Here is a 72,089-nt window from a genome sequence, read left to right on the forward strand (position 1 = left end):
TAGTGAGACCGGTAAGTTGTATACATCTGTTTCCATTCTATCAAATGTTTTTACTAGAAATATTTTGTTTTTCTTTGCACAGAGTATTTGGATCAGAATTTTCTATGACGCAGTTAAAATTAAATACAAATATTCTTTATTTTAATTTTTAATCAATTACATTATATAAATCTTAGAACTAAGCATTATTACACTGTTAACAGTATCTATACAATATTTTAGTTGCTTATTTGAGAATATATAAGTTATTTTAATACAATAAAAACCAAGTACACATTAATTATGGCTCGTCATTTTTTTTCTTTGAAACACAATAATTTGATACAAGTTTAATTTCAACAGACATACCTATTACATTAAATATTAAAGTACTGTTGCGTATAATTAAAATGACTTTCAGCCTTCAGGGTTTTGGTTTAATTAAAATTAAATATAATTCTTATTCGTAGATGTAAAATAAAGATACAACATTTAAATTAAATTAAATAATTAGCACTTGATTCTGGTATTTTAATCATTCATAAGTAACTTTGAACTATTAAATATACAAGTATTGGTATATAGATATTGAATTATATAATTCTAAGGATAAAATTTGATATTTAAATAGATATATATATATCATGTATAATTTATACGGTAATTTTCTATTTCTCAGAAATAATTAATAGTATTTATGCATATTTATATATAACTTATAAGAATTTTAACTTAAATAAACAGTTAACTGAGTACCTAATCGAATTATTTTAATGATTATTATTAATTTTAGTATCAATTTGATTTTAAAAGTTATCATGTATATTTTAGTCTGTGTGTAAACTGCGGCAAAAAAAAATTAAGATTATACAATCTGCGACAAAACTGATTAGATACATTATACAAATTGCGGCAATTTATTTTACATATTTTCTATATGAGTTACTATATTCATATACGTATTGTCACGATAATCTATATACGCTTTTATCGTTTAATTAGGTATAATATACGTGTTATGACATATATTAGTGTAGAGGCTCTTAGAGTATTAGGCGTAAAAATAAAGAAAAAACAATTTTTAAAATTGAAAAATATATTATTATCAAAAATTATTTTAAGCAATCGTAGAATCAAAAAAAAAATTTAATTAAAAAAATTAAATAATAATACAATAGCTACCTAATTAGCATTTTGTCATTTATTCTTAAAACATACTTTTTTCAAAAATGCATTTCTTCAAATTTGTCCATCTTATTTTATTCGTCGCTGTATATTAATAAATTGGTATTTTTGCGTAGTCGATTTCTTTCTTTCTTGTATTACCCCTTCTTCTACACTTCTAATTTTTATATATGTGTCAACTATCCTGTAGAGCATCTATAAATTTATATAATGATGGATGATGATGGTAAAAATACGCGTTAAATTTTGAATGGAAAGATTCACATACATTATTTGTTTTAACTTCTGGTTTTGATGCCCAAAAAGAAGGAGGAATATGCCTTGCATATAATTTTCTGTTAAGTAATCGCAAAATTGTACTATTTGATTATTAGATATTTAGATGACATATTTACAATTAAATCAAAAACTAATAAATCTTCGACGTCATCAGGCTCAAGTAACGGAAGATCAAAAATATAATTAAAAAATTTTCCATCATCTGTGTCTCTTTCAATATAAACTTTAGATAGACTCAAATTTTGTAATTTTCTAAACCACTCTTGGCCAAGATGAAAATTATAACTTCAAGTAATACTGGTCGGCCATATACTACGAACCACTTCGTGTATTCCAATTTCGAAATCAATTACGAACATAGTTGGGTTAAGTACAAATCCTTCGGTCAAACACGCATCACGTAACTTTTTAAATAAATGTTTATAAGTCGATGTACGTTTATTAGGAAGCAATGCATATACCAGGTTAGAGGTTTACGTTAGGAAGTTCGTTAAAATGACTTTTGTCGTGTATAATATAGGTACCTACATATAGTTATGTTTAACGAATTTCACAATAATACATTTGATGTAAACTGTAACTTGTGACTTGTGCATGACAAAATATGTAGGTACATGTCAGCAGAAATTCAGTTTTCATCAGGCTAGTGCATCCCCATTCCCCAGTCCCTACTACTTTTAGTATGGGAAACTTTAGTTGCTTTTAGTTGTTCATGGATAACTACAGTTGAAAGAAAATACGATGCTTTGCATATTACGAAGTTTCTGAGTTTCTGACATATCTATCGGTTTTGTCATGCTGAAGTAATTTTAGATGGAAGGACGGTGGCTCTTGACTAATAGGACATCCTAATTCCTAGGTATAGTGTAGATCTTAAAATAATATGCTCTAATTCACTTTATAACAGAATATGTGAGGAAAAGTTCAACACTATTATCGATAACTATACGTAACAGTAACCCTGTTAATCAAGTGTTGATTTTAATAGTTATACGATGTAACTATAGTATTTTAAAACAAATTACATTGTTTTATGATTACCTACATTATACAAGTGTTAAATGATTAATCGTTCGATGTACATTTGGTTGTTAAATAGATCATTAAGAAAAATACGTGAAACTCGATTTATAATAAGGAGGTTGTAATTTGTTAATACTAAATCAAGCGCTAAAAACGAAAGCTTATACATACTATCTAGTTGCAGTAGCAATATTTATTATTTATTTATATATTAAATAATTTACTTATAAGGAGGGTGAAGAGTATAATAGTTAGATGTAATATAAAACATGAAAAATACCTACGCATAATATGTATGTATATAATGAAAAAAAGCACAAGACAAATTAATTAATTAAGACTATAAACTATATTTAAGGGGAATGTTTTAAATTAGATTTATTATTTATGAAAAAATCAAATTTTTTTAAACCGTTACAGGAACTTCAGATCCGATGTATAGATTAATAATTCATAAATCTACCTATCTAAAACAATTTTTTTTTTTATTTGGGGTTTGGTATAAAAATATCGACTTGTGTTACATTTGGACTGTAGACGTAACTATAGGTAAGGTATACAAAAGTTTATACACAAAACCTATAACTAATAATTATAATCATTGAGTAGGTATAGTTCTATAGACAGCTTAGACTTCAAATATTATCTAAAAATATTGTTTAAATAGTAAAAGAGATAATTTTTTTTATTGGACTATACAGCACTGCACCCAAATAGAAAATGTATGCACGCTAGTAACCGCCCCTCTAGCTTTACAGTAGTTTTCATGATGTGTATCTCGTCATCAAGTAGGTCACTGCAGTAATAGATGTGTAAATATATGAATTTAAATTCAATGATAAATCATTGCATACAAAAAACAATACTGAGCCAAGACAATCTGTCATTTCATACTAGTAACTACTAACTACCAAGTAAACTATAATATTATTATTTTTCTCTATATATAAAACAACTAATCCTGACTGACTAATTGACTGATTCATCATCGCTTAGCCGGAACCGCTAAAGTTATGGAATGAAATTTAATCAGTCGTTTTGTTTTATGATTTAGTGATTAACTAAAAAATCATTTTCCAAAATGCATCCTCTAAAAAGTGTAAAAAAGGATAAAAATCTAAAATTGATTTCTTGGTCGGTTTTTTTTTTTTTTTGAACAACAGATAGGTACATATATATTAACATATTATAATTGTACATAATTTTAGACGTGCATTTTATGTTTGATTTGGTCAAACCCAGAACTCAAATAACTGTTAAAAATATGTTTATTTTTTATTAAACGGAACTTAATATGAGCTTAATTTATTTTGTCACAGGCTACACCGTGTGTAACTAGCTATAGACACCTAGTATTAGTGCATAAAGTAACTTATTTTACTATTAGTGATAGGTTGGTTGAATTAATTTTTTCAAGAACAGCGCATTTATTATTTTATTAATTATTATAAATTATAATAGTATATATATTATTGTTATTAAGTTTCGACTCTTTATCCAGAGTCCAGATGGTATGAATGGGTTGATAATTTAAATAGGCAATAGCTTAATTAATCTAATTATTATTTTGAAAATTGTATTGTTTATATTAAAATATAATAATCAGGGTGGAGAAAACAGTTTTTTTGAAAAAAAATACAAAATAAACGATTATTTGTTTAAAACATATTTTAAATGTTTTTTTTTTTTTTTTGTAATGCTTTAAACAATACAATTTTTTAATTTAGAAAATACGAGTACTTTGTTTCAAATGTATTATAAAGGTAGATTGTACATTATAAAGTAACGTCATTCTTAAAAGTTATAATATTATCTATTCCATAGTTGTGTAGGTATACTGTGGTCTGTGGTTTACTAACAAAACGTATTCCATAGAAAAAATTACGATAGACGATAGTACAATTTTATGTTTTTTTTTTCTTTTAAATCATATATAGTGTGTCATGCATAGAAAATACGAATATCGAAATTTGATGAACATTTCATCATGTACCCACCAGCTATGATACCGGATATGGCGTAAAAACTTGCGGGTGTGATGCATATAATATACTATCTATAATCTATGTATATATATGTATATTATACCTAATATTTATATGTACCTACGCTATAAATCTGCAATCTTTGTATAGGTACCTAATGTCGTTTTTATGAACACCGGGAAAACAACACGCGTCAATAATAATAACATAAAAACGGTTTTTATTATATTATTTTTTTTTCGTCGTTTAAAAAAAAAAAAAAAAAATTTAAAAAAAACAGCAGCAGCAGCAGCAATGTAATCGTTTAGTTTCGCGCGAGTATAACCTTGTGGTGTTTGCACAGCGTGTGACGCGTGTGTGTTTGTATGTGCGTGTAATATTTATTATTGTTATTACGTATACCGTACACACACACACACACACACACACACACACACACGATATACAAACGCACGCTCGCGAATTCCGATCACGGTCGCGCCGGCGGAGGCCGTTTGGTCCGGCCCGTCCGTACAGGTAGGTATAGGTATTTCGCGGATAGTATATAATAATATTATTGCGCTGTGCCGATGATGAATCGATGATAATATTATAATGATAATATTATATTGTACTATTATTATGTCGTTTTATATATTTTATATTGTCATCGCCGCCGCGTGTCATCATCGCGACGAGCGATTGCCGTCGCCCGAGGGGCTGCGCGCGGTAGCCCATCGTATTATTATTATTATTATTGTTATTATGTACTTACAATAATATGTACGCGATCGCCGACGACGGTTTGCAATCAAAAGCGATACTACTGTATATAATGTATGTGTATGATGTGCGTTTGTGTGCCGGCGTATTATAATACGCGTTATTAAATATTTTTATGTAATACGCGATTCCAAATCGCGCTTGTGTGCAGCGCGTGTGGAGGACGACTGCGATTTTATTTTAGATACACCTATATACGTAATACTGGGAATAATATCATCGTGTGTACATCGAGACAGAATTTGCGATGACATTGACGGTGTGTATGTGTGTGAGTGTGTTTTTGGATAACGCGTTTATTTAAAAAAAAAAAAAATAATAATAGTATTTTATGAATATGATATTTGTGGTGTTTCGAGGATAGGAAAATGTGGCCGTGTAGGTCGTACGAGTAGTAGTAATAGCTATACAGTTAAATACTATACACCGCACCACTGTAATAATACACGCGGTAGATAACCGTGATGCATACCTATACGGCCGTACTTACTGTATTTGGATTTTTGGAATGCTCACAATAACAAACTACGCGGTGTTCGAGAAAATAGTTAAAACCGTGTGCCTATATTATTAATTATTACGACTACACTTTCTACAAGAACTCGAGAAAATATTGTGCGATAATTTATTCATTTATAGATTTCGGAAAATCCTTATTGTCGAAAAATTACGTGAAACCTTTTTGATATATTATGTAGGTGTTTAAAAGTTAACATACCTAATATCAAATATATTTTAATTAATATAGCTGCAGATGTATTACGCTGATTTTTTTTTTATCTGATTAGGATTTCAAATTTGAGATTTCAGTGTCTGCTAAACTCCATTTGTTTGTATATTTTAACAATTAACATGCATTGGTTGTTATTTTTGTCAGTACATATTATATTGTACGATGTTCATGTTTTGTGTATTTGTGTACCCAATATGGACACATCTAGTTGTTAGGTTAAAATTATGTTCTTTAAAGACCTTAAGATATTCCCTGTATTTACTATTTACGTATACAACTTAACATAATATTATAAATTATTTACGAAATTAAACGAAATTTTGATTAAAAAAAAAAAAGGAGTACAATATTCTTTGATTTAACTTTGTTAGGGCAATTTGACATACTTTTAAAAAGAAATACTGTCACTAAAAACAGACTGTGTACTGCAGTGTGTACCATTCTTTATTTTTTAGATACAATATAACTGCATCAATTATTTTTTTGCAATAGGTTAAACTAATGAATATTTTCTGAAAAGATTTTCCAAGAATTTTTAAAACTCTCAATTTGTGTATTATACCAACTTGTAGGTATATTATGTGCTGAGGTTGAATTACTGTGAAATTTATTCATTTCACGCTTATTACATTTTTAGATATGTTCTGATAAACATAACAGTTTTAGGTATTAAACTATTAAATACTAATATGTTAATACACAAGGTCACCCATGCGCCGCATTATATTCGATAAATGTCAAAAGTCTTTACACACAATTATTTTTATGAGCATTCAAAATTATAAATACCTACGATATTAAATAGTAAATGAAATTCAATATCACATAGATAAAAGGTAATAAACCGGCAGCTTTGCAAAGAATTGTTTACGAATACATATTGTGCATTGATTTATCAGTAATGATTCGTCATGACTTATTTACTGGGGCCACATTTGTGCATGACCATACAGTATACACTATAAACGAGTATAGTCGTATCTATTGGTTACTACCTTTAATTAGCTATATACCCACAAACAATCAACGCATAACAGTGTTCAGTTTCTTTCAAGTGGTAACAATTAATTTGTCATCTATTTTACGTAGTATATTATATTATTATAATAAACAATCGATTGTGCATAATATTTAAAGCAACATCTCAAAACTTTGACGTCAATTTACTGAACGTAATTATTATGTATTATTATAATAAAAATTAAAATCAAGGAGACCATAAAAAAATATTTCTCATATTATTTTATCTGATGTATAATTTTCAGTTCGATTGATTTTTTTTTTTGTTATATATATATAATATACCTATCACGGATTTAATAATTAATAGTTCATTTTAACATCGAAAAATATTTTTTTGCAAATTTGTTGAAATCAAGAAAATTCACATATTATTTTGAAGTTAAAAATGTATTTAAAAATATATTTAACATATTATAAATGTTTATAATGCTAAAACTACGTAGATACCATGCTAATTGAAGAAACTTTGTATACTATTACACAATGATTAGGTACCTACTTTTAAAATATTAATTAAACTTATTTTTTTTTTTTTTAACTGTTTAGGCATTTGAAATGATTATTATTTTTAGATTCTGAACGAAGTTGAATGTCTTTTAAATTTTAAAAGACATTTTAATTTAACATTTAAAATGACGTATGTGTGTTTTTTTTTTGTGTTTGTGTACAGCATAACTAGTCGAAATAATGCTTCATTTTCAAAGTTTGGGGGTAGTTTCGGATTGCAAAGTGAATATCCTTGGTGCATTATACAGGTCAAAAGTAAACATTTTCCAACAGTTTTTAAAAAAAATTAAAAAAAAACAAAAAAAAAGTGACGGAAAAACGAGAATTTTTACGCAAAAACAGTTTCGACCAAATTGATTTTTTTTTATATGATTGTAAATCAAAAAGTAATCACTGTAAATACTTAAAATTTTCATAAAATGTTTATATTAGTGTTATCTATATACAGTTAAATTTTCAAAATATTTTGGCTTTTTTTGAGTGATTTATAGACAACTGAAATTATCGATTTTTCTGAGAATTATTTTTGAAGTGTCGATAAAAAAATGTTGGATGACCAAAAAAACTTGAAAACTTAATGCAAGGTTCATTATGAGTTTTTCTTATTGTAGTTAAAAAAAATAAAAGTCGTTAGTTACAATTTTTTTTTAAAAGCGTTTATAGTTCAAATTTTTACAAAATATGTCAAAATCTCGAAAATTTGCAAGTAATTTTGTAGTTGAATCATTGGTATTATTAGATTGACTTTCACATAAACTTTGTATTAGATTCTTTACTTCGTTATTTAAATCGTTAAAAATAGTTTTCCCCAAGTGATTAGTAGAAATTTTAGAACTAGTTTAAAAAGTATATGCTGGTTTAATATATTTCCCTTTTCTTCTGTCCATTATTATTTCTGTAGCATTGTGTATATTATGGTTCTGTATGGATTTAACTAAAATTTGCCTAATATATCAACAGTATGGTTGAATAATTCTCAAATAATTTTTAATGGCAGGAAATATGCTACTTTTACAATCATTTTTTTGTGAAGTATACCTACAATGTATTGATATCTGTTCTGTTGGTTGACATTTTATGCCATATGATAGAATCGAATTACATAGTGCCATGTAAATTTGTCTTATAATTGATTTATCAAGGAATCAAATTTTGTAAAATAATACAGTTAAGTTCCTTATTTTATTTTTGATATTATGTATCTGTTCTGACCATTTTAGGTTAAAACCCATTGTCACTCCTAAATATTTGAACGATAATACCATTTTAATTGGTTTGCAACTACAATTTGTCATAGCAGTTCGACATTTGTGTATTTAAAATTTATACCCAACGAATGATGAGAACGTATAGTGACTATTGGCATGCAAACCGATTTGTTTATGTTAAGCGATAATAGATTTTTTCCATCCAGTCATAGATATGCCATAAATCGATTTTGACAGTATATTTCAATTTTTCACAATTATCTTCAAAATTAACTAATGCTGTGTCATCCGCAAAAATGAATAATTTACCTTTTTAATAAAGATGCAGGTATAGAGTTAATATATAATAAAAACAGTATAGGGCCTAATGATGTACCTTGAGTTGAGTTACTCCATAATCTTTAACATAACAATGATTATTGTAATGAGGTCCAATAGTGGTTAGTTGTTGTCTGTTACTCAGATAACTGGTAAACCATTTTAATGCGCTTTGTCATCAAAGCCTAATTTTTTTTAACTTGTTTAGTAGTAATTGTCCACTGATTGAGTCAAATGTTTTTCCAAGTCCAAGAATGAAATTAAAATTTTTTTTTAGTATCTCTTTTGTTATGTAAATAGTTATTAATGTTGATTAAAGCGTCTTCTGTTCATAATTTTTTTCTAAATCCGTATTGTCCAGTAAATTTTATTTTATCTCTCTCCAAGTATTCTAATAGGTATAGTTGATTTTTAATTATTTTTTCAAGGATTTTAGCTAAAATTTCTACTATTGAGATTGGTCTATAATAAAATTAATGAAATCTGTTTTATCTCATTTTTTATGAATCGGTACGATTCTAGTTACTTAAAAGTTAAGTTTTTAATTTTTTTTAAGTTTTTTTTTTAAGTTCATCAGGTACAGTACCAATTGTTATACTACATTACTACATGTGTACAATTATAGGTATGTAATAACGCAAAAATAAAATAAATAAGATTATAAATATTAAGAATAGTGAATATAGGTAGTTATGATATTATGTGATGGTTATACTTAAATAAATGCTAGGCAAACACAAGGAACACAAGCCTTGAATGATTGCCGTATTTATTATAAGTTATTTTAAATTAGCGTAATAATCTTCCTCCTGATCGTCGGAGGGCCTCGAGGTCGTAATTCGAGAATGACCAAGTACACCGTTAGTAAAATATAAATTTAATAAATAAAATGTAATATATAAAATTATATAGCTGTATAATTAATATAGATGCGCACGCACCTTACCTTATTTGCAGCTGTCTGAATACGCAGTAGACGTAATAAGAATGCAGATAAAGGTATTTTAGACACTCAGATTTAAATAAAGTATTAAGTAACACTGTTTAATTTCGATTTAAAAAAAAAAGGAAATGATCCAGTTGTCACTGGTATCTAACTGGTGTTGTGGTATCTTAGGTGGTTTTAGGTGCTCTTGCACTTGTTCATTTTGATGGTGCTCGTGCACTTATTGCTTTGAAGGGTGCTCATGAACTGATGAGAGGAGATGTTTGTTATAATAATTTATACATATATTTATACATGTTTTTAAACAATTAAAATATATCAAGTTAATAATAGTGAACTAGATAAAAACGTCTTTTATTTTAAAATAAAAATTGGTCTCCTCGTCCTCTACTTATAGTACGAGTAATTCAGACGTCAACTACAATTTTAACAGGGAAGTCGCTGCGGGGATTGGAGAGGTAATGATATCTACTAATTTATAATATAATTGAGTAATTGATTTAGAGACATAATATAACCGTCAATCTTTACAGTTATGTTAATCTTAATCAGATGCAGCATAATAGGTAGGATTTGATAACATTATATTTCATTTATTTTATTGTGTATAAAAGGAAAAAAGCAATATAAATTATACAAAATTAATTTATGTATAATATAATATTGTTGTGTTTTATTTAATCGATAAGCTTAAAGCTTTGTTTCTGAAAAGATTCCTAGTAGTAAAGGAGCTACAGCATATGTATATGGTCTTTCTAGTCTTATCTCGGCATTAGCTATTATTTGTGTTAGGTACACGTGTCCTATTCTAAAGTGGTAAATGGTACCTAATGTTACGTGTGTGTTATGGACTTATGGTAGCTCGAAATTATTAATAATTATAGTTTGATTTATAATGACCAAATATTTTTTTAAATTTCTCATGAAATATACACATATTTAATATTTATTTTACAGTGTAAGTAGGTATCATCTTCGAATAGACCTGCAGGTTGTCAATTCCGCTCTAATGAACGTCAAAACTCAAAAGTGACGCTACGGTAGTTCGCCAGCCGCCAGGGCGACTATCGGACTACGAGCGTGGAATTTACTTACACTCGCCGTGTGTTTGTATTCAGATTTCAGGCACATGGTTTATATACAGTTTAAATGATATTATTTTATTTGATAATAACACACTGAATATAATATTTTGTCCTGTGGGGCTACTTTTTTTTATAAGTGTTTATAAACATAAACTAGATAAATAATTTTGAAAAATTAATATAAGGTTCTTCACAAATTATTTGTACAGTAATTTTAAAATATAAAAAATACTTATCTAAAAACAATTTTTAATACGGTTTAAATTCTGATTTTAAATGATTAAACATCAAATAAAGTCATTTAAATATAATTGAAATTAAATAATATTCTTCAAAAGAAAATGATTTCTTAACTATAGTTACTAATATTTGACGTAGACAAAGAAAATATTTTAAAATATTGAAATTAATTATTAAACTATTACAGTTTATGTGTTATACCTCAAGCTATTCACAACTTATTATTACAGTATGTCTGTAATATTAACTTTATAAATTAATACCAACTATTAATTTTATACAAAATAATATTATAAAAATGTATTACATAATACGATCATACATGTGATTGTTTTGAACATTTATGCTAAAAATATACACTAAATCCGAACGTTGGTTCGTCAATCATCATTAAAGACTATTATTTTAATATAACTATTTTAATTTTTTCGAAACAATTAATGAAAATCTAATATGATTATCTTTTTAACTAGAATATTGTGCAATAAAACATTTTAATCATTTTGGACATTCAATGTTATATGTTATAAATTGCATGCTTAATTGTTTTGTCGTCGCTGTTATGTTGTTTGCTATTTTGATTTCGTGATTATTATGGTGACTCAAATTAAAAATATTCATTTATTATATGGTCATCCTTTATTTATACACTATAAATTTAGAATTCTTAAAATATTATTTTGAAAATAAAAATATTGTTGTTTATTGAAATTATAGAAGTATCATTCATGTAGGTACGAACTGTGAATCAATAAATGGGACAGTTATTATCACTTAACTCACGTGTCAAGGGTACTTATTACTATGATAGAGATAATGTTTTTTTAATAGTTAGCTACTTATAATTTTATATCATTATCATCATGGATAGTTTTGTACTCGTTCTATATTAGAGCTGTATAATAGGTATAGTATATACATTATACACATATACTGTTATTATTTAAACATTGTATAAGATATGGTAATTGCTATAGTAATTCTTAGTCAGGTATTTACAGGTACCAGTTTTATATTAATAATTTTAACAAGCGATAGATAGATTGATTTGTGTATCATGTGCCATGTGGTAATAGTTGTGTAACTTGATTTAATTTTAACGCGTCAAAAAAATACGTGATCAATTTATACAAAATTGATATAATTAGAAATGAAAACAATAAATAAACATTACATTGAATATTTTTTGTTTTCGGTTTCTGTGTCTTTTAAAAAAATATAATAGGTAATAAATAGTAAATCATAAAACAAGATAGTAAATTGATTAATATTTGGTATATTAATACATTTTTGTTACCTTCAAAATAATTTCAGTTTATAATTTAGAAGTAGAATAATAATATGCTTTTTATGGTACGACGCGCGGTAATTGAGATTCCATCTCAATGAGATCTCATTTCTCAATAATCAATTTTACTGTGAACTGTAAATGTCTGTAGCAATTTTACATTAAATATCAATATTGCGTGTCATCTAGTGCAATTACATAATTGCATATTAAATAATTATTCAGTATGTTATAATTTTTATAAATAGAACATAGTATTATAGTATGTTCAGTAAAATTGATAATTTACAATTACGGAGGTTTAAAATTTTTTTTTATATGAGTCTCAAGGCAACTACCCTTATTCCCTCTCGCTTCTCAAGCCTAATTATAATATTGTTAAAAAATGCAATCCATGTACGACGACAACTCTGACAATACATTTCCATCAGTTTAATGATTGTTAAATTATTTTATAATCTACGGAAGAAGAGATCAGATGGTTAATTCCAAGTTTTCCGACACTCAATTTGACAAAATACAGTGCAGTTATAATAAAAATTACATATATAGGTAAATATTTAATATTACATAACTACATCCATTTACTGCTGGTAATAATTATTACTTATCAAAATATGAATTTATTTATATGATATAATATTTAATATAAGTAATTATTTACCTTTAATTTATTTCGGAAACTTCGTTCTTTCAATTCAATACCATGTGTTCCGTGATTTTATGTGACTTAGACATAACTGCAACGTTCGACCGCTGCAATTATCAGCACATTTATAATATTCGTTGTCTCCACGTTTCCGGTTTATTCTGTGAATATAATTGTTTTCTACAAGTAAGTCCTGATTTTTTTCCTACTTAACTTTAAACCATTCTCTAATGGTGAAAAAAATAAAACATGTAGGTATAATTGTTGATGAGATTGCATTTTTAAAGTTTTACACATTATAAATTATAATATACACGACACTTGGAAGGTATTTTATAGTACAAATGGCAATGACAATGAAAAAATGAATTTGTATAAAATATTTGACTGTGAAAAATGTTAATGATATACAACAATTTATGTAAATTATGAATTCTAAATTTTATAATTACACCAATTTTCAATACAATTTTTATTATTAGTCAAGCGAAGCTATCCATTATGCTACAGCTATCAATTAATATTATACTCAATTCATGTACGGAGGACATATAATTAAACTTATTAAGGTTTCATATGATGATACGACTTCATAAAAAACATTATATTATAACTATCAAGTTAATAATTTTTTTTTATCAGTAAAAATTATTTGATACAAAATTCTTTTTAATAGATTATAAATAAAAAATAAAAAAATCGGTCAAGTGGGTACCACTCTGCTATACATTAGGTGCCATTTGGATCACTATTATATTATATTATAGGAGTGTGAAATTTGAATCCAACGATAGGTATCATTGTATACGAAAAACGATTCAGAACGAAGATGATTTGTCAGCCTAGGATTTCTAATGGTTTATGTTTTGATGGCCTGAATACACCAACATTTAAGTTCTTTTATAATTGTTGTAAGCTTAACTTATAGCAAATCTTGTACCTATTAAATTTTTAACTATTAGCTACTAATACAAACATTTTTATGAATTATACAATTATACAATTATCCATATAAAAAAATTTGCAAATATTCATGATTTTGACGAATTTTTATCAATATTTGAACATAAGATGCTAATAAAAAAAAATGTGCCTATGTATTCTTATAATTTTTTAATTACTATTAGAATAATTTATGAGAAAATGAGGAACTTTGTATTCAATTTTAAAGTATTTAGTAAATGTTTACTTTTGACCTCTATAATGCACCAAGGATATTCACTTTACAATCGGAAGTTACCCCCGAATTTTGAAATTGAAGCATTATTTCTACTAGTTATGCTGTATACAGACACACAAAAAAAACACATTATCGTAGAATCAATTCATTCAGAATCTAATATTATTATTTACATTATTTTTTTTTTATAAATATTTAGTTAGTTTATTAAATATATATTATGGTTTATGAATTATTATACAATCAAATATTATGTTAACTATAAATTAGGTATAATAGGTATCTTAGGTGTATTTGTGGCAATTTTTTAGCTACACATTTAAGATTTGAATTTTTTAAAATGAAGCTATAAATATTACCATAATGCATACGAAATAAAAACTTACATTGACTAACTTTTAGATTACAAAAAAAACGTATAAATGCCTGCTAAAAATGTCAATAATAATGTTATTACTTCAATCAACAGGTTCACTTATCTTATTCTAAATATTATACGTCATCACTCCAATATGACGTTTATAATACAGTCGTACACACGATCTTATATTCTTATCACTTAATAAATGTTTTTATTTATATATCATCATTATTTATTAGTTTTAAATATTAGGTGGTTACCTGTGTTATTACAGTTATCGTTTAATACTAGGGACGTATTATTATAAAAAAATTAATTAAAAAAAAAAGAAAATGTATTATAAATTATAACATTGTAAAAAGTCATGCGGTGAGGGAATACATCTTATTTCACTCCACTCCACTCTTTTTACCACCTTTGGTTTGCAGATTTACTGTCTAAAAAATATCCCCTAATAAGGGCGTGCAAGGTATAAATTATCAAAAGGTGGTCGTTTGGGCAAAAGTAATAATTTTGACCAAAAAAATAATAGTCCGTTTGGGTGACTATCACTTATACCGTTTGGGCCAGTGAAATTATTTTTAAATAGGACATATCATTAATTATTTATATTTTATATAATTTTGTTTGATTAATTGTTGAGTGTATATTAAAGCATTTTCATACCACCCGAAAGTTATTGGTTTTAAAGACAAAAATAAATTTTTATCTTTACATTGGTGCAAAATAATTTTTGGTAAGTTGATTATATTTTTACTTTGATCATATTATTTTAAACCATTTAATTTATGTTACTTTAGAAGCTGTACGATGTTGTTCAAAGTTTAAAAACATTCCTGAAATGGAGATATCTCTTACAATAAGCAAGTGGATTGATCAAGCCTAATCGTATCATTAAAAAAAAAAAAAAAACCAAACAACAAATTTTTCATTACATTAAATATTGTGCTATTTTAATATTTAAATAAAAATTAAAAGTGGATTAATTTAATATAAATAATTTATTAATATTTAATATAATTAAATTTAGTATTGGTATTAAAATCTGGACTTATATTTTATTGTGTTAATATTCAGAATAACTTATATGAATTATAACAAAATGTAATTCTTGCATATGTGATATGTCTATTACTTCAAAACTAAAATGTTAATTGTTTTTGGAAAATACAAATAAAATTAACTTGACTTAGTTACCACAACCATTACATGTAAGTAAGTGGGTCTAGTATATTGCTGAACCCAGTATTCTATGAAGCTGAATTGTATTATATGATATGTCATAGATAGTATCGAAAGCATAAATAAAAAATAGCATAAGGATTCAAGTCAAGTATGGCCTGTTTACATAATAATCATGCTTGTTTTCAATTCTTTATTTTGTTGTATTTACATTTTAATAAAATTACAATTATTTTTTTTTTAATATTTTTAAAAATGAAATACACTTTAAACTCTAGACGACGTTTTGATGGTGTCATAACTTTGAATTCTTCAATTGCGTCGTCATAGTTTACGTTAATGGTCGTGTTAGGAGCTCGTCTATAGAGTTATTTTTCTGTTTTCCTCTACTGAATGATAAATACAATACATACAAATATATTGAAAAGGATCAAATCAATTATTAAAATTAAATTGAAATAACAGTTTTACACTTTATTAAATATTAAATTATTAAAAATTTACTTTTATAAGTTACACTTAGCTAACATATTTAATTACTACAATAACTACTACAGTCGGTTGTAAGACTGACTCGCCGACAAAACGTAATCTAGATAAACCATAGCTATAGATATAATTGTTTAGTTGAATAATTCTCGCCCAAACGGTATTTTTAGTTGAATAAACCCTCGCCCAAATAGACCATATTTTGGAGTAGATTCGCCCAAATTACCTACTAGAACCTGCTAGAATGCTAAACTGAGAATTGGCCGCAATAATTGTTTTAACTATAACAACATTTCATAGTATCCACAGTTAGATTATTATATTGTGAATATTATGTTGAGACTATTGTCTATTCGTATACAATTATTGATTTCAGCATAAAATATTGATGGATTATTCCCAAACAACAATATCTAGTCATATGTAATATATACATATACGTATGAACTGTATATTTTAACGACGAGTTTCAGTTATTGCTAGTTCTTAGAATATATTTCGATGAATATTTTTTTAGAACATTAACACACTAGTCCACAACAACACTGCTAATGTAAATAATACCTACTATGCATATAGCGCGCACACTAGAATCAATTATAAAATAGCCAAAATCAACGAATTTTTAAAATTATTTATGATCGCACAATAATATAAATATATTATCTCATACAGACATCTGAGGTTACCAAAGGGTATACCGAAACGACTTCCTGTGTGTTTTCAATATGTTCATCGTTTATAAAAACATGTAGTTAAATTGGGTAAAGAAGAAAATATTTTGACTGAAAATATTCTTCATTTTCAATGAACTTCTTTCGTAAATGGCAAACACTTGTCATTATTATTTTTTTTAATAAATTATATAAAATACGTGTAGGGAAAACTTCTATCAATCACCATGATTAAAAATGGCTAAGAAATATTATATTGATATTGATGTACGTATTAAACTAAACAAAACAACAATAAAACCGGTAAAGCCACACAGTTGTTATATATAGTAGGTTTCGAGTGTATACCTCGTCATCGAGTAGGTCAATGTAACAGATATCTAATTTAATGATAAATAATTACATATAAAAACAATTCTGAGCGGAAACGGTGTGTCACTGTGCCAATCTCTACTTTTAAGGATATTTTATAATTTTTTTATACTTATATCTATAAGTAATTTATTTTTACACTAGTAAATTATGGTAAGTAAGTATGTTGAACTCATTTTTGTTAAAAATATTGTACATTATATCATTTATATCATATAGTAATATTAATTATTATAAATTATTTTAACTATAGTATGTTACCTTTAAGGCTTAACCTTTTATAAAAAATAGGTAATAGCGTACAATAATCTAAATTGTTTGAAAATGGTTAATATATAAGTATTGTAATAATATGTAAGTTTCAATCCTCTTGAATATTTGTATATAAATAACTAAATAATTTTAATAATAAAATTGGTATTATTAATAATTTAAATCGTTCTTTTTTAATATAATAATAGTCTATGAAATTCCCTGGGTAATATTCTTACACTTAAGATTGATAATAGCCAATAGACAAATTTATTCTAATAATAAGATTAACAACATAAAATGAATTCTGATGAACGCAAATTTGCTATTATGTAAGATGATGACTAAACACGCGGGTGTGATGTCCTCTTAAATAATAAATGATCTATTATAGCATACATTAAAATATTATAAAAAACTAGAAACCGATCCATTATAACAATAAATTAGAAAAAGGTCTTAACATGAAACTTCTGCATTATATCAAATAGCAATCTATTCAATACCTACTTATTTGAAAACAAAATGATTAAATACAAACATATAATAATTACATAACATATGAATTAGTTTTTCCTGTAGATATTACTAATAAAATATTTTTCTCATTGGTAAAAACAGGCCAAAATTATTTTTTCATTACCTACAAAAAATCAGTCAACAATTAATATTATAATGCTGTCTTGGCTGAAATAAATTATCATTATTAATAAATTTATCTTCGCTTAGAATCTAAAAAGTAGAAAATTTGAAATGTCTGTATAAATAGCTCGATAAGAACCAAAATATGTCATACATTACATCATGTTTAGAAAATATTAATATGCAGTTTTGTTTCAAATTGTATGTTTATGGTTTTTAAAGTTTAAATTATATAGTTATAAAACAAATTGGAATTTTGTTAAAAACTTATGTAAAGTAAATACTCCCGATTTTAGTTATTCAATCTTTTTTTTTTATTTTTAATCCCGATTATTTTAGAAAAATTTTGCTTTTGACTCCTTAAAGTATAAACTATATCCAATTTACTATACCTGCAAACATACTTAAAGCTGAAAATTGAAGAATTTTTTTCTCTAATAAGTAATAATAGACCTTATATAATCAAAAAACGTATGATTGTAAAACTAATACTACTATACTAGTAATACTTATCTAATTTAAACTTACTTTTTATAACCCGAAATAGAAACTAAATCCCTTTACTCTCATAAACCAACCTCATTATCAAAGAATGTAGTACCTATTATATTTTAACAGTAAAAATGTTTTCAGAAATCAAACACTGGTAAAAAACAAAAAAATCATCATTCCATAAGATCCAAAACAAGTTTTTTAATATTTTATTTTTTATAAATTTATAATGATGCATCTATTTTTTTTTTCGAGAAAAACGAGGTAAACATTTTTTTATTGTGTTTAGTTATTTTAAAATATTAGCGATTCGACAATGTAAAGACGTATACTTTACAGTTCTAGATGTAAAACGAATTGATGCTAATAAAGCGTATAATAATTTAATATAGATTTATCCAAACAAACGATAATCGTATTATTCGTAGTCATAACTCGTCAGTAACGGAAACGATTACAAAAAAAAAAATGAAACAAAATCCTATTGCGCTCGCTCACACACACGCGTGCGCGCGTGCGTATACTTACATGCAATATGTAATAGTATATAATAATAATATATTATACAAACGCGCGGGCGAACGTCAGTTGTTTGACGATGACATGGCGACAAATACTGCAAACGTGTTAATTACGAATAATAGACGCGCTTACGCGTTTTCTTTGATTTTAATTTAAAAAAAAAAAAAATTTTGCCACAGTCATTCAAATATTATATATTTACGCGCTAATCGCGTCGCTGCTAATTGCCTGCAAACACACACTGCACCTTTTATACGTATTATATTATTATTCTAAGACTATAGTGGCCGCGCGTTAATCGCTTAGAACGGTGCTCCACAACATATATATATACATAATATTATTATATTATGTGTAAGCGTATATAGTTTTGACTCCGTGGCACTTCGTTTTAAACGTTTTTAAAATTAAGATTTTGCATTTTTTCTAGCCAAACTAGACAATTCTATTATAATGATAGACAAAAAAAAATAATGGCACCGGTGGGACTAGCATCATCCGCATGATGATTAATATTAGAATACGTCCAATATAATATACGTATAACACATGGAAATAGATAAAATATTATAATTTACAACGTACACACAATATTATACAAACGCAATGATGTGCGTATATACGACGACGATGACGGCGCTGATGAGAAATACAATAATATATTATATTATATTATATTGGCCACAAGTACGCTAATTACAACAATTATCGTCGCCGTACATTAAAGGTAATTTGAATTTTATTACATTTGATCATTATTGTTGCATGTGAGAGTGCCTATACTTACCTACCTATATAGTATACGTGTAATTACTAATTTACATTCGCACGCGTATTTTCTGCATATATACACACTGAACAGATATTTATGTGTACATATTATATATGTACGATATAGTCAATACAATATTATATAGTGGTTATTATTTATTTCGTTATTGTAATTATTATTTAGCCGTCAATGGCGGCGGCCATGGATACTGTCCGTCTACCATAATATCATAGGTAATATATGTTTTATTATACCGTACGCACACGATACTCACTCGTAGTACCTATACTGATTGATAATAATTAATAATTGTAATAATAAAAAACGCGGTGCCTATACTATAATATATATAATAATATATTGTGTGTACGATCGTGCGCAGCAGTAAATTATAAACATGTATGTCAAAAGATTTTTTTAAGCTTTTATTTAATTGTTTTGTGTACGGTGGTTTTTAATTGGTATATGTAGATTAATTTTTTTATTTACGAATACGAGTCACCTTTATGCGTGGAGCGCTACACTATTGATTCAGTGCAATAAAATACGATTGTTTATATTATGTAATTTTCTTTTAACGGGCTGTATAATATTTAATGCACTTGGTAGATTTGTGTTTAATTAATAATATTTTAAAACATACAAATAACACTATTCTTTTTCAGTAGGTTTCAATAATATTATTATTTTTAATACTCACTAGAAACGTATTGAATTCGTTTCTAGTCATGTGACATGTATGCGAACTATTTATTGATTTATAATAGTGCACTAGCAAGAGATTTCTGGCATTTTACCTTTTGGCACTTATCACCTATAGCTATGTCGACATAATATATAGTATTGCTTATATCGTCGTGTTGTAATATCAAGAGCACGATCTCTGAATCTAAAAATATTTCAAATTTTAATAAATATGATAATAATATACCTATATAGTATTATAGTGAGCACTGAGCATACAATTACAGAATTATGGAATGTAATAATAATAGTAGTATAAAATATGGAATTATTTTTACGAGTATGTCATATTGGATCGTGTAAGTAGTAATTGGGGTACTGGCAACTTTCTCGTGTTCTATCACTATTTAAGTATATCTGTCTTGTCACTTCATAATATAATTATAATAAATTATTATAAATCTATAATCAATTCGTTTACCCATTTGTGTTGTAAACAAAATGCGTTTCTCCTTGGCAATAGTTGTTCTAATTATTTTCAATATGTGTTTTATTTTACGTGGGAATGGTATTTAAATATGCAATTTAATAAAAATTAAATTTTTAGAATATATCTATATCAATATTTTAGTTATGACCTAAATCTTATAATCACATTCAAAGAATTTACTACGAATTATAAAATAATTAACCAATTAGTAATGTAAACATTGAATTCAAATATCACATGTTAAATGTGTCAACTTGTTCATGGTAATCTATAAAGGATTTGTATAAATTGTTATACATTTATTAAACAAATTAGAACTTATTAATTAATACAATTAATATAATAAGAAGTAATACATATATTTTTAATTATAATGATTGAATTTTTAAATAAGTGGAATATTAAAAAAAACGATTTTCTTCCAAAGGAAAATAATTTAATATAATGAATAATAATTCTGCGTAAGTACTTACCTATATGTAGAATATATAACTCTATTGTTTAGTACTTTGCTAAGTTTATTATTTAGTGTCTAGGTAATTAATAATTACTAACTTCCTCATTTTTAAGCTATGATGAATCATACTTTTTTGGACCTAAAAAAAGTTAAAAGTTGTACCCTTTGAATAATATATACATTTTATGAAATTTTAGAAAACAATTCATATTCCTGGAAAGTACCTATATGTCTAAATAATTCTTTCTAAATTAGAGTTAGTAATAACTAGTATAAATTATATAGTATTATGCTTACTTACTGTTCTTATAATAGGAACCTATATTAGAACAAATAGAAATCTCATATGAAAACATAAGTGTAATTAGAAAAATTATAAGTTGTAAATGATAGAATAAAATTCTTTGATAAAGTTCTTTTTACTAATTTTTTTTTTAATTAGGTAGATACATTATACCTAATAATATAAGTATGACGTGTAACTTTTGGTGCTGATATTTTGATACTTAAAATAATATTGTAGTATTATTTTGTACAATAATTACTTTTACCTTGCCTAACCATTAAGTTAATCACATCAATTTTTATATTCATTTATACATATATGAATAATGAATATATAACTATCCTTGAAAATTCATGAAAATCGTTTATCTTAAAAAAAAAAAAAATCTGAATACTATATATACTATATAATATAATATTATAGCTTATAATTCAACTGTAATTACTGCAAATATGTACGAATATCTACATAATATACGTATATGTAATTTTTTTAATGTAATTAAACATAAATTTTATCAAACCTCGAATTTAAGCGTGAATACCATCTGTTTAATTTATTGTTAATATAATTAATACTATATGCTTAGCCTATTGAGTGCATTAAAAACAATGCTTAAGTAAAACTAATAAAATAGAAAAAAAATAATAAATAAATAAATACATATTTTTACCACAATTTATCGTATTTTTCATTTTAATTTACTTTCATATTCTACCGTCGCCGTCGTCTGATTATCAGCGAATAGATTTTTTTAGTTTGCATGTTCTACACCACCTATATATAGTATATTATATATATTATAATATACATAATTATTACGTAATAAAACACTATGTCTTGGTCCGACGATCATATGGTTTTACATTTTTTTCAGTGTTAATATTATTATTATTTCCGTTGTTAATGTTTAATGATTATAGATAGTTGTGTATTATAGGTAGTACACGTGTATTATAATACAAACATACATTCGCAGTTTCAAATCACTTTCGCCGCTGCCGACGACGACGTCCTCGGCGCGGTCTTCCTCTCACCGGTCGCCAAACTATTATAATACCTTTGCATACATCAACTATGTTGTATAATAATATTTTTATACTTCTTACTTTTTTTTTACGTTTGTCGTTCTCTATCGTATCACTTTGTATTTTATTACGTTATCTAATAAGTACTTCACTGCCGTGTTTAAATGTGCAACGTGTAACATTGTATTTTGACTAATGAATCATATTGTTACAGCCGGTACAATATATTATTAATTATTATTTTGTGCAAATAATGATGTCCTTTGGTATTTATTTTCACTTTTATCGTCCAGCAGCGAATCTAGATTGATTTATTTTGTACAGAGCAGGTGGCGGATCAAACGAAACAATTTTAATCAGTTGAATTCAAAATTATAGGTATAGGTACACTTGTATTTACCACGTTTATTAACGTTAACTAATATGAATAAGACTCTTATTCAATACAATTTAGAATTAAAAAGGTATGAAACAACATAACCGACAATGCGAAAGTTTTTTTATTTTCAGCCAAATATTTTATTCCATTATATATCCATATAGAACTTTAGATTTTGAAATTCCGCCAAAAAATATTAATGCGCATTGAACCGTACCTATATAAAATACATTTTTTTTATCTTAAATTAAGAATTACTTCAATTTGACATACCTAGTTAAATTTTTAATGCTTTTTAAAAATGTACATACCTACGCACGTTACTGAAGTATGCAAGATTAATTAACTACCAAGTTTGTTATTTGAACGCATAAACGAGCGCTAAAAGCACTGCAAAGTAATATATAATATTATAAAATATACCTAAATAATTTTCAGTCAACTTGATTAAGTCGAATTTTTAATTTTCCATCAATACTTAATGTTTGCAATGTTTGCATGGGTATAGTATATGTCATATGAAGTGTACACAAGGCCTGACACTGCTGCTATCGACCATTTCGTCTTCACGCTACAATAACGTCACAACAAAAGGGCTGGTATTTCAACCGATAGTGATCATCATAATATACATTGATGTTGATAATAATAATAATAATAGCGAATCCGAGAAAAATTTGGATCTAACCATATAATTATATGTCACAGTAGAATCGTATATTATTATCGTGTGATGGAATATATAGATAGGTACAGTTGTAAAAATACAGTCAATTGTCACTGCAGGTATTAAATTAGGCGAAGAATCTTAAATCGGGACTATATTTGATGTCTTGGGTTAAATAAAGTTTAAGTTTTCAACCGTTTTTTTGCCCCTAAATATCCCACAATCACAAGGTTAGGTTTATCGGAAAAACAAAGTCATTATTTATCAACATCATTTAACTATAAATGAAAAGAGTTTTAAACTGTTGTTATCTATAAATAAATTTATCAGTAACATAAGTATATTAAAAAATATACATGTATCAAAACTCAAAATAGAGAAAAATTGATCAAGTTAGAGCGAGTTAAGTTTTTAATCTACACAAAAATAGTATGTTATCAAAATATTTTAACTCATCGCTAAATCAATTGTAATTTTTAACCTCCAGATTTTAAATAAAATAAATAAATAAATCTATATAATATAATAGTATTTAACTAAACTTAAAATAAGTTAATTTTCGTGTAATATTCCACCAATTGACGACGATATTAGTCGACTTTTCAATTATTTCTAAACTAAACTATTATTTTTTTTTTATTATTATTTAAAGATTTACAGGCTTCAACTGCTAAGGTTATTAGCCAACATTTTTTTTTTTTTTAACTAAATACAAACAAATAATAATAATAAGAAAAATAATATTTACAAAGGATAATTGATTGACAAAATTAGTATTTACAGTTAAAGTTAAAGTAATGTGTGTTTACAATATAGTTTGACTAAATTAGAGCTTATTGATGAGGTTGATTTTGGTGATGAATTTTATGGTGTTTGAGTCCTTCGTCAAGGATTTCTTTGATGTTGTGCGGTAGGTTGAGGGACGCGCGTGTTGGTTCGTAGATGGGACATTCTTCGAATAGGTGCTTTATTGTGACGCGAGTTTGACAAATATTGCATATAGGTGGATGGTCTTTGCTGATTAAAAAAGAGTGTGGCCAATTCTCATTCGAGTGATAGCGATATATTGACGTCCGCTGAGATCTGAGGGTGTATGCCACTGTTTCACTGAGCTTTTTATGAACTTCAGTTTGTTGGTATGTGGGATGGATCTCAGTGGTGCTGCCATGACAAGAAGATTTTATTTTTTATTGAAGTGAAGATGTCAATCCTATGTCATTGGATGATATTTTATCAATAGTGCTGTTGGTTAAGTTTTTATATAAACAATTTATTCAATAAGTTATATTATATTTACTCTACACTTAAAGCTTAATGTAATGGTTTTAGATTCAAATGTTTGAAATGAAAACTGAGTTTTAAATTAGCAAAAATAAAATGAATATGGTATGTTTACATACATATAAACAATTTAAAATAAATGTTAATTTTTTTTTTTAATTTCTCATAATTATTTTATATATATTTTTTAATTTCTCATAATTATTTTATATATATTTTTTATTTTTTATACATTTTATATATATATATATATTTATATAAAAAAATAGCTATTTCGAAAATTTTAAAAACTAAATTGCAAACCAATTTTCTTTTAATCGAATTAGAATATGTAGAATATGAAACGGAATGGTAAAAAGCCGTATATTATTTGCCACTCAAGATACTCGTAAGGATACGGGGCTTTTGCAGAGACAAACCTTGTATCACCGCGGAGTAGGTACAGTCATTTTTGTGACGAGAAATATTATAATATAGGTACATTTAAATATTTAAAGTCGTTAACCGTCTTAACGGTTGGTATAGTGTATACAATATTATGCTATAGAGCAGAGGTTCTAAACTTTTTTTGACTCACGTTACCCTTAGTCATTTTCTAAAAACCCAGAGGCACCCTATAGACTACTTCGGTTTTATTTAGCAGTGCATAAGTATATAAGCAAAATTAACTATAATATCTCGTATATTTGATTATTATTGCATAAATAACATAATAAAAAATATATTTCAAATAATTTTGCCTAAATAAATTATAACCTAACCCTGGTCGGAAATCTGCTATAGAGTATACAATGTTTTAGATAGGTCTACACTAGAGCAGAACTTCAGTACGTTTCTCAATAATTCTCTTATTGCGTTCGACCTATAACACTACGAGCGAAGACGACCGGACCGGTGTGTGTGTGTGTGTGTGTGTGTGTGTTTGTAACTGGTACGTTATCGACGTGTCACCATCGCCGCAGCGACGACGTAACCTTCTTCTACTTCTTCTTCTTCGTCTTCGTCTTGTAAATTATATATTCTTGTGGTGCGCGAGTATAGAGCGATCGCGGCGGTCGTGGCGGTGAGAGCGCGTCGGCCATTGGCGAGGGAGGGAGTGAGGTCGCGCGCGCCGCGAGAGCCATCCGCCGCCGCCGTCGCCGCTGTAGTCCGTCGGTCAAGTCGAGTCAGTCAGTCTGTTATCGCGACCCGCCGTGTCCGACCATATACCGTAGCGCAAAAAAACAAGCTCGCGGAACCGACAAACAGCAGCAAACATCGACACAATAATAATATTATTACCGATAATATAAAATCGTTTCAGACGATTTTTTCCACACTCACCCAACAAACACGACGTCGCGCGTCGCATCGAACACACGTAACGAGCAGCAACAGCTCTCTCTCTCTCTCTCTTCCGGCGCCGTCGTCGTCGCGTGTAACGTTTTTTATTACCTCGCACGGCACACGATTGTAAATAATAATATTATCCGTAAACCGCGGACCTAACCCCGAAAGCCCGCCGCCTCGCGGTGCAAATCGCGACACAGTCGTCGGATTGATGTTCTCGCGGTGAACACACTCCGTCGCCGCGCGTTTGGGTAAGCCGACAAGTCGACGCCGACACACCTGCAGCCCGCAGTAGCAGTCCGCGAGGCCACACGCAAACACATAGACGCCGCACGCCGTCGAGATGCACAACAAAAAGGGCAAGCTGTGCACCAAGCTCACCAGTAGCTTCCTGCGCAAGTGGTGTAAGTACCCGTTTTACTTTTTTGTCTCTCAGTTTCCGCGTACGATTTCTATTTCTCGTATAAACTAAATCGCGTTATATTTTGTATCGCCTCCCGATTTTGTCCCTCCGACGTTCGGCGTGCAAGACCGCTGCAGTGTCCGTATATGGGACGACAACTATATGGCGGTGGCGAATTCGCTTCATTTCCCCACTTCCCACACACACACACACACATACCCCTGCAAGACGAGTAATGGGCTGCTGTACCTACCTACCTAGTTAACCGTATAGAGTTAGTCGATCGGATTAGTTGGTTTTATATATAGTAGCACACTCGCTATACACTATAACCCCGTGCACGGTCGAACCGGCCGCGCGCGTCGACACGGTCAACCGGCCCCGCGAAGAGAAATCTAAAGCGGTGCATACGCGTGCGCGCCACTCCGGTATTATCCGCTGCTGCTCGCCGTAATAATAATGTTATGCTCGCGAGTAAGTATTATTGTTATCGGCTGCCGGGTAGCATTAAAGTTGTTATTATATATATACACCGAGGAAAGGCACTTTAATATGTATTTAAGTGTTTTTCGAAAAGGTAAACTCGTACTAGCCACAAGAACCCGTCGTCGCGGGTCCGAGTGCACGCGATCCGGAACGTTGCCGAAGAGCATAACCAGCCTGCACCGCTCGTAGTTTTCTTTTCCTCTCTCTCCCAGTCACTGCATAAGTTCATCTACATTACTCGCTAGTCTCGTTGAACCGTCCTCTGCGACACCGTCGACATTGCCATGTACCTCTATTTATCTCTCTCTCTCGACTAACCGATCGACGCAAACACACACACACACACTCATACTCACGTGTTGTGAAGGTTCATAACATATAACCGGTTTCGTCAATATTCATTTCCACGGTTCAAACCCACCTTCCCGCCCGCCACGTCATAGGACTGTAAGTTGCAGTCGATGCACTTCCATCTTACTCGCCAGTTATTTTAATATGTGTATTATTATCACTATATGTCACGGTTGCTTCTAACTAGCCGGACTTTTGGCCGATTTAGATATTTTTATAATAATCTTGCACAGTGTTCGGTAATTTTTTTCTGCACCTCATCACGTGTACATAATATGAAACAGTAGTCCATAGTTAATATTATTACGGCACACAACTTACTGCAACTGCAGTCGCCCGTACTTGGCGTGTAGGCGGCGGCAATGACGACGACGAATAAGCACGATTTATAATATTATTTCACATTGTATAGCCTTTGTCGTCGTTGTCGTCGTCGTAACAAGCATCAGCGTTTTTACGCCATCGTGTGCCAACGAAAAAGAACAATAATATTACGAAAAATTATTATTTATTATTTTCCTCGTCAGACGCCGCCGTACAGCTCGCTGTCGTAATCCATACGATCGTATACAGAGGAGTGTGTTCGAAGAATAGTTACGTTATATTAGTTATTAAACCGAATAACCATTGATCAATTTTTTGAACGGCGACGGCGACGATCGAATAACAACGGTATTGATTATCAAACCATAATAATAATAATATGTAATAACGAACTACACAACGATCGAATCCGATTTTCTCTGCTCTATCGAGGCACTCTCTCTCCCTCCGGCCAACCGGCTGCTCGATGCAGTCTCCTCGTGGCGCACACCAACAAGTTGAGTTACATAAAAGAAGCCCGTCGCTCGACAAACGCGCCGAGGACGACCGCCATCATAATACGAATATAATAATATTAATAATGTATTAAAATATTACCGACTCGCTTATACGAAATCACGTATAAGTAACTATATAATATATCATAATATGTTATAATATCGTATAGTGTCGCTCGCACTCGCGTTAATACCACTAATACCAGTACTACCGGTATTTCGACCGTACAGAGGTGAAATTTATTTAAAAAAAATAAAAATAATAATATTATTATTATTATAACTGTGAGCACTTAATTTTTTTTCATTTTTTTACCCACCGACCTTCGAATGTTTTAAAAACCACTGACGCTGTCTCCTCACTCTCTCTCTCTCTCTCTCTCTAGATCGCGATGCCTTCCGCGGCTGCACACTTTCTCTCGCGGTCCGCTCGTCTCGCGTGTTCGTTTGTCCGGTCCACGGCGTGTCGTAACGTCTCCGTCGTCCGATTCGTGTAAATTCACAACGACACACATGTGTGACAAAAACGCCACGTTCTATGTACACGTATACCTAACTCACAACTGCTCAGCGACAATATTGTTATGCCGTACTCGGTGCATAATATAACACATTATTCCAATTTTCGACGAGAAGCGTATATGGCTGCCGTATTGTCATCGCCGTTGTTATATTGTTTTTATTATTGTTATCGGATTGTTGTTGAGACGTGTCGCGCGAGGTATGTCATTGTGCGTCGTCGCGAAGAGTATATAATAATAATAATAATATCATCGTTATAACATAGTAATATTATATTATTATTATTTAATGTAAGTCGCCGCCGGGACGAAATAAAACGTGTAAAATATAACGTAATATTGTTTTCCTTTTCTTTTCCCGACCGGCGAATAGTACCTATTTGTTATAGACTTGGCGACGGCAGCGGCGGTGGATACGACCTCGACGCCGTCATAATGATGTTTTCCATTTGCCGTTCGTGCGCGGCGAAAATCGAAATTCGTCCGAAACGTTTGCAATAACAATAACAACGTCGTCGTCGGGTGCGTTCGCGACTACTACACGCAAACGACGTTCTCATTTTCGGTTTTCACGCACATATGTAATTTATAATATAATACCTAATCTTTTTTTCTTATCGAAAACTCGCAACAACCGCGTAAAAATATTTATCGCCCCGTCGACGTCACTTCGTGTCCCCGGCTCGTCGTTCGTCACGGTAAAAACGGCGTACTTCCGCCGCGGTATCGTCGGTGCACTTCCCGCCACACGTTGGACCTGCAGCGCGCGTGCACTTATCTGCCACTGCGGCGTTCGACGTTATCTGCACCGCCAGCCGACAACGATTTAATGTCGTAAGCAAAAAAAAAAATGCAATGCCATGAATTCTGTGCACGAAACGAGTGAAACGGCCGCACCTACACACCTATAACATGCATACCTTTCGCCCGGCACATAATATATAGACAGCCTTCGGGTGTATTATTTTCAATCGAATTGAAAGATTTTCCATTTTTGACATTATATTTTGTAATAATTGTCCCATTTTATAATGTTGGTTTTCCTACCAATAACGCTTCAACTGCTTTAGGTTTTGAAAAATCGACTTACACGAGATAAGTTCGAATAGCTTCTTATTTTAAATGAAATATTTTCTCAGAGTTTCCTTAGATTGATTATTTCTTCCTCGTGACATTTAAATAAACACAAAAAATTAACAAAATATATAAATTGATATTCTTTAGTAATTGTGACAAAAGAAAAAGTATCTGTGAAAAATTGTATTAGACTCTTTAACAGCGATTAAATCATGTACGTACGGTTGTGTTTTTGAATGATTCAATAGATTGTAGGCATATGTCAGATTTTGACTGTGTTATTATCATATTGTATTTGTAAAATGGAATCAAAAAACATAACACTTGCAGTAAAGTAATAATATAATCTATATAATATCAACATACCTAGTTGTGTCATTAGCAATGAGTCGACGAGTGACAACAGTTAAATTTTTTTTATTTCCAGTAAATTGTTTATGAAAAATGGCACGCGCATTCGTCAAACACATATAATAATATACAATAAATTATCGTTTGACGCATCACGTCGCCGTGAATATTTGTCGTAGGTACCACGACATTCTATCATACACTGCACTGTAAAAATAAAAATTGACAGCCACGTTTTCGAGACGGGACAACGCATTTGCAAAGGGTTTTGCTAAAGTCTTAGATCAGGGTGAGCCGGAACATTATAGAGCTATTATATAGTGTATTATACTCGTTCGATTTGTATCCAACATCGGCTTACTAGATTTGAAAAATAATGATACGAACTTCGAAAAAAATAAACATAGATAAAGAAATAAAAACCCGTAACCAAACGGTAATGCTGTCAAACGGTGTAAAAATATCATAGTTTATTACTTAATAATATTTTATAATCTATTTTAACAATCGCCCGTCCACCTGGATATAAGAAACGTACAGTTCTCATGTCGAATTCATTCAGTAGGACGTCATTCAGTAGAAAGATGGGTACGTTATGTTTAGGCAAGTCGAAGCAGGAAATTAAAGGAATTTACAGTTCGTCTATTGTACGTATTTAACACTCGTGTGTGTGACGTGTGTATACAATACATGTGCATCGCATACGTCTGGACGACTGTGTCAAGTTATAATATAATATTATAATATGTCGGAGGAACGTCGACATCCACGCTGACCTTGTCGTGTTCAAAATCAAAAAAACATGTCTTGTCGCGGACTAAAAACGTGAGCAAGACGCGTTGATTATTATTTTTTTTTTTACGTCCGTTAACGAGCTCGTTGGACGAAATCGTATAAACACTCGGCCGCAATAATCGAGGAATTTATAATGCGCGCTGACCAGACGATAGATAATGTCATTATAATATTATTATGTGTTATTATACACGGTTTCGCCGTAAAAACATAATATTTATAACTAGGCGTCAGGCGAATGCGTAATAGTTCGGGTGAACCACCGCGTTAATGGGTTGTTATCGTGTTAACACATTAGGTATACGAACGATACTATTTTCGATTCCTTCACTTCTTCCTACCTTTGGTTAATACTTAATATTGTCGCGACACCCATAATATTATACCTATATCCAATAAATGCATCCGATACTTCGTTATGCCTCATCTATGCGGTGACCAATTTCTAAACGCGTTTTTAACGGTCATCAGTGGTGAATTGAACGATGACGAGAAAAGATATCTATCTACTTACGTTTTGATGCTTTACCTAATACGTCCTTACTAAAGCAATATAGTACCTACATTATTGTATGTATATATAATATTGTCTATGTACATTTAAATTCACTATTGATAAAATTACATCTGTAATTTTTGTTCGGTTACCTTTCTCACATTTATCGATCACTAGTATGCAGTAAGTAACTGCAATAATGACCTGCAGTAACATCGCATATCACCCGCAACAGAGCACAACCCTTATTTACTCAAAAACAACACTACCATCGTTGTCGTCGATATTTATAATGATAATAAATTACTAAATTTAGTCACAAGGCATTTTAACGTAGTTCTAGTTTAGGTGTAGAGATTGGTTTACGAAATTTTCGCGTTCACGCATTGTTTCATACGAGACAGGTCTTGTACGATTTCTATCATATCGTTAAGGTATATATGCTACGATTAATGACTTTAACGCTCGCAAATGTCTATGAGTAAGGGAGCAGAGAGGTTGACATGACATACAGAGTACTTGATCTTTCTTTCCGTTTTCTTAAATACCAATATTACGCACTATATAACAAAAATAAAAAAAATGAATTTTTCGACTATTTAAATTCCATCATAATATACGTATATTCTCGTCTATACTAACTATATAAAACTAGATCATATAAAGCTATAATTATTTTGTTAATAATACTTAATAATATTCAACATTATATAAATGCCAATTACATACGGCTTAACAAAATAGATAGAATCTAATTCTAATGCCCTAATTACATCATAATACCGATTACGTTAATCTGCTGACCTACAGAAAAGCTATAATGCAGTGCACATTTTAAAAAATCACCGACGTATAGATTATTTTATAGTTTTTCTTAAACGTATAATCATATTAATACCAATAAATAAATTATATACGTATATACTTAATATATTGTGGGTACTGTATATAATATGCTGTTTTGAATTTTCATAACCTCATTGACTTGGATATACTTTATACTTAATTTGTGTTCGTCAAGATTTTATTTATTTATAGTACCTAACAAACTCACTACGTTACAAAGCCACAAGAATATTTAATACTTAGGTATATATTATAGGACTGTGTGTCTGATATGCGGTTTCAACTGAATCGACACAATGTTGCATTTCAAGTCACACTATGTACCTTCAATAAACGCCTATTTTCAATTTAACAAAGAGTATAACTATCTACAATTATACTAATTACAGTACCTACCTACAATATATATCCGACTATTACGTCGTATTTCATAGTATATATAAATTGCTATATCCTCATGCACGCGCAACTAGTTCGATACTTTCTATTTGGTACCACTTACGTAGTTACAGGTTTTTGTTGAGTTATTTCTCGCACGCTGCGAATTTCGGTTTAAAATGTTTACGAGTGTAAATTATTAAGCAGTGTGGAATATAAATGTATTTGTTTAAACCGATGCGAAATAGGTATATAAAGTATAGCCGCAGGTATAAAGGTACAGTAATAATATTAATAAAATAAAACGTACCAACCAAAAGATTAAACAATAAATACCATTAACATTGCATGCACATTAGTATGCTAAATGACTAAACAGTAAACATAAAACAGTATTTCTTATCAATAGTTAATTTGTGAAATATCACATTTTTCTTTAGAATGACAATTTTGGGAATTCTTTATTCATTATAACAAAAAAACTACAGCGAACAATCAAATGACTAGAAAAAAAACCCACATAACGAAACAAAACTTTTTATATCACGGATTACAATAGATTAATTAAAAACAAGACAAGTAGTTATGAGGTACTAATGCAGTAATTTTATACAGTCGTGAACGTACAGTAGATAAGGCGTGTTTTTCTCGTCGATTCAAAGGATTATATTATTATTATTGATACTCGTATCATAAAACAATATTATCGTGCCGTTATGTATGACGAATTATGATAATGATCGGTCTTCGTAGAAACGGTGACGTGCATCTTTAGACTCGCGAAATTGTCTGCAAAATCGGAAGGGAAAAACACGCAAGAAGTATCGACAACGTGTGCCGATACCCGTACTCGGCCCCATAGCTTTATTATACGATAGGTTCACTCTTCATGACGTGTCCTGCGTTTAGTCGACAACGCTGGTTGAACGTTTTTTAAATACGAAACACAACAAAATATTCGAACCCCGTGCCACGGGCGGATTGTGCAATGGCGCGAATATGCGTGCTTCTCCCATTGTTCTGATTTTAAGTCGTAATAAAAATGTAATATACATACATATATCTATGCATATAGACTCTGTGCGTTAATAATCGTGATTACACATTATAATATTATATATTAACGCTGCTGCAGTAACACGACAATATTATTAGTCACCGCACCAACCCTCGCCGCGGGTACTCATGAAACACTGTTTAGCACAATAATATTATAAATTTAAGTCTGCCTACACGTTACAGTATATTTAATATGATTTATATATCTATATCGTGCATCGCTATTATGGTTATACATTATATTATTAACGTTGGTGACCCGCAAACAATATCTCAGCGGTGTCACGGTCACGGTCGCCAGTCGAGTCTTCGTCGTTAATTGAGAGATTATCATACTATTATCATATTATATATTATTACCTACGCCTTTTGACGTGCCGCACACGCACGTCCGTGCGTATATCGCAATTCATTATAAATATCGAGTATATTACCGCATGCTCTCGTATGTGAGCGAGCTTGTGTTTGCGTATATATAATACATAACGTTCTTTAGAGATAGGAACTCGCAATTTTTTTTCGATCGCGAAACGCGTATATTATAATATTATAGTTTTGAAGTGAGCGCCCGCTGTGCTGCAGTGCCGCGTGTGATCGCCGTAAAATATTATAGGCAGGTACTCCGTCGACACGATAACGTCGTCGTCTGCATATCTCCGTGTTAATACACACAATAATCAATACGTACCTACCGTTATTGTAAAAATGTCGACCGGCATTGTTTTACGACCGACGTACATGCCTAGTATTACTACTACGCCGATGTTCGTGATATTGTGTGGTACTGTGGTGTTATAATGGATACAGGGTGTTCGATATAATTTATGTTAGACAAATTTTCGAAGGATTGTTCCATATCGGTACTCACGTGAAAATGTGAAATGTATTGGTAATCATTCATATCGGTGGTAAAAAAAATATATTATATCCATTGATTCAGATGTGGGTGTAGTGATCGATGTTCCGAACACTGCGACCGTTTACAACTTAGTTATTTAAACGACATAAAGCACGTTCCTGATTGAACTTGAGTTTGCGTTTGAAAAAGGTAGGTACTAGGTATAGTTTGTAAATTAAAACACTTAATGTTTTTAATTTCAATATAATATAGACAATTACTTTATTAAGTTAAACAACAAAATATAAAATGAAAATAGCTTACTGCTATATACTATAGTTACTTAACTGGAAATGACCGTAAACTCGCGGTAATATATGGCTCATAAGTCCACGACGAGCAATAGTCTTACAAATAACTACCTTCTGATTAGATCTAGGTCCTCTATTTGTATTTATACGAGCCCAGTATAATTAATAAATAAACACACCTGTCGAGAGGTGCCGTGATTTCATTAATACTATACCTTTTTATGGAAATTGTGCATGATGTTTTCGCTGAGTGCGGTAAAATGTCCCAATCTGCAGAAATAACATGTTTTTCTAGCCTTTGTCCTTTTATTTAATGCTTGAGCGTAAAAGTATATTTAATAAATGTATTCTATGTAATAAATTATAATATATCACAATATATTCTGTATTGGGATTACTGCATAGGTATAGAATTTTTATAACTATATAAAAGATATAAAAAACATCTGAAAAACATCTAAACAAAGATTAATAATTAGGATATTTGTCCAGAACTTGGCTTTCAATAATTATAATCTATCTGACAACTCGTAACATCGTGCTGCCTCAAACGAAAATGTTGCAGAGACCTTATAATTTAAGCCTGTAGCCAGTGTAGTTACTAGTTACTGCATGAGTTACGCCAATGAACGATAATCGTCACACACGAGAAACATCAACAATTTTGTTTTCTAGAACATGCTTATTAACAAGTTATCTTGCAGCATAATTTATGTATAAATCTTAACGCGTACGTAGAAGAGCGTCTCTCTCAAATATACCTATAGGTAACGACTCTTACTAATACGTGAGTATAACTATTTGTAAGTATACATTTGAAAATTCAGATTTTACAAAAATTGGAAATAAATCGCAAATTCCGACTATATACAGTACTATACCTACTAATATAATCCAAATACTTGCAAGGTAACTCGTATCGTTGTATTATTCTACTCTTATATAATGGTTATTGGTTATATACGCAGTGCAGGTATGTATACTGATTACGGATAAGCATAATGTTTTGAAAACTAAAAACAAATATACGCAACGTACGATCTACAATCCACTACTACATTATTATAATTATATACTGCTGCACTAAACGGTGTGCGACGACACAAAAACCGACCGACAAAACTAACGAGTGTTTTGGTTATTTTTTTATTTATTTTTTTATTAAAACGATCTCCGTAAATCTGTACACAGCACGGAGACTTAATGTCGTCGGTACCTGTACGGACGGCGCTACGGGTAGGCGCGTGTGGGGTGGGCGACAACACGAATATTATTATAATACGCGTGTTACACAATACCATATCGTCGTCATTGTTTTTGTTGTTGTTGTACATCACACGAATATAATATTATGATCGTCGTCGTTGTCGTCGTGACATTAGACGAATATGTGTCCCGGCATACGAATCCGTCTTAATGCCGCCTGAGCCTGAATATCTTACGTCTTTGACGTGACGGTCCCGGGAAAACCCGGACGCGTACGTGTGACACTATATTATTATAGCGCACGTCCGGTCCGCGTTCGCCTCGGCGCGGCGCGCGCCCACAAAGGCTCAGTCGTGCTGTGGTGTCACACATCGGTGAGACGGTCGTGCGCGCTCGAGCGCAAACGCATACACACAAATCGCGTCTTATCTCGCGCATTACGTCGTTCGCGTCGTCGTCTCACAATATTATTATAATTATATTATTGTTTGCGTTTTGCGCGATGTTGCCGACCGCGAGGAAGCCGCCGCCGCCGGACGTCCGCAAAAACGGCAGCGACGCCGACTCTTCGTCGTCGTCCACCGCGGTGTGCTCCGATGTCTGCTCACCGTGGCCGCCGGCCGCCCGCTCCGAGCAGGAGACTCTCCGGCGCCGGGAAAACGCGGTTCAACCGACTTCGGCGCGCCGGCGGACCGCGAGCAGCGCCGTCCGCCGGAAGGCGCGCTGGACGTCGTCTCCGTCGCCGTCGCCGTCGCCGGACCGCCGTCGCATCCGGTCCCGCAAGAAAAACGCGTTGTTCATACTCGGCAGAGCGGCCGTCACCGTCGTGGGTCGTTCGCGGATCACGTGGACGCAGGCCGAACGGGATCCCAGTAAGCAACAATCCGCAGTAGGTCAAATCTCGTCGTAAATTACGTACAAATGCATTTTTCAACGTCGTTGCGAAAGGGTCGTGTAGACACCGAAAAACGATATTTTTGTCCAAGCATTAATTGTTACATGCGATTGACGTATTTCTTTTTTTTTGCATTGTTTGCGTTAAAATCGGACGAGATTGACCCATATGATGGATTGTACGTATGTAGTCGTATATAAGAACATTAGCTGCTGCAGTTATTTCGTGTCGAGTTTCTTTTAACGATATTTTTTTAATTCTCTACCGAGTTACGATTAGGTACATATAATATTATGTAAAATACTAAAAACACATAACGACGATAGCGAAATATGCGTTCTTGCCTAATTTAAGTCTGATAATTGGTTAATTTACCTGTAAATTGTAATACTATAAGCTATAAAAACACAAAAACGGTTCTATAACCGAACGGGTTCTGTATAGTGTCTTCTCTAGGGTTAACGATGAAGAACATCTGAATTGAACGTTACATTAAACTGGGACGTGACTTAACCTGACCCTAAGGGGTAGCGATCACCTTAACTAGGGGTCACCAGTTTAAATTACTACACGCGTGGTATTTGTAAATTGATATTCGAAATGGTACATTTCGTTTGGTTGATCGATTAATGATATAGATATTTTTATTGTTCAAATTTGTACTTACTTAATAGTTAATATAGAGATAGAGGATCGCGAAGTATCATATTTTATATCTATTTTTAGGGGTCGTGACACTAAAATGGTTGAGAAACGATGCATGAGAGGTATGCTCATATTATCATCACACGTCGTGATATTATTATATTATATTATTATCTATAGGGAATAAGTGAAAATCGTTTACTGACGGGAACTCTTATACTGTTATACGGTTTTGTTACCAAACAATATTGCGATATATTCCAAAGGCGACACGACTTATTATAATATTACATCCGCAAAGTGCTTCGTCGAGAGTCGCTAAGAGAAAATCCCTTCCGACCGCGTACGATTGTTCGTCATCGCGGTTAAGAAATACGGCACACGTACGGTCGCGTTGTCGCTATACGCGCGCCGCGGGTTCCGGGAAATCGGTCCAACTCCGAATAGGTATTATAGCGATCACAACGAAAATATTATTGTTGAGCGTACCAAACACTCTTACCCACATTGTTGTCGTAGTTAAAAAATATAACATTATATATTGTACGTACGGCCGACGACGACGGCCTATTGTCGGCCATCGCATCGGTTACGAAACCGATTTTTCACGCGAGCCGTCACGCGCCCGCGATCGCCGATGTAACGATATACATATTATTATATATTACTGCGCAACCCCTCAACTTTCCGCCTCTCGTCGACAACTACTGTACAACAGCCGACCGTTATGAAAATGTATAACGGCGGCGGTGGGTTAATTGGCGTGTAGCGAGCGACACGGTCTATCGGACGGCGGCTACGTCCTTGGGGCGCGTGCCGCCCGCGTTCGGTTTCGTTTCGATTTTCTCCAATAATAAGATATTTAAATTTCTCCGTACGTGCGAGCACACGCGCCTACACGCGCATTACTATTGTGTATTGTAATACATATAAGATTGCATTGATATATCGCTCGTGCTCGGACAAGTGCACCTTTACCACGTGTACCTAACGTTTGTTTGCCTCTCGCCGAGTTAAAAGCGAAAACATTTAGTCATAACACTCATAACAGAGTATAGTGTTTTTCGAATCGCGATTGTTCGAATAATTTTGCAAAACGTCGCGGTCCGCGTAGCCACGGAATAATATCGTATAAAGTTTTTTCCGCCTTGCGCTCACTTCTATATATACCTAGGTAAATAAAAAAATGTATAGACATTATAACCGTGTCTAGACTATATGGGATGACGTATTAAAATATATGTCATTATATATTATATGTTTTACGCGACCGCGTCGACCGCCGACCAAAGGAAACGAAAAAAAATTGTTCGATTCACACGAATCGTAAGACAAGACGACGTCGGCGCGTATATTCGTAATTTTGTATATTATGTAGGCTGAGCAGGGAAAATAACCTTGTCACGGATGTTAACGTTTCATTTTAATTTTATGGTATATTTGATTTATAATTAGATTAACAGTGAAATTTAAATCGTTCAAGTTCACTACACCGACGGATGAGTAGGTAGTAATTGTAACAGTTCGCATAGAATACACGACTGCGGTTAATACGTGTAACTATGGCGCGGCATGTATTCGCGAATATATACTTTATATATTTAATATACCATCACTATTTCTGTACGTGTATAATACTCAAGCATAATAAGTGACGGTTATGGTAATAAATGTGTATCCAGTGATACACCTTATTCAAATCTGGCTTTCGACGGCGTGATGCAGAATAAGGTCAGAATATAATAATGATGTTAGTGTGTGATGTTTTGAACGGGAATAAAATTCAAATTTGACATAAGGTATATAGTATATACCTAATATATACGTTCTGTGCAATTGTGTAATGTATATTATAATATTTACACTGCACGTCAACACATTAGTTATATTATATTAGCATAATGGGTGGATTTATTTTAGTAATTGTTCGATACACATGATTTTTCATATACGTAACTGCTAGCATAATATTATAGAAGATTTAAAAGATTATCATATTTTGTATATTGTATAGCAGTTGATCGTACAGGTTACGAAAAAAATGACTGTGTAAAGACGTCTTATATAAGACGTATAATGGTTTATTATTTAGTCTGATTTTCAATTGGTATGTACACTATTTTTTAAATTTCTTTTTTTTTTGGACCATCAATAATTAGGCTGGTTTGTCCGAAACAATCGAGACGTCCAGTCTAGTCTCGCCCTAGCGCGCGCGCGCACACATACACACACACACACATATATACATTACGCGCAGCAATCGGACCGTTTCGAGATCGAAATAATTTAATGAGCCGAGGTGAAGCTGGTCTTAATTACATTTCGAGCATTAATCATTTAAGCAATAGAAACGTGTGTATACCGTTGCTTTAATGTAACGCTATTGGACCCTAACATTATATATATCAACGACCGTTCGTTACCGAATATAACCACGCGTGTATTGAAATGTTATACGTCATATAATATTACGATAATACACTTATACACGCGACAGAGCTGGCGTACGCCCGCAAGAGAAAACTGCAGTCGGTCGGGGGACGGACGATATATGGACCGTGTCGCTTGGCCTCTAGCCGCTGTCACCTTTGTCGGTCGACGTTATGCAAAGATCGCGGTAGCGGGTAAGCTCGACCGATAGTATCCGTGATTTATATACTATATAATATTATTATAGTCTCGACGATGGTGTTTGTTCATTCGTATAAGGTTTTTATCTCGACGGTAATATTACACTTCGTTAATTATATGGGTAGAGTTATTCTGTTACAAAGCAAAAAAAAAAAAAAAATGCGTCACGACCGATTTCGACAAAAGTATTCGCGAAGAGCATAAAAAAAAAAAATCGTTATTAAATACTCGGAGAGAACGCGAAAAAATTAAACAAACATTAAGTGCCTATAGCTGTATAATCTCGTAGTACCTACGGGTCGACGTACGACTGCGGAACAAAATATTGGCGCGTTGCGTGTCTGTATAGTCCGCGAGTATAACAACAACAATAACAAAAAATAGCAAAACACTCGTCGATGCGATCACGCCATCTTCTGCGAGTGCATAATATAATCACTGTAATCAAAATAATTATATGCGATACGCGTTGACGTGTAAGAGATTTCCATCGAATCCTTACGACCGTCGAAACACCTCGGTCGGTATACGCAACTGCTATATATATAATATAGTGAAGTCGACGATCGAGGAACGCGGCTCGCGGTTCGATTGCCACCTACCTACGTATACGAATATTGTCGGCGGCGTAACGGTACTCGTCGTGTACTATCTGTATACACTGCAATAATACGACCGACCGTATCTCGGTAATAATATTATAATCTCCGACCGTTCCTACGCATCGTGCCACAGTGCGTATTATAGGCGCACATTCACTTATAATACCCACATTACTATATATTATTATATACGTGTGTTTTATGAGCTGTAGAACTTATAATATATACGATATGCGTATGCGAACCGAATAATATAATAAATGTTACATTATTTTTTAGACTGCGAGGACGATTCGCACGGTCGTCCTCCGTCGGGCCGGGTCAAACCGCACATGCATCGCCTATTACCTACATATAATATTTTTGTGTACGCGTGTGTGTGCTTTGTCGACGAACTGTATATAATATGTATTAAGGTAAAGATAAGTAGGAATTGCCTATGTGTATAGGTATTTCGAATACTTCCTGCGATGTAGGTTAAAATAACAATAAATAATATTGTATGCACAGGGTGTCTCAACAGCGCCACCGTGCTCGTGCAAATACACCGTCATATATGTGCCATACTTAGCACTCGACATTATTATACAAGCGCATAGGTACTGCTAAAAGTGTTGAGTGCTGTTGGCACTATACTCTAATCCTTAAAATATACATATTACTATATTAGGTATACACTTTCCAGCTCTAGCGGAATACTATCCGATTATCGGATTCCGCGATTCGATTGACCTGCAGCTGTCGTATACTGCAGCAGTTATTTAAAAATCAGCTCTCAGATTTTTGAGAAATCAAAAGAACGTTTTATCTGTTTTTAGCACTGTGGACTATATTATGATGACTGTTATGATATTCTCTCTGGAATATTAGAAAGAAAAAAAACTGATCGATGAGGACAAACCGCGTGAGACACGCAGCACCATCGTGTGTAGTGGCTGTGTGACGTCAATACCTACGTAGATATTTTTATGTATATTACGACTGTGTGATAACATTTTTTCACATCGCGGAAGTCGACCGGTTATTGGCCCCGTCCATGTGGATTTCCCACGCACGCGTCACTGCCTTATAGCGTATAGTGTTCTACTCTGTACCGCCGCGCACACATTCAACGGTATCCGCGACGTATACATAATATAGTAATATTGTAAATAAATAATCAGTGGCGCTCGATAAATTGTTTTCAAAATACGTCCTCATTAAAAACAAAAAAATTTAAGACAAGATGTAATCACATTTTAAGTTTCATACGAGTTCAATAATAATATTATGCTTTTCTTACGAATACATACACACACCGCGGTCAATATACAATTCATTACGTTTGGTTTAAGTAGAACACTATTAAGAGTCCTTAGTGTAATACTATACATTTTAATTACCCGCCATACAACCACGCAGTATGTTTTGATATTTTTTTAACATGGAAAAAGATTAGTATCTAAATATTAATAAGTTTTAACTGTACAAGTTCATTATTATACCTACAGCTAACTATTATTAACCATATTTCATATGAAGTTGTTAATTACACACAACGACAGCAATCTCCTTATATTTTAAAAAGTCTATAGCGATTGAATTCATTATTGTTTATCACGAACCCTCCATCAACCGTGTCAGCTTCTATACAATATAATATACGCCATCAAAGAAAAGGCTCTATGTGTCGGGGTTTATGAAACTGAAAATGTTCAAAATGAATATACGCTCGTATCAAATTATTCTACTTCTTTGATGTATCAAAAAATTTAATTATGTATTTGAAAAAATAAATTACTTAGAAACTCATAACTCCAACATACACATAAACTATAATTCTATTAAGTTTTAATTGAATTTAAAAATATACTAGTTATTTATAAGTTAATAACAATCAAAATATGTTCATCTACTACGATTCATTTTGTCTTAATAAGGTTCTATGTAGTAAATGATTTGATATAAAACACTTTTCAAGTGAACAAGTAGATATTGAACTTTTTTCAACTAAATATGTTCAAACAATATTATTGTATACTTAAAAGTCATTACACAGAATCTTTTAATTTTTGAGTCATAGGCCAGATCTATGGGTGCTTTTGATTCATGACAAATGACGGTCAACGCTGCTCCGGCGGATAACGAAAACAATACATACTTTTATGAGACTCAGGTCGCGGTTGGCCCCCGTTTGCGTTTTTAATCATAACATAACATAATTATTACGTCATAATAATAATATTATGTCGAGCCTCAGCGGCATTTCGCTATTGCATATTTATTTGTTTTTCGGTTTTCATCATGACAACTAGCCCGCGGCCGTCTCATATCGGTCACGGACGCCGCACGCTGATGACACCACCAAAACTATACGATACGATAGGTACTCCGATCTCATCGCCGTACGTAATGATAAAATTTATTAGGACGATACGCGGTGCGTGTTCGGAAATGTTGACTTATAGCGCGCGTGTGCACAATACATAGTATAACATAATGATATAATATAATAATCGTGTATAATTGTTTTATTGCTGCAACTTGCAAATATGTGTAGCGTATACAGTAGTCATTGTTCGCTTATAAAAATATACTAACATGGTAGGTATTTCGTAATATTCCGCGTGCAAAGCAGAAGGTTGGGCGACATTTTTTTTTCGTATTTCCGATTTTGTTTTCATTGCTGCTGTACACTCATTATTCTGCGGAACGAAACGCGGTGGGCGGAAAAATATTTCGACGATAAAAAAAAACGCTATCGACCTCTGACTGTCACGCGACGGCCTTTAACGCCGGTAAAGCGACGGAAGCGAGTAAAAAACTTGCGGAAAATCGTCATTTTGTTTGTTTGTTTTTCGGCAGTGTTCATATTTTTTTTTTTTTTTGGAGGTGAACGCCGCTCTCGGAACAAGTGAAAAAAAAATACGACCATATGGGAAAGACTATAATATATTCTTACCGTTTAAGTACACAATAATGATAATAGTAATAATAATATAATGACATTATATATTAAAATGAATGATGATATATATTACGCGGTACGGGGAAAAAAGAAAACCGGAATGTCATCGCAATAACAATGTATAACTACTAATATACTAGTTTTCGCGGAGAAGGACGTCAAGCGAACTAATGGTATAACATACCGCAGCGGTATACGCTGTGACCGCAAACGTCCGCGATGTCCTCGGCTGATATCTCACGTATTATCATCATCATAAATTAATATCAATAATTATACGCCAGGTTGACGCTGCTTACACGACCATTTACGACCGTATATAAACTCACGATGACTGCCGAGTTTGTGTGTGTGTCGGATTATACAATTAGGTCCGAGGACGAGCTTACTGCACGTCCGATACGTAGCTTATATTATAATGTTAAGTGGACATACTTTTTCGTCGAGATACTGTGGTGGGTACCTAAGTCGTCCTAATCTGAACGCGTTGTATGCCATACAGCGCTCGTTAGAGCATAATAATATATTATTTGGATTGAAATATCACTCGGTGAATCGTAGAGAGACCCTCTCTCCCAGATCTACAAAAATCTGGTAAACGACGAGTCGCTAGATAACTCCTTATGCGCGCCCGCACGGACTTGCGAGTATACCTAATTCGTTTTTACGGCTTGGCTGTACGCGTGGTTTGTACCCAATACCCATATACCGACGCAGAATGCGAATAGCGTATATAATAATAATATAATACCTATACATGTACGTAGACGACTTGGCTAACGATGTGATAGACACTTTTTTTATTTCCATATTATGATAGGTGTATCATTATCAGCAGCGCAGTTGTAACAACTGGGTTGCTTCACGCTCGTTATAATCAGAAAGTATACCTATAATATAAATAATAATATATCTGTCGTACATTTTTTATAAGTGTGAGTACTCATCATGTCCAAATCGAGTTCAATTTTCAACGAACTCCTATAATTTCCCTAAATTTATACGCTGAAATTTATTTTCAGCGGTATTAACTCAGCGCATCGTCTTTGCGTGGCTTGCGAAACCGACCACGGACAATATTAAAAAGTACCTAGGTGCTACATTAATAATAATTGCGGATTTGCGGGTACAACAGTGTAACGATTCTTAAGGGGTATTACATAGGCAATTTCGACGTATCTGAAATATAATAATATTGTTATTACGTACATTTCGATACGTAATATTTTTCAAAGAAATTTACACGGTGGCAGTTTATTTTATTTTATTTACGTTTTCACGTTATTACGAAATTCGTTTAAAAAACACGTGTTGCACATTTTATCGGTTGTGACTTGAGTAGATTAAAATTGTTTAATTTGTTGGAAAGAAGAGAATTTAATCTATTTTTTTTTTATTTTATGTCTAAGGTTGTTTTTGTCCGTGTGTTGTTATTCTGTTTGTGTTCTTTTTAGTTTATGTTTTAAAAAAATAATTATCACCATTTTTAATTACAAATTAAATGGATATGTACATATTTTTATGTGTGATAAAAAGCCTCTAGCTAAACATAAATAAAAATTATACCTCTATAAAAATAAAATAAATTACTGTTCTATTGTAACAAGTCACCATCGACGGAAACATGTTTTGACAGTTCGATTTAATTGCTTTTTGGCCTAAACTTATAACATATGAACAAACATAATATTTATACATTTCTTTAGCTACTCAGGATACAGCTACGTTATTCACAATAATATTTATGTATAATTTATGTATACGTGTGATTAAAAAAAATTGAAAAATGTTTGTGTATTTGTGGGTAATTTGAGGTCTATACCTAACCTCAGAGTTCACATTCATAAAAAATATTGGGTTACAAGTTGACTGCCTTACCATTATTTAAATCAGCATTTAAAATTAACCTTGTGAATCAAAAATGTTATTCACTTATCGGCTATCACCAATCATAATTTTACACCAACCTATAAAATTCAAATATGATACTCAAGGCAGTTAACTTGTTATGAGGGTACAGCAGTAAGGGAATTCTATTAAAAATAAACTTGTTCATGTACTATTGCATTATCAGTGTTTAATTATTTGCATATTCTCGGTGATTGTTGAATTTTATTTTTTTTATACTTAAGTAAATCTAATAAACGAATTATCGTGTGCGTAAATGTACGGATACATAATTCATATACATATTAGTATATTACCTATAATTGTTATTTTTTTTTTTTTTGATATTCATCAATGTACTTGTTCACGATATTATCATTAAAAAAAATCATTATTCTTGAAACTAACAAAAAGGTAATTTTAATTTTCGATCGATTTATGTTTAGCCCAGCCTTGTGGAAGATACACGCACAATTATTCTGTTATTGCGGTGAAAAAAAATAGTTATTATTATAAAGTCGTTATCGTGATGATAAAAATTTTATTCCGAAAAAAATTATTATAATCATATAGCACCGTAGATACAATCGTTGAATAATATATATCATTAATATTTAAACATCACCGCCGCCGATGTTCATAAAACGTGTATAATGCACTATAAAATAACTATTATAACACACGTTAAATCATGTTGACTATAATCATTTCGGGTTTCACGGCTCATTTTGCCGCCAAACTTGAACAGTCAGTACCCGGATGAAGATGACTGCATAGTTATACGCATGTGATAGTGATAATTCGGGGACGGCGGAAATGACTCAGCTCGGCCGATTATTGTAGGAAAAGGTCATCATGGGAAATCATCGGAAATCCATATTTCCGTCGTCGGTGATTCAATGCTGTGCGTCGTAAAATAGCACACGCATTGCGTATCTATGTATAACAATAAAAAATATACCTATGTCGTCGTGCGTCGGTGTACAATCCCTCAATACAAATATTATATGAACGGTTGGCAGGCAAGTAACCTGGCCGCCGACACTTCCGCTTCCGCGCTCGTGACATCGGAGTGCCGCGGCAAGGACTCCGTAGCCGGTTTCTTCATTTCAACTTAATGAACTATCTGGATGGCTTTCGTTCCGCGTTCCCGGCGTTTGTTGTTAAGCTCATTTATACCTACTTATAATATATATATATATAATGTGTTGTGTATGGACTGATCCGTGAAAAAAATATTACCTATTATTTTTGTGAAATGATTATCAATAAAACCGGAATAAATTTTGCAGCTCCTCTTTTTTATACCGTGTCCTTGTTTTATAGCCAATATATAGGTATATATATTCCCTTAGAAAATCAATGTTGTAATATAATAATTAATAATTGTTTACATTTTTAGGGGTCGTACTTGCAATAGCCGTAGCCCTTTTGGTCGGCGGCCTTCTAGTGGTGGCGTTTTTCACGGCAGCAGTTGAGCTGGTTATCGATGACGTGAGTATCTTATTAATTAATTACTATATTATAGGTATATTATAATTTAATATCAACAACACATTATCCACCAAATTGTAAGACCGATTAACGGAAAAAAAATAGGGAGAGGGAGTTGACTAAAGAATTGATAAGTTGCTTACACCACGATAATAATAATTTGTCTGTGAAACATAATTAATTAGTTATTTAAACGGTATTGCAATGTCGTTTAAGTCACATTTATAGTCTATAGATTATAAATTATATGTTAATATTCTATTAGCAGGTTGTATAAATAATCACTAAATATTTAATAAATAAATAGCGAGCTAATGGTTCCTTAAATATGATTTAAATGACCTATGGTCAATCAACTAGATTTTAGCAATTTATTACATTTTATATGTAACCCGACGAATATATTATGGTCTTTAGATGAATGAATGTTGCGTTTTGTTTGTATAGTTATCTGTAATTGCGACATTTTCATTACAGCAGATTTTGATAAATTATATTTTGTTTATTTGTTTGCATTTAAGAAATTAAGTTATTACCTATTATTTTATAAAATGTACAACAATATCGATATGATTTAGATTATTTGACAATTTAATAAGAATTTAAAAATTAAAAATATCGGTTTTAATCATAAACCATTTGAATTATAGGGTATTGATACCAGGTATACTTGAATTTGAGTATTCTTATTACTATTCATAAGTCATAACACTCAGTACTCACAACATTAATAAATAATAAATATTACAGTTTAGATAAATTATAACTTACAGATATTTCTATAAATATCTATTTCCTAAAAATTTTTTTACTAGCTATTGCTAAAATTTAGAATTTTTATATCACCTATACTATAAAGTTATCCAATTCGGACAAGTCATAAAGGGTTAAAGGTGTATACACTATACTCTCCTAACAGTCCCAACGACTACTTTAATGGGAGGAGGCACTTTACTACCTATAGCTACATTTTTACTATATAACTTTAAAAAACCATAATTTTAACGACTAATATCGATTGTGTTTTTTATAGCAAATCACCCTGCGGCCCGGTTCTCAGACGTTCGAGATGTGGCGTAAACCACCTGTGCGGCCTTTATTAAAAGTGTACGTATACAATGTCACCAATGCCGATGAGTTTTTGAATGTAGTCGCTCCAGGTGAAGTCCGTGAGAAGCCAATCTTGGATGAATTGGGTCCGTTCGTCTACGTGTGAGTATAATATCATATAAAATAATATATATTATAGTATTATACTGTACGGTCTATGTTGTCAAATAGTCTCTGTAGTATATTATTCGTTCAACATTTTTGTCTCATTTTATACCAATGACTAACCTTTAACTAAATCCGTTCTTACAGGGAAACATGGGAAAAAGTCAACCTCACATTCCACGACAATGGCACTCTGACATACAACCAGCAAAAGGTTTATAGGTTCGACCCTGAGCAGAGCGTTGGTTCTGAAGACGATGTAGTTGTGGTACCAAACATTCCGATGTTGGTGAGTTATACACCCATAATATTATATCATCCACACACTTTTACTGATTCCTTTAAGAATTGTGAATTAGTTAGACATATTATAAATATTCTTTTATTATAACAGTCAGCCACATCGCAGAGCAAACACGCCGCTCGATTTTTGAGGTTGGCCATGGCTAGTATTATGGACATTCTGAAGGTGAAACCGTTCGTCGAAGTGAGCGTCGGTCAACTGCTGTGGGGTTACGAGGATCCGTTATTGAAACTGGCCAAGGATGTAGTGCCCAAGGAACAGAAGTTGCCGTACGAAGAGTTTGGTCTGATGTATGGGGTCGGTATCTATAACAATTTTTGTAGTTTTAGTCTTAAAATATAATAACATCAGTTTTCCTCCGTGGATTTAAACCACAGTCTTATTAAATTACGCTGTTTAACTTACAATAGTATACAAAAAGTGGTATTAACGTGAGATAAGTTTTAAATGTTGTTAAAAGCATATTAGTTAACATGCATTTGAAATAATGTATCTAAATTGCCTATATATATCCCCGTGAAATACTTACTACTTAAAATATCTAAAATTATTTTTTTTTAGAAATCTATTTGATAGTCCCCTATATTTTATCTTGGGAATTATTACCTAGGTTCATATGATTAAAACAATGTATTAACTAGTAATTATCCACCTTTCTAGTATATACATTCTAAGTACATGCACCCATTCATCAAATAAAACATGTTATGAAACTGTAGTGAAAAAACCCATTGTCGTTTACTAAAAATGTAGGTACTATGTTTATGACGGAACTACGGAAGAAATTAATTAAAAATTGCAGCAAGCGCAATTTTTGCATTATTTGATTACTTAAATAATATATATTGTACCAATCAAGTAACATAAAATTATTATATTTTTTTTATTTCTGAGTAATTTCTACCACTACTGAAATGTATTTTATTTGAGCACATTTTCTCCATAATCATTTATCCACCCTTTGAAACCGCATTTTTAATAAATATGTACATTACACTACGTCGTGTGTATACCACATAGCTCCAGTACATCGTTGACCAGTATGATGTGAAAACACTACCCGAACTGTTAGGATACCTGCGTCTGGACCGACTCCTGTCCGCAGACGGTCCACTGCTAGATGGAATTCTGTCAGCCAGTACCAACATTATACTTGGTGGAAGTAAGTGGTCAACCATCATCCAGAGGGTTCCTATGGTTAAAGACTACAATCAGCCAGAGCGCGGGTACCTGACGGTGCATCCAACCAAAATCACCAGGATGTCACTAATGGGACGACCGGTCAGGACCAAAATATTTTGTCAAAACCTCGTGCACTGCAGCTGTGTCACGTGCAGTCATTTTGATCACCAACCTGTTGACACAAGCGAGTTCTTGTCGTTTTCAGCCCACCGTTGGTTTTACGCCGCCTACCCACCCGCCGACACCGACTCATTGCAGTCTACACTGCACTGTTGGTTTTACTTTTTTTTTTGCAACCACCCCGCACTATAATCACCATTTGTCTGTTTGTTTTTGTTTGTCATTTTGAAATAAATATATTGTATACACTCACTGCCATCACCGCATTGTCATCCATAATACCTATCAATAATTTGTGTGTCACACACTTACTTTGAACTAATCTAACCTTGTTGTTTTTCTTTTCATGTCGTGCTGGATTTTCCTGTTTGACTTCTACCTCTTACTTAACTCTGAAAACAGAAAAACGGAACTTCACGTGATAATATGACCGTGTTCACTGGTGCCACGGATATCCGGCTTTTCGCCGCCCTGGACAAGTTCAACGGACGTACACATTTGCCACATTGGACCACCGATTCATGTAATCGTATGTCTGGCGGAAGCGATGGTTCTCTTTTCCCTCCCAGGATCCAACCTGATACAGTTCTACATGTCTTCGATAAGGATATGTGTCGAAAACTACCTCTAGTGTGAGTACCATACCACCAATATATATAATATATATTGTACCTAATGCCGAGTTCGGATAATTCAGACTGAGAATATTATAATATTTATCAAGTCCTTAGTCGTATTATGATTTATGAAACTTATAGTAATCACTAATTACGATGTATCTACACATATCAAACAATTTTGCCTTCACTAGATATATTATTTTTACCTATCTCTCCACCAAAGTTAGGTGGTTATAAAAAGTACATACTCGATGTTAATTTATACAATTTTATTATATTACTAATAGGAAAAATATTAATTTATCATCTTGATTTTCCTTTTGTACAGATTCAAGAAGCAAGTTGAAGGTAAGGGAGGAGTGAAAGCGTATCGATTCGGTCCTGACCACCGAGCGTTCGCTGATCCGGACCACGAGCCTGAGAATAAGTGCTATTGCCCTTCACTGAACAGTCCCAGTGCTAATAGTACTTCTAGTTCTAGCAGTTCTACCACATCAATGCCTATGATGTCAACAAAAACCAATTTTCCACAGTGTGCACCTCACGGAACGTTCAACGTGAGCCTGTGTCAATACGGTGAGTCACTCTATCTACGCACGCACATGTAAATGTTCACGAGTTAAGTACCGATACTCATATAAATGCTATATTTGTTTGCAGACTCTCCGGTGCTGCTGTCTTTCCCTCACTTTTACATGGGTGACCCACGACTCAGAGAAGCCGTTCTTGGAATGGACGAGCCAGACGCTGATCGCCACGAGTTTTACATAGATGTGCAACCTGTGAGTGACCATTTTCTTATATTATAATACTTGTATGATTTAAATCACCGACATTAATAACTTGCAATATTCATTTGTATAGGAAATGGGAGTGGCCATGCGTGCCAGAGCCCGTGTGCAAATTAATCTTGCTGTGAGTCAAGTAGTAGATATCAAACAAGTTGCCACCTTCCCAGACATCGTGTTTCCGATAATATGGTTCGAAGAGGTGTGTATTACAGATTAAGATAAATGCCTAGTGTATTCTGAGTATCTACTACTCAAATTTATTTTTTAAATTACCTTAAATACTCATTATACCGATTACTATTTTTGCCAATATATTTATCTGTTTTTTTTTTTAGTTTATTCATGTTAGGTTCATATGATATTTAACTTATATGAGTAATACTACAGTCATCACAAAAATTTTTCAACTCTTATAGTGTATTTTTAAGGCGTTTGATATAGGCAATTTTAATGATATATTAGAATATATATAAAATAATATATTCATATAAATACTTATTTAGTAACTAAAAGTTGACATTAGCTAAGGTTTTAGTAGCCCCTAGCAATTCATTTTTAATTGTTCCATAATTATAACATAAAAATAAAAACATAAGAAACAGCTTTGCATAAAAAGAATCACTCAAGCTTTAGTAGCTATACTCCATAGTAATTTAAGAAATCAAATTTGTGTATGATACAAAAAATAAATTTTTTGTGTCTTAGCGTTTTTATTTACCTATTTATTTTTTTGATTTAAAAAAAAAAAGTTATTTTAGTTTAAAAAAACAAATATTAACTATTTTTGTAACAATTAATAATATTAAAAAATATATATAAAAAAGTTACGTTTAAAAAAAATAATTGTCTATTTTGCAGACATTTAGTTTCTTAACTATAACTATAGCTTGAGAGGTTTTTTTCAAGCGAAACGATTTTTACAAAAAAGTTATGAGTATGTGACACTGTAGTGCTGCGATAGAAATCAAAGAAAAAAATTAGACCTGAGAAAACTAGTGATTTTCATCTAGTACGTTTCTTGAAGGAACTTACAAACACTCCATAAACCTATAGGTGGTAGAATATTTAGAGAGACTCTCTTTGATTCCTTTTAAATCCACAACTAAACTTGATTAATTATTGTGAATGACTATGTAGGAGTGTGGAACACTCGCATTTGTATAGGATATTTTTTTTTATAATTAATGATAATAATATCGAAGGGATACCATACAATTAACCGTGTATCTTATTTTCTTACACCCGTAAAACACATTTATAATATGTCTTTGTCTATTTCCAATTCAGGGCATCGACGAACTGCCCGACAACGTGATCCAACTTCTCAAGCTGGCCACGCAGACACCGCCAGTGGCCAAAGCCGCACTGCAATACGCGCTGTTCGCCTCAGGAGCCGTGTTGCTGCTATTGGCCCTCGGGTGTCTGGTGCGCAACTCGCACCGTCAAGAGACCATGTCCCTCGAAGGGACAGCGCACTACAGTCAGGACGAAAAGAAGAAGCCCAAGAAGACGATCCCTCCAGCGCCCATGAGCGCCACCGTGTTGTCCAACGGTAATGGAACCGCCGCCAAGGCTAACGCCGGTTACGTGGCCGACGACGAATAAGCTTATAGTAATAGTTCGAGGGACAACGGGACGGCGCTGTGCGGACTACCGCCAGACGAGAAAACCGAAAATCCATCGCTCAGGTGCCGCCCGTTCTGCCTTCGCTGGTTAGGTTATATATAATACGAGATCTATTGCGATGTACATAAATTAATAACGAGGGATGTAATAGATGTGACTGGCGGTGACTCGATGAGTTTGTCGTTATTATTATTAATTTTATATTATTATTATTATTATTATTTTATATAATATAAATACTGAACTTTCTCTCTATCTATATATATATATCAACCGACAAGTGTGTGACACGTTAAGTGGTGAAAACGATCATAATCGCGCATATTAAATGTTGTATAAAAATGTGACTTTTATGGATGTTTGAAAGTACCAACGAGTCATTTCTTCTCCGCGTTGACATATTTCGGCTTCGACAATGCTAATAATTGTTATCTTTATTATTTTTATTATTATGTAATTATCCGAACGTATTTATACGTGAAGTATGTGACGTGTATAATACTGTCTTCTTGTACATAGAACGACAAAATGTATTGTCTACAAATTAAAGTTTTTATTATTAATATAATATAATATTATGATTAATATATTATTATACATACTTATATATATAAATTACTTTTGTGGAAAAACGCTCATATTATTATTATTATTATTTTTATCATTGGTTATTAATTATTATTATTTTATGTGTTTTTTTTTCGTTCGTTGACTCGTGTATATAGTTAATATCATTATAATTATTAATCGGAGGAACTTATTATTTTATTAGGTTTTAAAATATTATATAATTTATTATCATAAAAGTTGTGCAGTTTGTTTTCACCATGATCAATTTAAGAAATGCAAACATGATATTTACACTTTCATAAACAAAATGTAGTAGGTTATTATACAATATATTATATAATATATATATTTAATGAGCTAGGGTATAGCAAATATGCGCTCTAAACGTAAACATTATGATATTATGATTTTATTATTGTTAAAAAAATATAATATAAAAATAATTTTATTAATTAACCACTCTTGTGGTCGAGGTTTTCGGGTTTCATTTCTCGTCGTTTGAAGTACAATATGATTACAATTAATATAACATTAATTTGTGTACCAATATATTGTTCAAAGCTCATTTTCCCGAGTATGTCATATATATCGCTCAATTACATACATATAAACTTATCTTGTATAAAAACAATAATAATAATTATTAGGTATTATTATTCGTACCTTGTGTTTATAAAATAAGTTTTTTTTTTATTTTGTAAGATTATTTAATAACTTTGTGTTTTGTGTATATTTTTACGGGGAGATATAAAATTATTGCAAATTAAAAATATTATAAATGCCTATATAATATAATATACATAAAACCGGTAAATCATATTGTGTTTAATTATTTTTTAGTATAGAAAATATAATACACGGTGAACATTTTATCAAGTACCTATGAGTTTTTTCAATTTGAGTAGGTATCTAATTATAGATAAATTTATGAATTATTAATTGTTATATCCGAGGAAAAATTATCAAATTTCCGGAATAAAAACAAAACACGGTCAAGTGGGTACCGCACTACTGTGCATTAGACGCCGCGCCGTATGAATTATGTATAGGTAGGAGTGTTAAATTACTTAAATTTGAATCCAATGATAAGTATCATTGTATACGAAAAACGATTCTGAACAGAGATGGTTTGTCAGCCCAGGATATAATACATAAAATATATTATATTTTAAATTGGGTAGTGAAAAAGGTGGTTTATGTTTTAATGACCTGAATACCCAAAAATTAAATCATGTACAGAAAATGTCAATTTAAACAACTGGTGTAGGTATGTTTCAAGTTTCTACGACTAGTAATTATTAACTATAGGCAACAAAAATCTAAAATTATTTAATAGTAAATTGTTATTTTACGAGTGAATTAAAAAAATTACATAAAAATTTAAACCAAGGATAACCTTTTTTTTTGATTGCCAACGTTCGACTTCTTTTATAATTACCTATTGTAAGCCAAACTTATGGAAAATCATGAATTAAATTTTAAACTCTTATACAAATAGGTATATTAATTAATATACCTACTTATACAAACTTGTTATGAGTTTAACGCGTATAGTTAAAACCCATATCTTTAATTTTTAAACGTTAAAAATCTTATGTTACTGAACGCAGTGTAGTATAGTATACTTTAGGTTCCGTAAACCACGGAATTTATTGGGGTAATTAAATTCTTTTAATATATTCCCCTTTAAAACGATTTTCCTTCAAAAATATTGAAATTCTTAAGTATTATATTAAACATAGGATCAAAATGGATTCGTAAATCACAGAATTTATTATAGTTACGATTTTCTTAGTTTATTATTCCATTTTATAACGATTTTCCTTCAAAAATAAGGAATTTCTTAAGAGTAAAATCAATAATAAGATCAATAATAATTCGTTAACCATAGAATTCATATTATTTTCAATATTCTTAAAATAAGTTCCCATTTTAAAACGATTTTCCTTCAGAAATATGGAATTCCTTAAGTATTTTATTAAACATAGGAACAAAAACGATTCGTAAATCTTAAAATTTATTACAGTTATAATTTTTATTATAATATATTCCCATTTTAAAACTATTTTCTTTCAAAAATATGGAATTCCTTAAGTATTATATTAAACATAGGAACAAAAACAATTCGTAAACCTCAGAATTTATTACAGTTAAAATTTTTCTTCTAATATATTCTATACATTTTTGAGGTCACTAATAAAAGAATTCTTGGAATATTCCAGAAAATAAATGGAATTCATGGATACATTATTGGATATAATACTTAATTTAAGGTTATAAATGCAGGGAATCTTGGAAAGTTCAGAAAAAAATGGAATTAATTGAGAAATTATTAGAAATCATACATATTTAAGGTTATGAATGCAAGGAATCTAGGAAATACCAAGAAAAATATATGAATTTATGGATACTTTATTGGATAAAATACATATTTAAGGTTATAAATGAAAAGAATCTTGGAAATACCAAGAAAAATATATGAATTAATGATGATTCTTTTTGAAATCATACATTTTTGAGGTCACTAATACAAGAATTCTTGGAATATTCCAGAAAATAAATGGAATTCATGGATACTTTATTGGATATAATACTTAATTTAAGGTTATAAATGCAGGGAATCTTGGAAAGTTCAGAAAAAAAGGGAATTAATTGAGAAATTATTAGAAATCATACATATTTAAGGTTATAAATGCAAGGAATCTTGGAAATACCAAGAAAAATATATGAATTTATGGATACTTTATTGGATATAATACTTAATTTAAGGTTATAAATGAAGGGAATCTTGGAAAGTTCAGAAAAAAATGGAATTAATTGAGAAATTATTAGAAATCATACATATTTAAGGTTATAAATGCAAGGAATCTTGGAAATACCAAGAAAAATATATGAATTAATGATGATTCTTTTTGAAATCATACATTTTTGAGGTCACTAATAAAAGAATTCTTGGAATATTCCAGAAAATAAATGGAATTCATGGATACTTTATTAGATATAATACTTATTTAAGGTTATAAATGCAGGGAATCTTGGAAAGTTCAGAAAAAAAGGGAATTAATTGAGAAATTATTAGAAATCATACATATTTAAGGTTATAAATGCAAGGAATCTTGGAAATACCAAGAAAAATATATGAATTTATGGATACTTTATTGGATAAAATACATATTTAAGGTTATAAATGAAAGGAATCTTGGAAATACCAAGAATAATATATGAATTAATGATGATTCTTTTTGAAATCATACATTTTTGAGGTCACTAATACAAGAATTCTTGGAATATTCCAGAAAATAAATGGAATTCATGGATACTTTATTGGATATAATACTTAATTTAAGGTTATAAATGCAGGGAATCTTGGAAAGTTCAGAAAAAAATGGAATTAATTGAGAAATTATTAGAAATCATACATATTTAAGGTTATAAATGCAAGGAATCTTGGAAATACCAAGAAAAATATATGAATTTATGGATACTTTATTGGATATAATACTTAATTTAAGGTTATAAATGAAGGGAATCTTGGAAAGTTCAGAAAAAAATGGAATTAATTGAGAAATTATTAGAAATCATACATATTTAAGGTTATAAATGCAAGGAATCTTGGAAATACCAAGAAAAATATATGAATTTATGGATACTTTATTGGATAAAATACATATTTATTGTTATAAATGAAAGGAATCTTGGATATACCAAGAAAAATATTAGAATTAATGATGATTCTTTTTGAAATCATACATTTTTTAGGTCACTAATAAAAGAATTCTTGGAATATTCCAGAAAATAAATGGAATTCATGGATACTTTATTGGATATAATACATATTTATTGTTATCAATGCAAGGAATCTTGGAAATACCAAGAACAATATATGAATTAATGATGATTCTTTTTGAAATCATACATTTTTGAGGTCACTAATTCAAGAATTCTTGGAATATTCCAGAAAATAAATGGAATTCATGGATACTTTATTGGATAAAATACATATTTAAGGTTATAAATGCAAGGAATCTAGGAAATACCAAGAAAAATATATGAATTTATGGATACTTTATTGGATAAAATACATATTTAAGGTTATAAATGAAAGGAATCTTGGAAATACCAAGAAAAATATATGAATTAATGATGATTCTTTTTGAAATCATACATTTTTGAGGTCACTAATACAAGAATTCTTAGAATATTCCAGAAAATAAATGGAATTCATGGATACTTTATTGGATATAATACTTAATTTAAGGTTATAAATGCAGGGAATCTTGGAATGTTCAGAAAAAAATGGAATTAATTGAGAAATTTTTAGAAATCATACATATTTAAGGTTATAAATGCAAGGAATCTTGGAAATACCAAGAAAAATATATGAATTTATGGATACTTTATTGGATAAAATACATATTTATTAGTATAAATGAAAGGAATCTTGGATATACCAAGAAAAATATATGAATTAATGATGATTCTTTTTGAAATCATACATTTTTGAGGTCACTAATAAAAGAATTCTTGGAATATTCCAGAAAATAAATGGAATTCATGGATACTTTATTGGATATAATACTTAATTTAAGGTTATAAATGCAAGGAATTTTATAAATATCAAGAAAAATATATGAATTTATGGATACTTTATTGGCTAAAATACATATTTAAGGTTATAAATGAAAGGAATCTTGGAAATACCAAGAAAAATATATGAATTAATGATGATTCTTTTTGAAAATCATACATTTTTTGAGGTCACTAATACAAGAATCATGGAAATTCCAGAAAATAATGGAATTCATGGATATTTATTGGATATAATACTTAATTTAAGTTCTAAATGCATTAATCTTGGAATGTTCAGAAAAAAATGGAATTAATTGAGAAATTTTTAGAAATCATACATTTTAAGTTCTAAATGAAGGAATCTTGGAATACCAAGAACAACATATGAATTAATGATGATTCTTTTTGAAATCATACATTTTTGGAGGTCACTATACAAGAATTCGTGGAATATTCCAGAAAATAATGGAATTCATGGATACTTTATTGGATATAATACTAATTTAAGGTTTAAATGCAGGAATCTTTGAAAGTTCAGAAAAAAGGGAATTAATTGAGAAATTATTGAAATCATACATATTTTAAGGTTATAAATGAAAGGAATCTTGAAATACCAAGAACCATATATGAATTAATGATTATTCTTTTTTTGAAATCATACATTTTTGAGGTCACTTATAACTTATACCAAGAATCATGAAAATTCCAGAAAATAAATTGAACTAATTGAGAACTATTAGAAATCATACATATTTAAGGTTATAAATGCAAGGATCTTGGAAATACCAAGAACAATATATGATTAATGATGATTCTTTTTGAAATCATCATTTTTGAGGTCACTAATACAAGAATCTCTGAATATTCCAGAAAATAAATGGAATTCATGGATACTTTATTGGATAAATACTTAATTTCAGGTTATAAATGCAGGGAATCTTGGAAAGTTCAGAAAAAAATGGAATTAATTGAGAATTATTAGAAATCATACATATTTAAGGTTATAAATGCAGGATCTTGGAAATAACAAGAAATCTATGAATTTATGGATACTTTATTGGATAAATACATATTAAGGTTATAAATGCAAAGAATCTTGGAATACCAAGAAAATATATGAATTAATGATGATCTTTTTGAAATCATACATTTTTGAGGTCACTAATACAAGAATTCTTGGAATATTCCAGAAATAAATGGAATTCATGGATACTTTTTGATATAATACTTAATTTAAGGTTTTAAATGAGGGAATCTTGGAAAGTTCAGAAAAAAAGGGAATTAATTGAGAAATTATTAGAAATCATACATATTTAAGGTTATAAATGCAAGAATCAAATATCAAGAAAAATATATGATTTATGGATACTTTTCTTGGATTAAAATACATATTTAAGTTAAATGAAAGGAATCTTGGAATAAAAAGAAAATATATGAATTATGATGATTCTTTTGAATCATACATTTTTGAGGTCACTTCTACCAGAATTCATGGAAATTCCAGAAAATAAATGGAAATAATTGAGAATTATTAGAAATGATACATATTTAAGGTTATCAATGCAAGGAATCTGGAAATACCAAGAACAATATATGAATTAATGATATTCTTTTTGAAATCATACATTTTTGAGATCACTAATAAAGAATTCTTGGAATATTCCAGAAAATAAATGGAATTCATGGATACTTTATTGGATATATACTTAATTTAGGTTTAAATGCGGAATCTTGGAAATTCAGAAAAAAAGGGAATTAATTGAGAAATTATTAGAATCATACATATTTAAGGTTATAAATGCAAGGAATCTTGGAAATATCAAGAAAAATCTTTGAATTATGGATACTTATTGGATAAAATACATATTAAGGTTATAATGAAAAGAATCTTGGAAATACCAGAAAAATATATAATTAATGATGATTCTTTTTGAATCATACATTTTTGAGGTCACTTATACAAGAATTCTGGAAAATTCCAGAAAATAAAGGAACTAATTGAGAAATTATTAGAAATCATACATATTTAAGGTTATAAATGCAAGGATCTTGGAAATATCAAGAAAAATCTTTGAATTTATGGATACTTTATTGGAATAAAATACATATTTAGGTTATAAATGAAAGGAATCTTGAAATAAAAAGAAAAATATATGAATTATGATGATTCTTTTTGAAATCATACATTTTTGAGATCACTATACAAGAATTCTTGGAATATTCCAGAAATAAATTTATGATACTTTATTGGATATATACTTTTTAAGGTTTTAATGCAGGGAATCTTGGAAATTCAGAAAAAAAGGGAATTAATTGAGAAATTTATTAGAAATCATACATATTTAAGGTATAAATGCAGGGAATCTTGAAATATCAAGAAAATCTTGAATTATGGATACTTTATTGGATAAAATACATATAAGGTTATAAATGCAAGGATCTTGGAAATACCAAGAAAATATATGAATTAAATGATGATTCTTTTTGAAATCATACATTTTTGTGAGGTCACTAATACAAGAATTCTTGGAATATTCCAGAAAATAAATGGAATTCATGGATACTTTATTGGATATAATACTTAATTTAAGGTTTATTGTTTTAAATGCAGGGAATCTTGGAAAAGTTCAGAAAAAAAGGAATGAATTGAGAAATTATTAGAAATCATACATATTTAAGGTTATAAATGCAAGGAATCTTTAAATATCAAAAAAAATATATGAATTTATGGATACTTTATTGATAAAATACATATTTAAGGTTATAAATGAAGGAATCTTGGAAACCAAGAAAAATATATGAATTAATGATGATTCTTTTTGAAATCATACATTTTTGAGGTCACTTATACAAGATTCATGGAAAATTCCAGAAAATAAATGGAATTCATGGATACTTTATTGGATATAATACTTAATTTAAGGTTATAAATGCAGGGAATCTTGGATGTTCAAAAAAAATGGAATTATTGAGAAATTTTTTAGAAATCATACATATTTAAGGTTATAAATCAAGGAATCTTGAAATACCAAGAACAACATATGAATTAATGATGATTCTTTTGAAATCAATACATTTTTGAGGTCACTAATAAAAATCTTGGAATATTCCAGAAAATAATGGAATTCAATGGATACTTTATTGGATATATACTAAATTTAAGGTTATAAATGCAGGAATCTTGAAAGTTCAGAAAAAAGGGAATTAATTGAGAATTATTAGAATATACATATTTAAGGTTATAAATGAAAGGAATCTGGAAATACCAAAAAAATATTGAATTAATGATGATTTTTTTGAAATCATACATTTTTGAGGTCACTTATACAAGAATTCATGGAAAATTCCAGAAAATAAGGAACTAATTGGAAATATTATAAAATCATACATATTTAAGGTTATCAATGCAAGGAATCTTGGAAATACCAAGAACAATATATGAATTAATGATGATTCTTTTTGAAATCATACATTTTTGAGGTCACTAATAACAGAATTCTTGGAATATTCCAGAAAATAAATGGAATTCATGGATCTTTATTGGATATAATACTTAATTTCAGGTTATAAATGCAGGAATCTTGGAAAGTTCAGAAAAAAATGGATTAATTGAGAATTATTAGAAATCATACATATTTAAGGTTATAAATGCAAGGATCTTGGAAATACCAAGAAAATATGAATTTATGATACTTTATGGAATAAAATACATATTTTAAGGTTATAAATGCAAAGAATCTTGGAAATACCAGAACAATATATGAATTAATGATGATCTTTTTGAAATCATACTTTTTGAGGTCACTAATACAAGAATTCTTGGAATATTCCAGAAAATAAATGGAATTCATGGATACTTATTTGAAAATACTTAATTTAAGGTTTTAAATGCAGGAATCTTGGAAAGTTCAGAAAAAAAGGGAATTAATTGAGAAATTATTAGAAATCATACATATTTAAGGTTATAAATGCAAGGAATCTTATAAATATCAAAAAATATATGAATTTAATGGATACTTTTTGGATAAAATACATATTTTTTAAGGTTATAAATGAAAGGAATCTTGGAATAAAAAGAAAATATATGAATTAGTGATACTTTTTGAAATCATACATTTTTGAGGTCACTTATACAAGATTCATGGAAAATTCCAGAAAAAAAGGGAATTAATTGAGAAATTATTAGAAATCATACATATTTAAGGTTATAAATGAAAGGAATCTTGGAAATACCAAGAACAACATATGAATTAATGATGATTCTTTTTGAAATCATACATTTTTGAGATCACTAATACAAGAATTCTTGGAATATTCCAGAAAATAAATGGAATTCATGGATACTTTATTGGATATAATACTTAATTTCAGGTTATAAATGCAGGAATCTTGGAAAGTTCAGAAAAAAAGGGAATTAATTGAGAAATTATTAGAAATCATACATATTTAAGGTTATAAATGCAAGGAATCTTGAAATATCAAGAAAAATCTTTGAATTTATGGATACTTTATTGGATAAAAATACATATTTAAGGTTATAAATGAAAAGAATCTTGGAATACCAAGAAAAATATATGAATTAATGATGATTCTTTTTGAAATCATACATTTTTGAGGTCACTATACAAGAATTCATGGAAATTCCAGAAAATAAATGGAACTAATTGAGAAATTATTAGAAATCATACATATTTAAGGTTATAAATGCAAGGAATCTTGGAAATATCAAGAAAAATCTTGAATTTTGATACTTATTGGATAAAATACATATTTAAGGTTATAAATGAAAGGAATCTTTTAAATAAAAAGAAAAATATATGAATTAATGATGATTCTTTTTGAAATCATACATTTTTGAGATCACTAATACAAGAATTCTTGGAATATTCCAGAAAATAAATGGAATTCATGCATACTTTATTGGATATAATACTTAATTTAAGGTTTTAAATGCAGGAATCTTGGAAAGTTCAGAAAAAAAGGGAATTAATTGAGAAATTATTAGAAATCATACATATTTAAGGTTATAAATGCAAGGAATCTTGGAAATATCAAGAAAAATCTTTGAATTTATGGATACTTTATTGGATAAAATACATATTTAAGGTTATAAATGAAAAGAATCTTGGAAATACCAAGAAAAATATATGAATTAATGATGATTCTTTTTGAAATCATACATTTTTGAGGTCACTAATACAAGAATTCTTGGAATATTCCAGAAAATAAATGGAATTCATGGATACTTTATTGGATATAATACTTAATTTAAGGATTTAAATGCGAATCTTGGAAAGTTCAGAAAAAGGGAATGAATTGAGAAATTAATAGAAATCATATACATATTTTAGGTTATAAATGCAGGAATCTTATAAATATCAAGAAAAATATATGAATTTATGGATACTTTATTGGATAAAATACATATTTAAGGTTATATTTGCAAGGAATCTTGGAAATACAAGAACAATATATGAATTAATGATGATTCTTTTTGAAATCATACATTTTTGAGGTCACTATACAAGAATTCTTGGAATATTCCAAAAAATAAATGGAATTCATGGATACTTATTGTATAATACTTAATTAAGGTTTTAAATGCAGGGAATCTTGGAAAGTTCAGAAAAAAAGGGAATGAATTGAGAAATTATTAGAAATCATACATATTTAAGGTTATAAATGCAAGGAATCTTATAAAATCAAGAAAAATATTGAATTTATGGATACTTTATTGGATAAAATACATATTTAAGGTTATAAATGCAAGGAATCTTGGAAATACCAAGAAAATATATGAATTAATGATGATTCTTTTTGAAATCATACATTTTTGAGGTCACTTATACAAGAATTCTTGGAAATATCCAGAAATAAATGGATTCATGGATACTTTATTGGATATAATACTTAATTTAAGGTTTTAAATGCAGGGAATCTTGGAAATTCAGAAAAAAGGGAATTTTTGAGAAATTATTAGAAATCATACATATTTAAGGTTATAAATGCAAGGAATCTTGGAAATATCAAGAAAAAATATGATTTAGGATACTTTTATTGATAAAATACATATTTATTGATATAAATGAAGGAATCTTGGATATACCAAGAAAAATAAATATGAATTAATGATGATTCTTTTTGAATCATACATTTTTTGAGGTCACTATACAAGAATTCATGGAAAATCCAGAAAAATAAATGGACTAATTGAGAATTATTAGAAATCATACATATTTAAGGTTATCAATGCAAGGAATCTTGGAAATACCAAGAAAATATATGAATTAATGATGATTCTTTTTGAAATCATACATTTTTGAGGTCACTAAAACAGAATTCTTGGAATATTCCAGAAAATAAATGGAATTCATGGATACTTTATTTGATATAATACTTAATTTCAGGTTATAAATGCAGGGAATCTTGGAAATTCAGAAAAATGGAATTAATTGAGAAATTTATTAGAAACATACATATTTAAGGTTTTAAATGCAAGGAATCGGGAAATACCAAGAAAAATATATGATTTATGGATACTTTATTGGATAATACATATTTAAGGTTATAAATGCAAAGAATCTTGGAAATACCAAGAACAATATATGAATTAATGATGATTCTTTTTGAAATCATACATTTTTGAGGTCACTAATACAAGAATTCTTGGAATATTCCAGAAAATATGGAATTCATGGATACTTTATTGGATATAATACTTAATTAAGGTTTTAAATGCAGGGAATCTTGGAAAGTTCAGAAAAAAAGGGGAATTAATTGAGAATTATTAGAAATCATACATATTTAAGGTTATAAATGCAAGGAATCTTATAAATATCAAGAAAAATATATGGATTTATGGATACTTTATGGATAAAAAAAATATTTAAGGTTATAAATGAAAGGAATCTTGGAAATAAAAAGAAAAATATATGAATTAGTGATGATTCTTTTTTGATCATACATTTTTTTTGAGGTCCTTACTTATACAAGAATCATGGAAAATTCCAGAAAATAAATGGAAATAATTGAGAAATTATTAGAATGATACATATTTAAGGTTATCAATGCAAGGAATCTTGGAAATACCAAGAACATATATGAATTAATGATGATTCTTTTGGAAATCATACATTTTTGAGATCACTAATACAAGAATTCTTGGAATATTCCACAAAATAAATGGAATTCATGGATACTTTATTGGATATAATACTTAATTTAAGGTTTTAAATGCAGGGAATCTTGGAAAGTTCAGAAAAAAAGGGAATTAATTGAGAAATTATTAGAAATCATACATATTTAAGGTTATAAATGCAAGGAATCTTGGAAATATCAAGAAAAATCTTTGAATTTATGGATACTTTATTGGATAAAATACATATTTAAGGTTATAAATGAAAAGAATCTTGGAAATACCAAGAAAAATATATGAATTAATGATGATTCTTTTTGAAATCATACATTTTTGAGGTCACTTATACAAGAATTCATGGAAATTCCAGAAAATAAATGGAACTAATTGAGAATTATTAGAAATCATACATATTTAAGGTTATAAATGCAAGAATCTTGGAAATATCAAGAAAAATCTTTGAATTAATGGATACTTTATTGGATAAAATACATATTTAAGGTTATAAATGAAAGGAATCTTTTAAATAAAAAGAAAAATATATGAATTAATGATGATTCTTTTTGAATCATACATTTTTGAGATCACTAATACAAGAATTCTTGGAATATTCCAGAAATAAATGGAATTCATGGATACTTTATTGGATAATACTTAATTTAAGGTTTTAAATGCAGGAATCTTGGAAAGTTCAGAAAAAAAGGAATTAATTGAGAATTATTAGAAATCATACATATTTAAGGTTATAATGCAAGGAATCTTGGAAATATCAAGAAAAATCTTTGAATTATGGATTTTATTGGATAAAATACATATTTAAGGTTATAAATGAAAAGAATCTTGGAAATACCAAGAAAAATAATGAATTAATGATGATTCTTTTGAAATCATACATTTTTGAGGTCACTAATACAAGAATTCTTGAATATTCCAGAAAATAAATGGAATTCATGGATACTTTATTGGATATAATCTTAATTTAAGGATTTAAATGCAGGAATCTTGGAAAGTTCAGAAAAAAAGGGAATGAATGAGAAATTATTAGAAATCACATATTTAAGGTTATAAATGCAAGGAATCTTATAAATATCAAGAAAATATATGAATTTATGGATACTTTATTGGATAAAATACATATTTAAGGTTATATTTGCAAGGAATCTTGGAAATACCAAGAACAATATATGAATTAATGATGATTCTTTTTGAAATCATACATTTTTGAGGTCACTAATACAAGAATTCTTTGGAATATTCCAGAAATAAATGGAATCATGGATACTTTATTGGATATATAATACTTAATTTAAGGTTTTAAATGCAGGGAATCTTGGAAAGTTCAGAAAAAAAGGAATGATTGGAAATTATTAGAAATCATACATATTAAGGTTATAAATGCAAGGAATCTTATAAATATCAAGAAAAATATATGAATTTATGGATACTTTATTGGATAAATACATATTTAAAGGTTATAAATGCAGGAATCTTGGAAATACAAGAACAATATATGAATTAATGATGATTCTTTTTGAAATCATACATTTTTAGAGGTCACTAATACAAGAATTCTTGGAATATTCCAGAAAATAAATGGAATTCATGGATACTTTATGGATATAATACTTAATTTAAGGTTTTAATTGCAGGGAATCTTGGAAAGTTCAGAAAAAAGGGAATTTTTGAGAAATTATTAGAAATCATACATATTTAAGGTTATAAATGCAAGGAATCTTGGAAATATCAAGAAAAATATATGATTTAAGGATACTTTATTGGATAAAATACATATTTATTGATATAAATGAAAGGAATCTTGGATATACCAAGAAAAATATATGAATTAATGATGATTCTTTTTGAAATCATACATTTTTGAGGTCACTAATACAAGAATTCTTGGAATATTCCAGAAAATAAATGGAATTCATGGATACTTTATTGGATATAATACTTAATTTAAGGTTTTAAATGCAGGAATCTTGGAAAGTTCAGAAAAAAAGGGAATTAATTGAGAAATTATTAGAAATCATACATATTTAAGGTTATAAATGAAAGGAATCTTGGAAATACCAAGAACAACATATGAATTAATGATGATTCTTTTTGAAATCATACATTTTTGAGATCACTTATACAAGAATTCTTGGAATATTCCAGAAAATAAATGGAATTCATGGATACTTTATTGGATATAATACTTAATTTCAGGTTATAAATGCAGGGATCTTGGAAAGTTCAGAAAAAGGGAATTAATTGAGAAATTATTAGAAATCATACATATTTAAGGTTATAAATGCAAGGAATCTTATAAATATCAAGAAAATATATGAATTTATGGATACTTTATTGGATAAAATACATTTTAAGGTTATAAATGAAAGGAATCTTGAAATACCAAGACAATATATGAATTAATGATGATTCTTTTTGAAATCATACATTTTTGAGGTCACTAATAACAGAATTCTTGGAATAATTAAAGAAAATAAATGGAATTAATGGATCACTTATTAGAATAATACTAATTAAGGTTTTAATGCAGGGAATCTTGGAAAGTTCAAGAAAAAAAGGAATTAATTGAAATTATTGAAATCATACATATTTTAAGGTTATAAATGCAAGGAATCTTATAAATATCAAGAAAATATATGAATTTATGGATACTTATTTATAAAATACATATTTAAGGTTATAAATAAAGGAATCTTGGAAATACCAGAAAATATATGAATTAATGATGATTCTTTTTGAAATCATACATTTTTGAGGTCACTTATACAAGAATTCATGGAAAATTCCAGAAAAAATGGAACTAATTGAGAAATTATTAGAAATCATACATATTTAGGTTATAATGCAAGGAATCTTGGAAATACCAAGAACATATATGAATTAATGATGATTCTTTTTGAATCATACATTTTTGAGGTCACTAATACAGAATTCTTGGAATATTCCAGAAAAAAATGGAATTCATGGATACTTTATTTGGATATAATACTTAATTCAGGTTATAAATGCAGGGAATCTTGGAAAGTTCAGAAAAAAATGGAATTAATTGAGAAATTATTAGAAAACATACATATTTAAGGTTATAAATGCAAGGAATCTTGGAAATACCAAGAAAAATATATGAATTTATGGATACTTTATTGGATAAAATACATATTTAAGGTTATAAATGCAAAGAATCTTGGAAATACCAAGAACAATATATGAATTAATGATGATTCTTTTTGAAATCATACATTTTTGAGGGGCTCTAATACAAGAATTCTTGGAATTTCCAGAAAATAAATGGAATTCATGGATACTTTATTGGATATAATACTTAATTTAAGGTTTTAAATGCAGGGAATCTTGGAAATTCAGAAAAAAGGGAATTAATTGAGAAATTATTAGAATCATACATATTTAAGGTTATAAATGAAGCAAGGAATCTTATAAATATCAAGAAAAATATATGAATTATGGATACTTCATTGGATCAAATACATATTTAAGGTCTAAATAAAAGAATCTTGGAAATAAAAGAAAAATATATGAATTAGTGATGATTCTTTTTGGAATCATACTTTTTGAGGTCATTTATACAAATTCTGGAAAATTCCAGAAAAAAATGGAAATAATTGAGAAATTATTAGAAATGATACATATTTAAGGTTATCAATGCAAGGAATCTTGGAAATACCAAGAACAATATATGAATTAATGATGATTCTTTTTGAAATCATACATTTTTGAGGTCACTAATACAAGAATTCTTGGAATATTCCAGAAAATAAATGGAATTCATGGATACTTTATTGGATATAATACTTAATTTAAGGTTTTAAATGCAGGGAATCTTGGAAAGTTCAGAAAAAAAGGGAATTAATTGAGAAATTATTAGAAATCATACATATTTAAGGTTATAAATGCAAGGAATCTTGGAAATATCAAGAAAAATCTTTGAATTTATGGATACTTTATTGGATAAAATACATATTTAAGGTTATAAATGAAAAGAATCTTGGAAATACCAAGAAAAATATATGAATTAATGATGATTCTTTTTGAAATCATACATTTTTGAGGTCACTTATACAAGAATTCATGGAAAATTCCAGAAAATAAATGGAACTAATTGAGAAATTATTAGAAATCATACATATTTAAGGTTATAAATGCAAGGAATCTTGGAAATATCAAGAAAAATCTTTGAATTTATGGATACTTTATTGGATAAAATACATATTTAAGGTTATAAATTAAAGGAATCTTTTAAATAAAAAGAAAAATATATGAATTAATGATGATTCTTTTTGAAATCATACATTTTTGAGATCACTAATACAAGAATTCTTGGAATATTCCAGAAAATAAATGGAATTCATGGATACTTTATTGGATATAATACTTAATTTAAGGTTTAAATGCAGGGAATCTTGGAAGTTCAGAAAAAAAGGGAATTAATTGAGAAATTATTAGAAATCATACATATTTAAGGTTATAAATGCAAGGAATCTTGGAAATATCAAGAAAAATCTTTGAATTTATGGATACTTTATTGGATAAAATACATATTTAAGGTTATAAATGAAAAGAATCTTGGAAATACCAAGAAAAATATATGAATTAATGATGATTCTTTTTGAAATCATACATTTTTGAGGTCACTAATACAAGAATTCTTGGAATATTCCAGAAAATAAATGGAATTCATGGATACTTTATTGGATATAATACTTAATTTAAGGTTTTAAATGCAGGGAATCTTGGAAAGTTCAGAAAAAAAGGGAATGAATTGAGAAATTATTAGAAATCATACATATTTAAGGTTATAAATGCAAGGAATCTTATAAATCCAAGAAAAATATATGAATTTATGATACTTTATTGGATAAAATACATTTTAGGTTATATTTGCAAGGAATCTTGGAAATACCAGAACAATATATGAATTAATGATGATTCTTTTTGAAATCATACATTTTTGAGGTCACAATACAAGAATTCTTTGAATATTCCATAAAATAAATGGAATCATGGATACTTTATTGATATATACTCTTTGTAAGGTTTAATAAAAATGCAGGAATCTTGGAAAGTTCAGAAAAAAAATGGAATGAATTGAGAAATTATTAGAAATCATACATATTTAAGGTTATAAATGCAAGGAATCTTATAAATTCAAGAAAAATATATGAATTTATGGATAAATTATTGGATAAAATACATATTTAAGGTTATAATGCAAGGATCTTGGAAATACCAAGACAATATATGAATTAATGATGATTCTTTTTGAAATCATACATTTTTGAGGTCACTTATACAAGAATTCTTGGAATATTCCAGAAAATAAATGGAATTCATGGATACTTTATTGGATATATACTTAATTTTAAGGTTTTAATTGCATGAATCTTGGAAAGTTCAGAAAAAAGGGATTTTTTGAGAAATTATTAGAAATCATACATATTTAAGGTTATAAATGCAAGGAATCTTGGAAATATCAAGAAAAATATATGATTTAATGATACTTTATTGGATAATACATATTTATTGATATAAATGAAAGAATCTTGGAATACCCAAAAATATATGAATTAATGATGATTCTTTTTGAAATCATATACTTTTTTGAGGTCACTAATACAGAATCTTGGAAATTCAGAAAATAATGGAATCATGGTACTTTATTGGATATAATACTTAATTTAAGTAATAAATGCAGGGAATCTTGGAAAGTTCAGAAAAAAAGGGAATTAATTGAGAACTTATTAGAATCATACATATTTAAGTTATAAATGAAAGGAATCTTGGAAATACCAAGAAAAATATATGAATTAATGATGATTTTTTTGAAATCATACATTTTTGAGGTCACTTATACAAGAATCATGGAAATTCCAGAAAATAAATGGAATTAATTGAGACTTTATTAGAAATAATACATATTTAAGGTTATCAATGCAAGGAATCTTGGAATACCAAGAAAAACATATGATTTATGGATCTTTATTGGAAAAAATACATATTTAAGGTTATAAATGCAAGGAATCTTGGAAATACCAAGAACATATATGAATTAATGATGATTCTTTTTGAAATCATACATTTTTGGAGGTCACTAATACAAGAATTCTTGGAATATTCCAGAAATAAATGGAATTCATGGAT

At 29.8% G+C, this 72,089-nt stretch overlaps 1 protein-coding gene and 1 long non-coding RNA gene across 6 annotated transcripts; both read left to right on the top strand.

Annotated features, from left to right (window-relative positions):
• Positions 1-26,525: 26,525 nt before the first annotated feature.
• Positions 26,526-55,093, top strand: LOC114128915 (lysosome membrane protein 2). Of its 4 annotated transcripts, none has more exons than XM_050205332.1 (11): positions 26,526-27,153; positions 47,698-47,789; positions 48,823-49,001; positions 49,152-49,293; positions 49,399-49,605; positions 50,329-50,589; positions 51,013-51,242; positions 51,559-51,806; positions 51,891-52,012; positions 52,095-52,220; positions 53,309-55,093. In XM_050205332.1, the coding sequence occupies exons 1-11, from the start codon at positions 27,093-27,095 to the stop codon at positions 53,624-53,626; spliced, it is 1,986 nt and encodes a 661-aa protein (XP_050061289.1). In that variant the 5' UTR covers positions 26,526-27,092; the 3' UTR covers positions 53,627-55,093. The 4 variants fall into 4 exon arrangements, with proteins under 4 accessions (XP_050061289.1, XP_027849324.2, XP_050061287.1 ...); XM_050205330.1 differs by lacking the exon at positions 26,526-27,153 and adding an exon at positions 37,176-37,560; XM_027993523.2 differs by lacking the exon at positions 50,329-50,589 and having other exon boundaries at positions 26,543-27,153.
• A 1,321-nt stretch (positions 55,094-56,414) lies between these two features.
• On the top strand, positions 56,415-57,995 carry LOC126552691 (uncharacterized). 2 transcript variants are annotated; one of them, XR_007606110.1, is made up of 3 exons: positions 56,415-56,571; positions 56,903-56,986; positions 57,565-57,995. It is a non-coding gene; the product is annotated as an uncharacterized LOC126552691 (long non-coding RNA). The 2 variants fall into 2 exon arrangements; XR_007606109.1 differs by lacking the exon at positions 57,565-57,995 and adding an exon at positions 57,234-57,370.
• The last annotated feature ends 14,094 nt before the right edge of the window (positions 57,996-72,089 follow it).

This window comes from Aphis gossypii, chromosome X (genome assembly GCF_020184175.1).
Source record: "Aphis gossypii isolate Hap1 chromosome X, ASM2018417v2, whole genome shotgun sequence".
NCBI classification, from domain to species: Eukaryota; Metazoa; Arthropoda; class Insecta; order Hemiptera; family Aphididae; genus Aphis; species Aphis gossypii.

Bases quoted from the DNA above. Each gene is read 5' to 3' on its own strand.
- LOC114128915 (XM_050205330.1), top strand. From the start codon at position 37,191: ATGTTGCCGACCGCGAGGAAGCCGCCGCCGCCGGACGTCCGCAAAAAC. The intron at 47,790-48,822 runs GTGAGTATCTTA...TGTTTTTTATAG, and splicing joins TTGAGCTGGTTATCGATGAC to CAAATCACCCTGCGGCCCGG. The intron at 51,243-51,558 runs GTGAGTACCATA...CCTTTTGTACAG, and splicing joins TGTCGAAAACTACCTCTAGT to ATTCAAGAAGCAAGTTGAAG.